Here is a 71,515-nt window from a genome sequence, read left to right as displayed (position 1 = left end):
TTAGAACAAATCTCAAACACTGACCTGAGGAACTACCCCTTCGAAGGAGCCCAAATTTGATTAGATTACTACCCTGTGAAACAATTTATGCCCCAGCATTGTGAAAAATAGAGCAATCAGCAGACAATTAATGGAGTTTAAAAGCTGAGTGTGGTCAGAAAAAGAGAGCCAAAAAAAGAAAAAAGCAGGGAACAGAAACTGTCTATGAGAGTGACCGGATGTCAGATTTAACCAACAAAGACTTCAAAGTGGCTGTTATAAGTGTGCTTAAAGAACTAAAGGAAACCACAATTAAAGAAGTGAAGGAAGGTATGATGACAACTTCACATTAATTTAGAGGATATCAAGAAAGAGATAGAAATCATAAAAAAGAACCAAATGGAAGTTCTGGAGTTGAAAAGTATAATAACTGAAATTTAAAAATTTTCTAGAGGGGCTCATCAGTAGATTTGAATTGGCAGAAGAAAGAATTAGCTAACTTGAAGTCTGTCTATTATCAAGTTAAATGTACATTTACCACATGACCCAGCAATTCCATTCCCAGAAACTTCTCTTAGAGAAATGAAAACATGTCCATAAAAAGACTTACACATGAATGTTCTTAGCAGCTTTATTCATAACAGTAAAAAAACTAGAACCAGCTCAAATGTTCATCAATAGATGAATGGATATACAAATTGTGGTATCCAGCCAGTGGAATACTACTCAGCAATAAAAAGGCAATGAAATACTGATACTTACAACAATATGGATAAACCTGAAAAAAAAATATTGGATGAGGGGCCAGCCTGGTGGCGTAGAGGTGAAGTTCACGTGCTCCACTTCAGCGGCCCAGGGTTTGTGGGTTCAGATCCCAGGAGTGGACCTACAAACTGCACATCAAGCCATGCTGTGGTGGCACCCCACATGCAAAAGTGGAGGAAGATTGGCACAGATGTTAGCTCAGGGCCAATCTTCCTCACCAAAACAAACAAAAAAAATATTGGCTGAAGTAAGATTAAAGAGTATATATTATATGATGCTATTTATATGAAATTCTAGAACTGGCAAAATGAACCTATAGTGACAGAAAGCAAATCAGTAGTTATGGGGGGCGGGGGTGGGTGGAAACTGCAAAGGGTCACAAGGGAATTTTCCAGGGTGATGGAAGTGTTCTATATTTTGGTTGTGGTGGCAGTTACAGGCGTATATCTGTCAAAGCTCATCAAACTATGTACTTAAAAGTGTGTGTTAGGGGTCAGCCCGGTGGTGCAGCGGTTAAGTTTGCACGTTCCACTTCTTGGCGGCCCGGGGTTCGCTGGTTCAGATCCCAGGTGCGGACATGGCGATGCTCGGCAAGCCGTGCTGTGGAGGGCATCCCATGTATGAAGTAGAGGAAGATGGGCACGGATGTTAGCTCAGGGCCAGTCTTCCTCAGCAAAAAGAAGAGGATTGGTGGTGGATGTTAGCTTGGGCTAATCTTCCTCAAAAAAAAATAAAGTAAGTAAATAAATAAATAAAAGAAATCTATCCGTTCATGAATTCAACAAGTACCTATCTCTTGTGCATCCACTATGTGCTAGTGAGAGAGTGACGACTCATGCAAATACACGGGGAGGGGGACACTTAGGGGACAGTAAGTGCACAGGTCTAAGACCAGAACCCACTTGGTGTGTTCAAGGAGCAGCAAGGCCAAGGTTGATGAAGAGCAGTGAGGGAGGATGAGAGAGGAAGGGGATGAAGTCGAAGAGGTGGCCAGGAGCCAGGTTACGCAGAGTCTTGTAAGGTCATGGAAAGACTTCGATGTTATTTAAAATGTGAAGGGAAATCATTGGAGGGGCAAGAGCTGGGATGTGGCATGATCTGATTTATCTTTGAAAATGATCATGTTGGCTCCTGGGTGGTGAATGGATCATAACAGGGCAAGAATGAGAACACGGAGAACAGTTAGGAGATGATTCCAGTGGTCTAGGTGAGAGATGATGGCGGCTTACGCTAGTGGAGTAGTGGAGGAAAGAGTTGAGAAGTGACCAGATTCCGCATATTTTAAATGTAGAGCTGATAAGATTTGCTGATGGATTGGCAACATCAACTGAATCGACAGTCTAGACCTATTTCCAGCCCAAGTACAACAGAAGTCCACTGTTCAGGTTGTCCTGAAACACTGGGATATTCTAAATGCATGGGGGTATGAGAGTACGGGAGACGGCTGGGAGTAGGTAGGCAGACAAGAGAGAACTAACATTTATCAAACATTTGTGCAGCAATTAAGGTTCAGAGGTTGCAGGTAACAGAAACTAACTCTGGCTAATGTGATATAGAAAAAGGAAGTCATTAAAAAAAAGAAGTCATTGGAAGGACAACTGCACCACTGGGCCTTAGAAAAGACAAGAATCCAGTGGCTCCAGGGATCTGATGACAGGAACTTTTGGATGGTCTCCTCATGGTGCCCCTGGGATGAATCAGCTCCAACCACTTTCCATCTGTTTCACTCTGCAAAGGATTCAAATGATAGGAAACAAGGGTCTCGCTGGCCAAAGTTGCGTCGTACGCCCACCTGGCCTCAGCAGTAGGGCACCCTGATGATAGAGCCACCAGTAGAGTATGCAGCAAGGAAGGGTAGTTCCCCAAAGAAAAATCAAAATATGCTACTAGACAAAGGGTAATTAGATACTAGAATAGGCGAAAACAATAGATTCCACCACAATTTAGCATGAGTTTGCCATACACATACATCATCTTATTTCCTCCTCACCATAACCCTATGTGATAGGTATTAACATCTTTCAGAAAAGCTCAGAGATATAATGGAATTTGCCCAAGATCAAAAAGCAGCTAAGAGCATAACCAGCATTTGAATTTAGGTCAAAACCCTGCTTTCAAAACCCATGCTCTTTCTGTTACACCACCCTATGCTACCGGGTAGAAGATTGAATGTCTACTATTCCTCAGTTTTCTCATCAGCAAGAAGAGGTAGTTACTTACCCTGGGCCTCCTGACTAGCTTGGATATTCTACCTCACTTAGGCCTGCAGAGCAGCCAGGTCTCCCTTGGAAGTGAGTGGCCTCCTGTTTCCTCTGTTTCCTCTGTCATTGGCTAGAAGAAGAAAAAAAAGCATGGTGTAATTAAACATATATTAGCCGTTTTTTCAAACGCTTAATATATTCTTAGTGTTTTATATCTATCTTTGCATTTATTTATCTTAATAATCCCATTAGGTAGACAATATTAATTAATCTCAATTCACAGCGAAGGAAACAGGTTTAGAAAGCGGAAGTTATTGCCCAGCGTCACTAGCTTTCAAACCCAAGTCCATCTGACTCCAAAACTGGAGCTCCAAACCACTACCCCACACTACCTATCTGGACCTCTCCTGCCCTTTTTGCTTGGAGGCTTGAGGACCCTCACATTGCCAACCACTCTTGGTGAGAGGGGGTGATCTCAGTTTCCTCATCTACATAATAACGGAGTCAGATTTGCTTATGTCTGAAGGCCCCTCTGACTCTGATCTCTGCTTCCACTGGCAAAGCAGAGAGCTAAATTCTGTCCAAATCACTTCCTAAAATTACTCCCTAAAGTTTGCATTTGTACAGCGCTATACAGAATGCTTCAGACCTTGAGTCCTTGGACCTCAGCGGTCCTTGCCCCTGTACCTCCAGGCTCTCAGACAGCCTGTCTGTCAGGTGACAGGAACTCTCCTGATTGTAACTCAGGCCAGAAGATCTACCAGGAAAAGGAGACACATTTCCAACTCTTGAGAGAGATTGGAGAGAAAAACTCTGAGCTCCCGCTGGTTCTCTGAGGGCATCACACTCAGAAACACTAAGAAGTTCTTATAAAACACAGAAGAGCAAGGTTCCACCCAATGGACTTTGTGCCCGAGGACCAGCCCTGAGCTCTGAACCGAGAGGTGTGGCTTATTCCAGAAAACAAAGGAGCTTCTGGAAGGCTGGGGGTGGGGAGGTGGGCTGTAGATCAGTCTGAGAAATGGCTGGTGAGAGTGAACCGTGACATACACGTGAGAGAAGTTGATGAGAAAAGTGGGCCACCCTTTGAGGCAACTTTCTTCCTTTTCTACTCCTCTTGCCCTCATCTTTAGCTCTGTTTTCTTTCTTCCCTATATTCTTGGAAGAGCAGGGAGGAGTAGATGACGTCGAAGGGAAATTGCTGAATGTCAAAAAAAAAAAAAAAAGATGGAATGGTAATTTAAACCAACTTCCTCCTCTTCTCAAACAGCCCACAATTAGTCTCATTCTAGATGGTAAATAGGAATCTGAAAAATCCATTTTTGCTCATGATTTTTCATTATAGAGAATAAACTTGAACCAAATCAATATACTATCCTTACTAGAATTCTGCTGTAATGTCATCAACCTGTATTAAGTGTAGAAAAGATGTTCCCAGGCTCACCCTGACAAGTCAGGTTTGAACTTAAGTCAGGTCTGCAAAAGGGAGATAATGCTGCCAGTCTCCACGGGGCGGGGAAAAAACACTCCTTTAGCCAGAGTAGGTTTCCACCCAGATGCACCTCCTGGATGTTGGTTGGTGGCCAAGAGTGAGTGAGTCAAATGGTCCTCTGATGTTTGCCAGTCCCCAGGGTATTGGGGCACAGCTGGGTGGAGAGGATGTCTGCTGAGAGCTCCATCTCCCAGCCCTGCTCTCTGACAAAAGTGATCCCATGGCCAGATGGTAGGGGATGGGGAGTGGGGAAGCGATCCAGTGGCTCCAGGGAGAAGTGGACCGATTAGCACGTGGTTTCTTCTCCAGAGCAGGTGCTCATGTGTCAAAGCAGGGCACAGATGGTCTTCCAAGTAATTAGAGAAATTAAATCCCCAGCATTTTTTAATCCCTGTATAGCCAGACTACTAAAAAAAAAAAAAAAAAAAAAGGAAAGAAAAAAATATAAAAGACAGAGAGAGGGAGGGAAGGATGGAGAGAGAGAGAGAAAGAAAAAGACAGACAGGCAGACATACAAGATGTGAAAGGCCCTTTGAATCTTTGCTTGAGCAAAGTGCTATATCTTGACATTCCTTCGCAGAAGCACTAGGGTTTCTCATCTCCTTCTTTTAGGGTTTCCTCCATCATGTTTTTTCCTTTGCCTCTTCCTCTGGCTGCCACTCTTTCTCATCTGGTTCATATATTAAGGAGAATTGGCTGAAATATGATCTCTTGGCTGTGGCTAGAAATTTCCCTCTTATGGGTTCTTGCTGATTATTTCTGCTGAATTCCCGTTAATAGTAGAAAAGCTCCATTATCAACATGCTCATTAATGTTAAGACTTGACCTGGGAGGCTGGGATAGTGATCACTGCTTGATTCTGACCCCATCCTTAATTGGTTGTGAAGGGTGAGGGAACCCTTTGTCACTAGCACTGACTATACACTCACGGTGACAGGTGTACAGGATGTGGTGTAAGAGACACCCCTTGGCTCTGGCCAAGGAGAGGAGGCTTTACAAAGGTTCAGAGGGATAAATGACCCTAACAGAGCTACCTGTGCCTAGAATGAACTTCCTAGAGTGCAACGGGCCTTTGTGAGTATTGATCTCACCACCACAGAGGTGATGACGTCTCAAACAATGTGATATAGGGGAAAGACTGTTGGATCGGGTGGCAATTGATATGGCTTTAGTCCTGCTTCTGCCACTAATTCACTGTGTGGCTTTCGCAAATTGCCTTACCTCTCTGAGCCTCAAATTCCTCCTCTGTAGAATGGGGATGATACTGTCTGCTTCTCAGGGGTTTTTTTTTTTGTTTTTTTTTTTTTAAGATTTTATTTTTTCCTTTTTCTCCCCAAAGCCCCCCAGTACATAGTTGTATATTTCTCGTTGTGGGTTCTTCTAGTTGCGGTATGTGGGACGCTGCCTCAGCGTGGTCTGACGAGCAGTGCCATGTCCGCGCCCAGGATTCGAACCAGCGAAACACTGGGCCGCCTGCAGCGGAGCGCGCGAACTTAACCACTCGGCCACGGGGCCAGCCCCTGCTTCTCAGGGTTTTTGAAAGGCTGTGATGGTGTAGTCATAGTACTTTGAAAAGCATAAGGGTTGTAAAATGGAATAGAATATGATTTTATCCATCCTCTCCCCTAATCGTTCTTTTATATTTTAACGTTTGAGTGGGTCCCTCACCCCAGATACTTGCTCCAGGGAGATGGAAGTTGAACTGGATGATGCAATGGATTTGAAGAGATGTGGATTATTGGGCCATGATTTAACAGCTTCACTGGGGGCATGTGTTTGCTCATTCACACAACAAATAAGGCAGAAGTGGGTGTCTTTTTCTGTTGCCACAACAGCTTGTAAAGGCCTCTAGCCAACTGCTTTATCTAACGACCATGCTGAGCAACCAGCTGGTGCCAGACTGGGAGAAAAGCAGTTGCTGCTCTCTTCTTTGTGCTGGCGTTGGGATGCTGGCTTGGAAGATTTTTAAAAACATCTCCAGCTGTCTGGAAGCACCACTCACAAGGTTAAAATATAGCAATTAGTTGCTTTTTTCAGACTAGGAAATATTTTAAAAATTGATAATACTCAGTGTTGGCTAAGATGTAGGAAGATGTGCACTCTCACAAGAAAAGTGTAATTTTGTAGAATCTTTGGAGGGTGATATGGCCATGTCCTTTCCACTCAACCACAAATTTCACATCAGAATCAGGCTATGGAAAGGAAGAGGGACCTCACTAGATCCTGAAGTCCATTTTACAATAATTTTGAACATGTTTAAGGCATTTTACAATTTCTATATGTGATCTTATGTGATCCTCCATATTATACAATAGCATGTAAGTAATTGTATACCCTTTTAACAGATAAAGAAACCAAGGTTTGGACTGATTCCTCTGATTTGTTCAGAGTCTCACTGTTAGTAAGTGGTGGAGGTAGGATTAAGAACCCTAGGGGCTGGCCCCGTGGCCAGTGGTTAAGTTTCACGCGCTCCACTGTAGGCGGCCCAGTGTTTCATTGGTTCAAATCCTGGGCGTGGACATGGCACTGCTCATCAAACCACGCTGAGGCAGCGTCCCACATGCTGCAACTAGAAGGACCCACAGTGAAGAATATACAACTATGTACCGGGGGGCTTTGGGGAGAAAAAGGAAAAAAATTTAAAAAATCTTAAAAAAAAAGAACCCTAAATTCCAGTTGGTGCCCTTTTTCCTACACAGCAAAATAGACAATCACTAAGAAGGGAACTCCTTACTGGAAGGGACCAACAATACTTTCTGGAATGAGATGGAGCAAAGGCAAACTTTTTATAAAGAAACACCTGAGTAAGCATAACATCTGCGAAAGGGTCACCTACAGAGCTGACGAATGGTCTGATATCCCCTGTGGATTGTCAAAACCTGTTGGGTGCGAGACAGAGACTCTACTCAAACTGCAGGAGGTTCCCAGACAAAGTCATCATTGGCTTCTGTCTCTTGGTTCTGTCTCCCTCAGTGTTGACTTTATTCTTAGATAGGCTCCCACCATGGGATGGCAAAAGGATCCCAGCAGCTCCAGCCTTGTATTCTTCTCATATAGTAACCCCAGTGTTACGAGAGCCTCTTTCCCAATACCTCCAACTTCGGCCAGAACTAGATCACACACCCAATCCTAGAGTCAAATGGCTGGGTCAGCTCCAGGCCAAACCACGTGAACTAAAATTAAGAGCAAAAATCAGGACTCTGTTACCAAGAACATGGATACCACGAAGACCAAAACAATACTTACAATACCCTGTAAGGTAACATAGAGAAGTTAGAAGTTTTGATGGAAAAAGGGAACACTAGGCATTTGTGATTCTCACATTGAAGATTTCCTCAAAATGCCCTATATGGAAAGCTTCCCAGGAGCATTACAGCTTCTCTATTCCCTATAGATTCAATTATACAAAGAAGGCAATTCCCTCTGCCCACTGTGACCAAGAAGACATGCCTGTCCACTTCCCAGCCAGATGCTTACTGCCTCACCACGTTCAGGGAGAGCCTCTGAGGGACGACATGGTTTCCATCCTTAGGCCTCTCTCACTGGAGTCTGCATTAAGCAGGTCAAGCACAGAAGATATGAGTCCATTGATATGTCTGGAATTAAAAATCTGGAACCAGTGGGATATGGAGGTACAAACGTGTGTATGTGTGTACACTTATGTGTAACTACAGGAAAAGGAGGATGAATTAGAAGAGAAGAGAAGGAAAAAAGAAGAAAAGACACAGAGAGTTTGGGTTTCTAAGTAGGTTTCATATTCTCGTTGCTTTTCTTCTCTTCTTCCTGCTTTTTTAGTTAGGATATTGACTAGACAAAGACGAAAATATCAATGGCAGGGGCTGGCCCCATGAATGAGTGGTTACATTTGTGTGCTCCACTTTGGCGGCCTGGGGTTTGCCGGTTCGGATCCTGGGCGCAGACCTACACACGGCTCATCAAGCCATAGTGTGGTGGCATCCCACGTAGAAGATCTAGAATGACTTACAACTAGGATATACAACTATGTACTGGGGTCTTAGGGAGAAAAAAACATCAGTGGTTTAATCAAGGTAGAAGTTCTGTTTCTCTCCTAAAAGTAAAAGTCTGAGCTGATCGACCAAGCAGGGCTGGTCAGGGGCTCTGTTCCCCAAGGTCCTCCTGGGACTCAGTTCTGTCCATCTGGTTATTCCACTCATGCTGTTACACTCATCCATAGGGTCAAAGTTGACTCGCCATTATTACATCCTAAAGACAGGAAGAGAAGGGCAAGATGTTTCCCATTAAAGACGTGATGTGAGAGTTGCCAACATCACTTCGGCTCACTTCCCTTTTGGTCTAAATGTAGTCATGTTGTCATACCTAGCTGTAAGACAAGTTAAAAATGGGTATAGCTGACTGCCAAGCACCCAGCTAAACTTAGGGTGGTCCGTTACTAACTGAAAGATGGGTATATTGAGGAATAATTAGCAGTCACTCTCTTTCACCCTTCCAATCAAAGCTGGCTTCTACCTCTCTCTCTCCCTTGAGAACTGCTACATCTTTCAAGAATTATGTGACCTCTTTTAAGAAGCCATTCCTGATCCTCTTCCTCCACTGAGCTCCCACGGTCCTTTTCACACTTCTTATGGCCCTTAGACTTTCTGGTATTTTAGTTAGATTCTTTCCCCTACTGGTCTGTGAGTTCTTTGAGGGCAAGAATGAGGTCCAAGTCAGATCTCTGCTGTCCACCACACCTATCGCACCGTAGGGCCTAAGAAATGATTTCTAAATCAGTGAACCTTCTTTTCTTTTCTGGACCTTTTGAGAATAAGTTGGAAGTATCATTAGAATGTTGGAAAATGAGAAACCCCTAAATACTTCAGTATTTATTTCCTAAACGCAAGGACTTTCCCCTATATAACCACATTTTTAAATTATAGTTTGACAGAGATTTCCTTAAATGCTTGGAGGAAAGGAAGGGAGGAAAAAAAGGAGCAGAAAGGAAAAAACGATCTGCAGGTCTTTGCAGTTATCTGTGTTGGATCTCTCCTTCCATGCTTAGCCGGGTTGTTTTCAAGTCTGCCTTAACCCCCACTTCCTGCTGGCCCTGAGACTAAAGTCAGCCAGAAGGGAAGGATTCTGTCTTCTCAGTTCTCCTGTCAGCATGCTCCTTCCCTTCCCACGTCCGTGGCTTTCTAGATTCCCCAGTATACACAGGAACCTTTCAAAGCCCTTCTTGCCCCCCATATCTCACTCTCTGGATTTCCCTCCCAGGCTTTTGGTGTGTCTATTGTCTGTCCCAGGCAGCAGCAGTCGGCTGATTTGCCGTTCAATGTTTTTAGGCAAAGTCCTCTGTGTAGCCTCTCTGCCCTGACAGAGTTCCAAGTGAGGTGAAACAAAGGGAAGCTGGTTGCATCAGTCCCGCAGGGAAATCCCAGTCGGGTCAAAAAGACACACTCTATTTGGAACAAGATCCACCCTGCTTCTTCCAGAAGCAGGTACCCACACCAGGAACATGGGCTGCCATCTTTAAGCCTGCTGCTTCACCAGTGAGGAGGGTGGGGCTGGGGTAAGTTAAAAATCACAAAGATCTCCTACTCTGTTTCAGTGGCCTTTCTCCTGGTTAGGCAGTCATGAGGTTGCTGTAAACTTCTGCCTATCTCCCAAAGTTCTGGTAAGGCTGAGTTATAGATTTAGGGGAAGAATGCCACAGAGGTGAGTGGCCCTTCTCATCACATCACATCAGGGAGTATGTAATATCAATCTGACTTAATATTATTGAAGTTAGCCTTGATCACCTGGTTAAGGTGGAGTCTGCCAGGTTTCTCTACTGTAAAGTTACCATTTTCCCTTTCCCTGCTCTATGCGTTAGAGTCACTTACTGAGTCACTCAGTCCAGTCTACACTCAAGAAGAGAGAAATTAAGCTCCACCTCCTGGAAGGAGGAGTATCAAAGAATTTGTGAACATTATTAAAACCACCACAGTATTTATTAGCTATTGTGGTGGTTTTAACATATGTCCTCAAACTGATTTACTTTTGTGTGTGTGTATGTGAGGAAGATTGTCGCTGAGCTAACATCTGTGCCAGTCTTCCTCTATTCTATGTGGGATACTGCCACAGCATGGCTTGACGAGCACTGCTAGGTCCTTGCCTGGGATCCAAACCTGCGAACCCCAGACCACCTAATAGGAGCACATGAACTTACCACTATGCTGTCAGGCTGGCCCTGATTGACTTTTATATATACCTGTTCATATTTTATTTTTGCCTTTTTTTTAATTGCGGTAACATTGGTTCATAACATTTTATAAATTTCAGGTGTACACTATTATATTTCAATTCCTGTGTGGATTACCTCATGTTCACCACCCAAAGACTAATTACCATCCATCCCCACACACGTGCCTAATCACCCCTTTCACTCTCTTCCCTCCACCCTTCCCCTCTGGTAACCACCAATCCAATCTGTTTCTATGTGTATTTGTCATTGTTTTTATCTTCTACTTATGAGTGAGATCATACAGTATTTGACTTTCTCCCTCTTATCTTACTTAGTATAATACCCTCAAAGTCCATCCATGTTGTCACAAATGGCCGGATGTCATCCTTTCTTATGGCTGAGTGGTGTTCCATTGTGTATACGTACCACATCTTCTTTTTTTTTTTGAGGAAGATTAGCTCTGAGCTAACTACTGCCAATCCTCCTCTTTTTGCTGAGAAAGACTGGCCCTGAGCTAACATCGTGCCCATCTTCCTCTACTTTATACGTGGGATGCCTACCACAGCATGGCTTTTGCCAAGCGGTGCCATGTCCACACCCAGGATGCAAACCGGCAAACCCGGGGCCGCCGAGAAGGAGAACGTGCGAACTTAACCGCTGCACCTCCAGGCCAGCCCCCTACATCTTCTTTATCCATTTGTCCCTTGATGAGCACCTAGGTTGCTTCTAAGTCTTGACTATTGTGAATAATGCTATGATGAACATAGGGGTGCAGGTATCCTTAAACATTCCTGTTTTCACATTCTTTGGATAAGTACCCAGCAGTGCAACAGCTGGATCACATGGTAGTTCTATTCTTAACTTTTTGAGGAATCTCCATGCTGTTTTCCATAGTGGCTGCACCAGTTTGCACTCCCACCAGCAGTGCGTGAGGGTTTCCTTCTCTCCACATCCTCTCTGTCTTGTTAATTATAGCCATTCTGACAGGAGTGAGGTGATACCTCATTATAGTTTTGATTTGCATTTCCCTGATAGTTAACGATATTGAGCATGTTTTCATGTGCCTGTCGGCCATCTGTATATCTTCTTTGGTATTTTTGCCTGTTTTTATTTCACAATTTCTTATTCTTTTTTATGCTTTATTCAATATCTTGTTCTTCCTTTACTCCTTTGAGGAGCCAAAGTATACTTATGTTAAAGTATTTTAAGGATTGTTCTTTTACTTTCATTTATCTGGAAAGAATTACTCTCCTGATTATGGAGTTTTTGGTGAGGAGATCTGTCTTTTCTACAATTAATTTTCTTAATGAATTTAGGAAATTTACTTGCAAACTCATCTTGGAGTGGGAAGTTTTGCTAGTTTTTTTTTTCTTTGTGAGGAACATTGGCTCTGAGCTAACATCTGTTGCCAATCTTCCTCTTTTTGCTTGAGGAAGATTCTCACTGAGCTAACGTCTATGCCAATCTTCCTTTATCTTATGTGGGATGCCACCAGAGTGTGGCTTGACGAGTGGTGCTAGGTCCATGCCTGGGATCCAAACCTGCGAACCCCAGGCCACTGAAGCAGAGCACATGAACTTAATCACTACACCACTGGGCTGGCCCCTGCTGTTTGTTTTGTTTTCTTTTGTTTTCTTTTTCTTCTCAACGCTCTCATTCCTCCTTATCCCTCTTCTGGTGCCCAGTTTGGAGCCAGGTCTTACCTGGTCTGCTGGGGACTCCTGCTCTGGGAAGAGAGTGGACATCGTGGATCCAGTCACGGCCTTGCACAGGATGGCACAGATCTTGGTTCAGAGGCTGTGTCTATGTCCACCTGGTTCCTGAGTATGGAGAGCTACAAAAACTCAAGTCCCAGGCAGCAGAGGGCAGCGGCTTGTTTCAGCCTCCTCACCTTACTCAGCCGCTGGTTTTAAGCAGTGAGACTGGCTCCAGTCCAGTACTTTGGAGCACTTCTAATCATGGCTTGGTCTTTCTGGTGACCAGCCCCCATCCAGGAGCCACCAAGAGTCATCTCATTAAAACAAAAGACGCTGCTATCACCCAGGAAATTCCAAGAATTTAGTAACTCTGTGCCAGGAAGTGGGGTCAAAGAACAAATATGAGAACAAAAGATGCTCCTGGTGCTCCTATCACTTAGGAAATTACAAGGGTTTTAGGAGCTCTGTGCCAGGAACCAGGGCCAGAGAACAATATATATATTTTCTACTACCTTACATAATTATTTTACAATATATACAGATATCAAATCATCACAATGTATACCTTAAACTTACACAATGTTCTATGTCAATTATATCTTAATAAAGTTAGGAAAGAATTTTTTTTTTTTTAGATTTTATTTTTTTCTTTTTCTCCCCAAAGCCCCCCAGTACATAGTTGTATGTTCTTCGTTGTGGGTCCTTCTAGTTGTGGCATGTGGGACGCTGCCTCAGCGTGGTTGGATGAGCAGTCCCATGTCCGCGCCCAGGATTCGAACCAACGGAACACTGGGCCACCTGCAGCGGAGTGCACGAACTTAACCACTCGGCCAGAGGGCCAGCCCCAGGAAAGATTTTTTTAATTCTATGATCAGTTGACTTTAAGTAAAGGAGATGACCCTTGATAATGTTGGTGGGCCAGCTGAAAGGCCTTAAGAGCTAAACAGGTTTCCCTGAGGAAGAAGAAATCCTGCCTCAAGACTGTAACATTGATCTTGCCTGAGAATTTCCAGTCTGCCCTACAGATTTCAGACTTGCCAGCCTCCACAATCATGTAAGCCAATTCTTTGAAATAAATCTCTCTCTCTTTTTTTTTGGTAAGAAAGATTGTTGCTGAGCTAACATCTGTGCCAACCTTCCCCTATTTTGTATGTGGGACTCCACGACAGCATGGCTTGATGAGAAGTGTGTAGGTCCATGCCCAGGATCCAAACCCGCACATCTGGGGCCACTGAAGCCAAGCACACAAACTTAACCACTAATCCACCAGGTAAGCCCCTCTCTCTTTCTGACAGCTATATCATATATGTTCTTTTTCTCTGGAGAACTTTGCCTGATATACAGGCTAAAATCCACCATAATGAAATAGTTAATAGATTGTGGCATGTTCTTTTGCTGAATTATTTTTTCAGCATTAAAAAATTCATGTTTTCAAGGGGCCGGCCCAGTGGTGTAGTGGTTAAGTACACATGCTCCTCTTAGGCAGCCTGGGGTTCGCCAGTTTGGATGCCAGGCATGGACCTATGCACCGCTTATCAAGCCATGCTGTGTCAGGTGTCCCACATATAAAATAGAAGAAGATGGGCACAGATGTTAGCTCAGGGCCAGTCTTCCTCAGCAAAAAGAGGAGGATTGGCAGCAGATGTTAGCTCAGGGGGAATTGTCCTCAAAAAAAAAAAGTATAGAGGAAGAACCCAGGTGAAAGAATTTTAAGTGTTTATTTCTCTATATAGAGGCATACTTACATAAACTGCACAAATCTTAAATGTACATATGCATACATTAGTATAATCACCACCAAGATCAAGATAGAGAAATTTCCAGCATACCAGACTCCTCCCTGGGTTTTCCTTTCAGTTAGTAACCATCAAGAGTAATTATTATTCTGACTTATATTACTGTGATATTGTGATATAATAAAAAATACATTTATTTGGTCTTTGTCCCTGGTTCCTGGCACAAGAGCTCCTCAAACTCTTGTAATTTAGTAAGTGATAACGGTGAGAGGAGCATCTTTTGTAATTCGCAATAAGTCCCTTTCAATCACACCTGAGTTTATGTTAACCGGGTGACTCAAGTTGGGTCCCTAGATAGCTGCAAGATGGGTGCCTGTTGCTAGAGGAACCGACCATATGATTAGAGGGTTGGAACTTTCAGCCCCACCCTCCAACTTCTCAGGAGGGGAGAGGGCCTGGGGATTGAGTTAATTATCAATGACTAATGATCTAATCAATTATGCCTAAGTAATGGAACCTCCATACAAACCATAAATTATGGGGTTTGGAGAGCTTTCAAGTTGGAGAATGTATCCATGTGCCAGGAAGGTGGCACACTCTGAACTCCACAGGGACCTGTGCTCAGGACCCTTCCAGACTTCACCCTAGGTGCCTCTTCATTTGGCTGTTCCATTTGCATCCTTTATAATATCCTTTATAATAAACTGATAATAGTAAGTAAGTATTTATTCCCCTGAGTTCTGTTAGCCATTATAGTAAATTATCCAAACAGATGAGGAGATCAAGAGAATCCCCAGTTTATCCTTTCTACTGTCGATTGACATTTGAACTATTTTCAGTTTAGGGCTATTATGAATAAAGCTGCTACGCATATTCTTGAAAGTAGCTTTTGGTGGACATAAACACTCATTTCTGTTGGGTTTATAAACTGAAGTAGAACCGCTGGATCATAAGGTACACATGTTTAGCTTTAGTAGGTACTGCCATAGATTTTTCCAAATTGTTTGTACCAATTTACACGCCCACTAGCAATGTATGAGAGTTCCAGTGGTTCTACCTCCTCACCAATACCTGGTACCAACCTCAAAGATGATCCTGCAGCCTCTGACACAGGCAGAGGAGACCAGGATCTAAGCACAGCCCAGCTGGAGCCTAGAGATTCTCAAAGGAATTCCACACTCCTGTCCAGTGGGCTCCTGGGTGATCCAGGGCATTGTGAGGCAAGAGAGAACTGGAACAACAGGCTCAAAAAAAGAAGTTGACTCGCGTCTGACCCATTCACTGTGTGTATGTCTCTGAAGGGACAGGCCTGACCAACTAAGATGGGGCTGCCTTTCCCAAGGTGGCATTAGGGGTTAGTGGCAGTGCAGACTTGGAATGGCGGAAGATCCTTTCTCAACCTGGTCTTTGGTTCAGTCAGGAAAACAGCTCCAAATCTCCTTGTAGGCAGAACTTCAGATGGGCCAACAGAACTCCCAAGAGGTATGCAGCCTGAAGCCTGAAGGGACCGGCAGGTAACAGGGCACTACAGCCTGAGGCCAGTCAGCCCCAAGCAAGAGCATCCTGCTTCCTCGAAAGGTTTCTTTGCCTAAGGAAAGTGGATGCGGGCACTCAAAATTCCTATAGGATCTTCTGAAAATGGAGGCAAGGGTGATCCTGAAGAAGCCCCCTTGTCTGATGACCAATGCCAGCCCTAACTGGACTGACAGGCCAACGGCCACTCTCTTCTCTGTGGTTCAGAATTTCACCCGATCTGCCTTGATGGAGACACAACCTGTGCCCCGAGGGAGAGGCAGGCCGTGGCAGTCCCCTGTTCCAGTCCTCAGCTAGGATTGCATGGGAGACGTAAGAAACAAATTACGGCGTGAGGTCTAGTTCATAAAGCCCAAGACAGCGTGGCCGGCGGGTCACGGGAATCTCAAGGGAGGCGAGGTCGCAGCTAAGGGAAAGGTGATTGAGGGGCTGCTGCGTGCGGTTAGCGCAGGAGACAGGGTCGGGGCGGGGAGGAGGCCAGCGGAGGGAGGGAGGAGGCTGAGTGAAGAATGGAGCCGGAGGGCTCCCCCGGGGTGAGGAGAGGGCGGCCGGAGGCCCGAGGCTGTGGCAGGTGGGGCGCTGGTCGTACCCGGCAGGGCAGGTTCTCCGCAGCAGGCGAGTCCGGCCCTGCGGGCTGGGATCCCGAGCCGCACTCCACTTGCGGGGGTGGGGAGAGCAGGCTCTGCCTCCTCCCCCAGCGTCCAGCCCTCAGCGCCAGGACTCGGTTTGTGATAGGTTCGGGGAGAGGCGCGGCTCTCCAGGGAAGATAAGCAGTGTCGGCTGCCGGGTGGAGGCGCGCGCTGGGAGGGGTGCCCTCCCCAAGCAGGGTGATCGTCCTCACTTCCGGGTGCCTGCAGAGGGGCGGGCGGGGGTCCGAGCTCGGCGACCAGAATCCAGACGCCCTCGGCCCCATTCGCCCACTTCCAGCGCCTGCCCGACAACCGTTGAAAAAGGCGGGCGGCGGCTAAGCAACAGCCGCGAACTCTCTTGCAAGCCCTAGACCCCGCCCCTCCAGTCCCCGGCGGAGTCTCCGTGGCGACGCGGTGCGAAGTGCGGCTGCGCATGGGTGACGAAGCGCGGGCGAACGGGATGGGTGGGGGTGTTTTGGTTCTAGCTGCTCGCCGTCCTTTCCAGACTCCATCGTCCGAAAGCTGCTCGTTGCTGCCTCTCCTTCCCTTCCCCTTCCCTTTCTCGGTCCCGGCCCTCTTTCCTCCTCTTCTGCCTGCCTCCCCTTTTCCTACTGCCGCCCCGGGTCCGGGCCATTTTCCGGGCCGGGCACACTAAGGTGCGCGGTCCCGGGGCCCAGTATATGACCCGCCGTCCTGCTCCTGCTCGCTTCCCCTGCCCCATGTGGCTGCGGGGCCGCGGCGGCGCTGCCCACTATGGCCCGGAAAGCAGTTAGCAGGAAGCGGAAGGCGTCCGCCTCGCCGGGAGCTGGGAGCGACGCTCAGGGCCCGCAGGTGAGGGCTGTAGAGGCCGGGTCCCGGGTGATAAGGCCCAGGCACCCAAAGGGGGATAGGGTTCGCTGATCAGGGAACCCGAACCGAGGTCCAGGGGGGTGGGGGGCCAGAGCGGAGCCCCGGCCTCTAGCCCCGGTCAGAGCTGGGCCCTCAGGAGTTCATTGGAAAGCAGATAGGCCGGAGGAGTGAGGAGCTAAAGGAGAACTTGAAAACATGGCATATTCCGCGGGTTGCCTGCAGCCAGGAATGGGGCTTGAAGAGAAACCAGAATCTGGGCTTTGGAGGAAGGGAAACCCAAGTCCGGGGGAATCGGGAACAAAACCTCCCGGAAGATACCGGGAGGGAGAGTGAAGTCCGCCTTCCAGAGATCTTCCTAGGAGAGTCTCCCTGTGGATACTCAAACCTTGAGCTGGGTCTTTTGGCCCTTGGACCCCTAGAAGAACCAGCAGTTCCCAGGTATCGTCCCTATACCGCCCTCTTTGGAGGGGAAGACCTTGTTGGACGCATATTTGGCCTGATTTCCCGTGTCTACCACTCCGTTGGTGTTTGATTTTTCGAATTTTGTAACTGCCTGGGGCGCGGGCCTGATGACAAGGGGCAGCCATTGATGGTGCGTCCCTGAAAGTTCTGGGACCCGAGTCTGCCTCCTTGGGCTGCACCCTCCATGCTCCGTGGGGAGTTCAGGCTGAGAGGGAGAAGGGAGCTCGGTAGAGATGCAGCCCAGGTCGTTATGGTAATCATTTGCCTTTCGTTCCTTTCCTTATTAAGGATAGCTTTAGGGGATCTGAAGCCTTCACTCCTAAAGGACCTAGTAAACCTTTTGTCCTCTTTTCTGCTTCCATTCCCTCGTCTTTCAGTCCTTCCTTCTTATAGGTAGGTTTGACTAGGAACAGCATCTTTTCAATACTGGAGGAGTTAAACTGGACTTTCTGGATTGAGATTCCTGTTCTATTGTATTTACATTTCTGTTGTATGTAAATTCTCCAGGAAGAGTTCTTGGTGATTTCTGTAATACAGTAGGACCCCTTGTTCTGAAGGAAGGTAGCCAAAGCCCTGATTTCTCATGTTGCTTTCCACAGTTTGGCTGGGATCACTCACTTCACAAAAGGAAAAGACTCCCCCCAGTGAAGAGATCCTTAGTGTACTACCTGAAGAACCGAGAGGTCAGGCTACAGAATGAAACCAACTACTCTCGAGTGTTGCATGGTTATGCAGCACAGCAACTTCCCGGTCTTCTGAAAGAGAGAGAGTTTCACCTTGGGACCCTTAATAAAGTGTTTGCGTCTCAGTGGCTGAATCATAGGCAAGTGGTGTGTGGCACAAAATGCAACACGGTAAGTGTCCGGGGGGATGCGGACTTTTTCCTAGATCCTGGATTTATGGCTCCACGGGCTCTAGAACCTCTCACTGCTCTTTTTACTCTTTTTTTTCTTCTTTGGGAAGAAATTGCCTTACTCTCCTTTCCATTCCCCCCCATCTATTGATGATTTCCTTTCTTTTTCTGCTCCTTTTCTCGCTTTCACATTTCTGATAAATCTTCAGAGGATTCTCTTTCTGTAGGTCTCTTGCCATATGGATATGCCGCTGCTTCTAGAGGTTTTGTTTTTTGGCTTCCTTTTTTTTTTTAAGTTGCTTTTTAAGTTAGAGGCCTCAGAGGAAAGACTTAGGAAAGAATAATGCTCACTGTGTCCTTTAGGATGCATGATAGTGAAAACCTAAGTGTTATCTTCTGGCTCAGGGCATATGTAGAAAGGGCAGGGAATGTGTGTCTGGTGGTATATTTCAGGATGTGAATGTCTGCGTTTTGCAAAGTAGCCTCCTGAAAAGGATTCAGAACAGAGAAAAATTAAGCATGACATGAGTAGCAGAGTATTTTTACATAAAGTGACTTAGAAGACGGTCTATAAGTGAACAAAGGGAAAAATTTATCAGTAAGCTGGATAACCAGCGCGATTACAGGCATGGATAAAATAAGTCAATTTGTGATTGGCTGTGTGGATGTGATTGGAACAGAAGGGCACAAATAGCATGCTGTCAGAGGAATGACAGGTAAAAGGAGGCACAGCCTAGAGATGGGAAATGATTCCAAATGAAGTGTGAGAAAAGATAGATTGTTGGCCCAGTTGCTCTCTCCATTTTCACCTCATGCTATGTGAATAGACAAGTAATGTCATAATGGCTCGATAAGTTTACCCTGGACAGGAACACATCTTGGATCAATAAAAGAGAAGGTTACTCTAGGTCAAGAAAGTCTTAAGTACTAGGAGAAGTGTTTGTTTATAAAGGACAAAGGCAAAGATTTAAACATGAATTTTAAGGAAGGAAATAATATCATGGTGGTTGGGGCCAAGCTTTCATTTCCTCCTGGCTGCTTGTCTTACCGAAGCGTTTCAAAACTAAGTAGTGGTGGCAAACGTCTATAAAACTTCCTTTTCCTAGTCTCTTAGGCCACCACTCATGGTTTAAGAGAACTGTCGTCGTTGTCACTTGGAGTAGAGTCTCCCATTTGGAGGAATTGATTCCACCCTCCGCACATACCATTGTAGTGTTTTGCCCAGCAAATGCTGCTGAATTGTAAACTGAATTAATCATCGTAGTCTCCTGCTTCTTAAATGTGTTGACCTTATCTTGAAGGTGAGAATAATGTTAAGTAATAATTTAACCTACTCTTAATACCCACCTCTTTCTGTCTTCCTATGTCCTCCTTAAGCAAAGTCTGTTTTGTTTTCTTTTTATAGTTAATGTTTTCCTTTGCTTAGCTTCCAGAACCAAAGCAGGGAACCAGGAACACTGCTCTTCTCTGAACTTTGTGACATTTGGCAAATGACTCCCTTTTCTGAGCCTTTGTTTTCCTATCTGTAAAATGGGAGTGGTAATACCAGGTGTACATCTTGGCAAATACTTCAAGTTAGCAATATCTTACACAAAAATCGTAGTGGTGGTGATAAATCCAAAGCCTTTTCCAGTGCTGTTGGCCCTCCCTGGGACTTCTCAGTTTGAAAGAAAGGAAAATGACTTAAACAGAACTGTCTTTGGATATTATGTGAAGATTTTGAGGGGGAGGAGTTCATGTTGGACTCTCAATAGTAAATTAAGTGTTCATGTATTGAAATTTTACCATCGACGAAATGAATTAAATGTATTTAGTAGGAAAAGTTTGCCACAACCGTTTGTATTCTAAAATAACCTGCTAATATGTACCTGTAGGTTAGAAGCTGTTTTTCTCTTGGCCAGTTTGGTGTTAATCAGCATGTAACTGAGTGTGCACAAATACTAAAAAGCCAGGTCATTTCCAAGTTAATTGGTTTGGGGCCATAGTGTTGAAACCTCTGCTAAGGCAGTGGGTCATCTTCTGAAAAGGCAGCAGAGATATTTTGTAAACTTTTCTCTAGCTTGATTCCTGGCGTGGGAAATGCTCTGTGCTGTGGGGTAATGCTCAAACTAGGGGCAGTCATTCAACCGCCCTCAATTCCCTGGGCCTCCTAAGCACAGAAATAAGAGCAAGGATGGCCAATTTATCTTTTAATCATTAATAACACTACAGTCATATTTTTACTAAATTATTTAAAGGAGAGGGAATATAACCTTATTTGGAACATGGATCTGGCAACCACGATAGGCAGGTACATGTCCCTGATTTAGGGTTACAAACTGAAATTGTGTGCAGAGCCAAATAGAAAGCTAAATAAGCCAGGCACACGACAGTGAGAAGTATTGGGGACTGCAGAGAGCCAGAGAAGGCATTCTTGGCTCCAGCCAGTTTTTGCCGTGTGGGAATTTGGGCCTAGTGTTAACAGATTTTCATTTTTCTTTTTGAAGAGAAACTGGAAATCTGGATGTTTATAGGGGGAAGTATCAACCATTTATGAGGAACATTAAGAATGCAGTGTGACAAGAGCTTTAGGTGTCTGGAAGAGTTATGAGGTTAAGATTAGAAAGGTTTATTAGGGTCAAATTGTGGAAGCCCTTGAATGTCAACCTAAGATTTTATCCTATGGGGATGCAGAGACAAGGCCCAAGGATTTTAAGCAGGGAGTGACATGGGTGGAGTAGTGCTTTGGGGAGAGAAGTTATAGGATGCTAGTGCTAAGGAATAACAGGGTAATGAGGGGCAAAACCAGGACAGTGGCAGGGAGAGGCTAAGGAGCCAGATGTAAGTCATCTTAGACGTAGAGTCTTTAGATGATGAGATGCTCAGATTTAATCCATTCAGAGGAATACGTCAAAATTGATGCTGACGTCTTTAACCTGGGTAACTGGAAGGATGGCGAGGTGAGTATTGAGGAGCAAATTTGAAGAGAAAATGAGTTTAGTTTTGTGCTTTCGACTAGTTGAAGTTGGGGGAAGGGTAAAGATCAAAGTTAGTGGTTTAGGAGTCGTATGTGGGTAAAGAATTATTGAAATTGTTATATTACCGTGGGAGAGGGTAGAGAAGACACCCTTGAGTTCCATTCACCTTCCCTAAAATTGCAAAACTTTCATTAAATGTGTATTTCCTGGACACGATGGGGGAAGAGCAGTGTGGGGAGCAGGCCATAGTTTTCATGAGATTTTCAAAGGGAGTGCTGTGAGCAACAAAGGGGTAAGAACCATTGATGTTGAAAGAGGGGCTAGACAGAACCTTGGAGAACACCTACCTTTATGGGGCAGGAAGAACTGCTGCAGGGGAAGCAGGGAGTCAGAGGAAAACCGGGAGGGTGCCAGAAACAACTCAACAAGGCGGGTGTTTTGAGAGCAAGCAGTTTGAGGAGAAGGATAGTGCTAGGCAGAGTGATAATGTGTGCAGAGTTTGAGGTATTAATTTTACAGATGAGCATCTTATTTCCCCTTTATTGATGCCCTCCAGCCAAAGATTACCAGGGGCTTACCTAGAGCAGATAGGCTTGCTCACTGCAGGTGGGGAGAATGTACACCATAGGGAGCCATGGGGCCTCTCAGTAGGAAGGTGTTAGAAAGGATTTGTAAGGGTAATTTGGGAGAAGGCTTAAGGAAATGGGACTTTCACAGGACAATTTCCTGTGACATTAATTGTTTTCACAAAGACATCAAGGCCCAGCTGATAGTACCAGGTTAACTCCAGCTGTCAGGGCTGCTTTTCTCTTTCTCACCGCCTCCCAAAGTAACAGTCAGAGATACACTGCCGACTTCACAGACAGACATGGTGGATCATAATGAAGCAGACAAGATGAGTGTAGGCTGAGATTTGCTGCCAGATGAGAGGAGGAAGAACTTTTTTTATTTTGGGGAGCCTTGTTTTGGGGATGGGGTGGAATGGGAGATATCAGGGTTGAGAAAGTAACTATAATGTTATATCCTTGAGTTTACATACTCAGATTCCTGAAATCATGAAACAGGGAAACAAAATATGATGATGTGGGAGTTTTGCTCTGACCACGTTTTTGATTCATTCCTCCTTGTCTTACTATTTTATTTTCCCAAGGGGATTACAGTCTTTTAGGAAATGCTTTAAAATGTTTGCAGAATTCCTTGGGCCTGGCCAGTGTACATCTCAGGTTAATAGGATTCTTAACTGTATGATTCATCTATATTTTGTGCTTAGGATAGTGACCTGCTAATTAGCGCTTTTTTCCCCCCTGAGGACGATTTGCTTTTAGCTAACATCCATTGCCAGTCTTCCTCTTTTTTTTTGTATGTGAGCTGCCACCATGCATGCCACCACAGCATGGCCACTGGCCAGTGGTGTAGGTCCATGACCAGAAACCAAACCCGGGCCACCGAAGCAGAGTGTGCCCAACTTAACCACTTGGCCATAGGGCCGACCCCTAATTAGCGTTTTTAAATGGCTTATGGTTATTCTCTGTCTAGTAAGAAATGTTCAGGTTTATCCCAGAATTAGTCTTTGTCTTATTTTCAGAATATTTGACTCTTTTGAGAGGAAGATTTTAGATGTGGAAGTGATAGAACTGCTGTGTTGGCAGCTTCAGTCTGCTGGGACACGTGTGCAGAAGTATTTCTAGATTGGAAATCATCGTGGAAACACTTCGTGAATGCTAAGGTTCTACGCAAAGCTAATGGATGTTACAGACTTTAGGAGGAGGAGCAGTAGGACTGAGTTTATGCCTCTTACATGTGATGGTGCTAGAGTTGGTTTTTCCTGCCCCTTTCTGCCTGGCTTCATCTTTGGGAAGGCCTTGCTTGGATTAGCATGGGTATGGGCCCCAGGAATTCCAGGTCGTGTGGTCCATTGTGGACTTTGAGTCACCCTCTGCACGTGAGGAAATAATAGAGGAAGACTGGCACGGGTGTGAGCTCAGGGACAGTCCTCCTCAAGCAAAAGGAGGACGGTTAGCAACAGATGGTAGCTCAGGGCTGATCTTCCTCACCCAAAAAAAGCCCCAAAAAGAATGTTAGGGTCTGAGGAGCAGTCCTATGGAGGGATTCAAGAATTTATTTAGGGCAGCTTTTCTTAACAAGAATGTTGATAGCGTTTTGGTAGTTTCTTTGTTGTCTGGGGCTTTACCTCATATTGCAGGATATTTTGCATTCCTGGCCTCTGCTCTGTGGATGCCGGCAATGCCCCCTACCCTCCCTCTCCTGCTGCCCCAGTAATGACAGTTGGGCCTGTGCACAAGTACACACAGGCGCACATGCATGAGATGCATGCGTTTTCAAACCTTACGCCCCCAGTTGACAACCAGAGTTTGAGACGGGCATTTGTTCTCTTAAGTGCTCTGAGCCGTTTATTTCAAGGATAGTCTGATTGAAGGTTGGAATCTTGGAGAGTGAACGAGGAGGCACACACTGACTCCTGTACTCAAGACTTTCTTCCTAGCTGGATCCTCGATATGCATTACAGTCAGAGAACAAGGTTTTTACTTCTTCTCAAGCTGACATATGCACGTTTTCCTTTTGGAATGGGAGCAATGCCTGGGTCTGATTCAAGATGAGAGTTAAACGTACGTGAGCTTTTCCTGGTAATATCTAGGAGTATTGCTTTTCTGCCGGACCCTTATGCTGGGGTCTATTCTTGTGTTTGTTTCCTGATCTAGGAGATAAAAGGAAGAAGCTGACCCCAAATTGGCAATTGGGTTCAATCCAGGATTACAGTTGGGCTGCAACATTTTGCTGATGCAGGGCAAGAACTATAGAGAAAGAGACTGACGCAGTAACAGGGGAGTTGGATTGCAAGGCTGACTAAATCTCCCTTGGATCATTTTTTTCTTTTCCCTGTGGTTCACATCTAGCCTTTAATAATGAATAATGTTATTAATCACCTTTCTCATCTGGAGAATTGAGTCACATGCTTGGCAGCATGGCCCCTGGTGATTTTAAGGCCTGTTCCTACAACCCTCTAGGCCTGAGAGGATGGGGAAACCTGGGTTGCTGAAAGCAGAGCTTTGCTGGGAGGTACCTGGCAGGCCAACTACTTGGAGAAAGTTAACATAAGACAGTGTAGTTATTTCAGCTGGTTCTTGCTTTCCTTGGGTTCTTCCTTAAGAATCCTGGACTCCCCACTCCTAGGCCTAATCAGTTGAATGACTGCCATGCCATTGAAGGAATAAAAATGTTCCATGAGTTAAGCATGGCTTCTTTTGCCAATCCACCTTCTTTTAAATTGATGCATGTTTGATTTCTGATCGCCTCGGCCTTTGTTTCCCAAGCATGACCCAGGAACCACTTGTGTCAGTCACTTGAGATATGATTAAAAATGCAAATTCCTGGTCTCCTCCCAGTACCGATTCAGAATTTCCTTCAGTGAAGCCTAGGAATTGACGTTTTAAACAAGTTCTCAGGCAATTTTTGTATGAATCACTAGCTTGGACTTTATAGCAGTGATTTTTTTGCCAGCTCGTTAAATCTAGACCAGTTGTTTGAATCCTCCTTGTATTTTCTAAACCACACTCAGGGCACAGGTGGGGCATCAGATTAAATGGATGTGGAAGAATTTCCTTGTGGCATCTTGGTTAGTACCTGTTCAGCAGCTAGCAAGGTGTAATTAAATCTTATTTCTGCACTTTGAGGAACCCTTGACAAACGGTTGTTTTCCTTACTTGCCTATTCCTACTCTCGTTAACAGACGTGAAAACTTAAGGCAAGAGATTTGCCCATTATTTTTTTAGGTCAGATCTTAGCTTAGTCTGTTTCCAAGTTTTTGGTCTCTTTTCTAGAAGAGTGATTTGTAAACATTTGTCAGAAATATCCACATTTATGCCAATGAGTTTGGTTGTCATTTTTTGTCTTGTATATTTGGATTCAACAAATGCATATTAGGACTCAACATGGGTTGAATCTGGGCTCCATTTCTTATTAGCTTTGTGGCCTTGGGCAATCCAGGTATCTCCTCAGCCTTTCTTCTCTCACCTTTAAAAGAAAGGGACAGAATAGTACCCGCCCAGCAGAGTCATGAAGAGAAGATATTAGTTAGCACAGTGCCTAGAACATGTACTTTGTAAACTGTTGATGTAATTAATGGTGGTGGTGGAGGTGGAAGTGGTGGCAGTGGTTTGATGGGTCTAGACTTTAAATATACTTCTGGCCAAATTCAGGTACACTTAAGATAAGAAGTAAGTATTTCTTGGGCCAGCCTGGTGGCATAGTGGTTAAATTTGCCTGCCCTGCTTCAGCGGGCTGGGGTTTGCGGGTTTAGATCCCAGGTGCGGACCCACACACCACTCATCAAGCCATGCTGTGGTGATGTCTCACATATAAAATAGAGGAAGATGGGCACAGATGTTAGCTCAGGGACGATTTTCCTCAAGGAAAAAGAGGAAGCCTGGCAACAGATGTTAGCTCAGGGACAATCCTCCTCACCAAAAAAACAAAAGAAGTAAGCATTTCTCTACCCTGTAAATGGCTGCTTTCAATATGTCAGTCACATCCCAAGTAGATTAAACATTTCAAAATAATTTATTTAGGGGGCCAGCTCAGTGGCACAGCAGTTAAGTTTGCATGTTCTGCTTCGCTGGCCCGGTGTTCGCCGTTCGTATCCCTGGTGCGGATCTACGCACCACTTGTCAAGCCACACTGCGGCAGGCATCCCACATATAAAGTAGAGGATGATGGGCACAGATGTTAGCTCAGGGCCAGCCTTCCTCAGCAAAAGGAGGAGGATTGGCGGCAGATATTAGCTCAGGGCTAATCTTCTTCTTCAAAAAATCATTTAGATATAATTTATATGAGGAATTATAATTAGTAAATTATATGAAGTCACATTTAATTTCATTATAGAAGGAATACAAATAAAAGCAAAATATTTTTCTGTGTACAAATTATATATAAAGTCATACCCAGTTCTCATAAGGCTGTAGTGGAACAGGTACATAGATACATTGTCGCTAGGACCCTTTTTTGAAAGTAACTTGGCATCACTTTTCAAAAGCCTGGTACATATTATTTGTTGAATGAACAGCCTGAAAATATTAGACCCTTTGACCTAACGTCTTCAAAGTAGGGAATTTGTCCAAAGGAAGAGAAAGTCTTTTTTTTCTTTTATTATTTATTTTTTTAAAGAGTTTATTTTTTTTCCTTTTTCTCCCCAAAGCCCCCCCGGTACATAGTTGTATATTCTTCGTTGTGGGTCCTTCTAGTTGTGGCACGTGGGACGCCGCCTCAGCGTGGTTTGATGAGCAGTGCCATGTCCGCACCCAGGATTTGAACCAACGAAACACTGCGCTGCCTGCAGCGGAGCACGCGAACTTAACCGCTCGGCCCCGTGGCCGACCCCCAGAGAAAGTCTTTATTAAGATAATCATTGGAAGTTATTTTATCTAAATGCTGACAATAGGAGAGTACTTAAGTAGTTTATGGTAAATCAAATCTGCATGATATGCAGACACTAGCATGATTGGGAGGACTGTAATAACGTGAAAGCATTTGATATGTTAAATGTGATGAAATACAAAATTCTATCTCTGCTCATTATAGGTATGTGCACTTATACATGCATGTGGTTAAGAACTAAACAGGAACTGGATAAATGAAAAACAGATTTGAAAAGAGAGGATTCTGAATGATCTTTCTTGCATTTTTTATTTCCATTGTTCTTTGGGGTTTTTTTTAAGATTACAATTTTTTTTTTGGAAGAATTTTATTTTATTTTATTTTTCCTTCTTCTCCCAAAGCCCCGTGGTACATAGTTGTATATTTTTTAGTTGTGGGTCCTTCTAGTTGTGGCATGTGGGATGCTGCCTCAACATGGCCTGATGAGTAGTGCCATGTCTGCTCTCAGGATCTGAATCGGCGAAACCCTGCGCCGCCAAAGCAGAGCACGTGAATTTAACCACTCGGCCACGGGGCTGGCACCTCCGTTATTGTTGATAAAGTATTGTCAACACTCATTTTTTTTTAAATGTTACTTCAGCTAGATGAACCTTGTTTTTTCTTAGCCTAAAACAGTGGTGAGAGGCCTTGGCTGGTTGGCATTCATGGCTTGTCTTGCTTGCTGAAAAAGGTTGAACACAGTTATGTATTGTACATCTTCTCTGAGAAGAGAGAGTGAAGTAGGGGCTTGAAAATACAGTGGTAGAATGTGCAGCAAAAGGAGTTTCCTCTCTCAATCACACAAGGAATTTTTGGGGGCTCAAAATAACACCTAGAGAGAGCTCTTGCTTCTTGATAGGCAAATACCATATTGTCCTTAAGTCTTTGTGCTCTATTGCTCAGGAGGTAAGAGTGAGAGTAAGGGATTATATTATCATTGTTTTAATGCTGTTATTATTAAAAGGTTATAATCTCTTAATATACCAGATATATAATTAACATGTAACTACAATCTCTGCTCCCCAGTAGTTTGCAACTTAGAGATAAGGATTCCTATTAATTCTGAGTGGAAGGCCTTATGCCTGGAGATACTACTGGGGAACAAAAAGCTGAGAATATCTTATATAGAAATTGTTCTCTTCTGAATAATCTGTACATTAACTATTAGCATCCTTGAGTACTATAAAAATCAATTTCCATCTTCTGTGGGAAAACATGAGGATTTGTATGAGATCAGGCCAGTTCTTTTATTTGCCCTTGTTTTTCTGATTGGATAGTATCACTTGGAAGTTGGACATGGGATTTGTAGTTATATAAGGCAATACTCAGTTGGCCTGATTTTATAGCCTAAGAGGAAGTTTTTTTACCAAATGTTTGTTGAGGCGCCTCAAGTAGCTAAACTTCAGTTGTATGCTGTCACAGCCCGTGGTGTCTTTGGTAGGTACTGATGCGGGGTCGGTGAGCCGAGGAGTCGAAAGAAAGATTTCTTAGACTCTTAAGATCTGGCAGTAGTGCTCTTTTATTTAGAGAATAGAATAGCATAGGGATAGGACCCATGGGCAGTCGGAGCCTCTGCTGCCCCAAGTTGAGGGTTAGAGCTAAATTTAAGGCACAGGTATGTGAGTTATCTCTTTACAAGACAAAGAATATGTAAAAAAATTAAAACGGTATCAGTGCCCGTAGGGTCCGGCCATTTGGGGGTCCCACAACTTTTAGATAAGAATCAAACCAGATTGAGTAAATGGCAGAAGTCACCGCTTGAATATTATCCTCAGCTAAAGACAGAGGAGGATTTGGGGGGGGGGGTCAGTTACATGAGGTTGCCAGACAGTAAACAACTTAAGTTCTGGCCTCTGGCATTGATTAAGAGTTTCTAGAGATAAGGCCATCCCCCTTCTTCCTGGCACAGAGAGGGAGGCATCTTCACAGATAGAGGTTTCTCTTAGAAATGTAAATGTTTCCCAACAAAGGGACAAGCAAACTCCACTCCTTGGAGCCTGCTTCTCATCTGTAGTTTTAAAATTGACCAGCCTAAAAATCCTCATCATAAACCGTTTTAAAATTAACCAGCCTAAAAATCCTCATCAGGTACTAGGTAGAATCTTAGGTGTCTTGGCGAAGCTCTCAGGACTTATTCCATTTTTAACAGAGACCTCCAAAATCAGGGATTAGAAATCAGTTTACTGAATTTGTTAAACATAAAGCTTGTGAAGAATTATGTCACTTAAATCCAGGATAATTGTAAATCCTAATACGATCCTCCTCCCACAAAATCATGATTTTAGTAGGAAAATATCAGAATTCAGGAGCTAACATGATGGAACATTTCTGATCTCGGCAAGACAGCCCCACAGCCATCTTTAGGAGAATGAGCTTGGGTTCACAATTCAGAGAGTAAGAAGTCTGGGTGTTGAGCAGACACCTGGATTTAGACACAAGGATGCTCATTGCAGTGTGTTTTGTACTACTGATAATTTGGACACAGCATAAGTGTTCAACAATAGGAAATCTATTCAATAAATGCTGGTATACCCATACTGTGAACTACCTTATAGCCATTAAAAATTATATAGAAGTATATTGGTTAATTTGGAAATGTGATACTACTGTATCAAATAAAAAGATGTAAAGTATTATGTAAGGGAATCACATTTTTATAAATGGAGAAAAAGATGTACTCTTCTCACTGGGTGTGTAGTAAAGGACCTGAAAGAAAATACACCAAGTGGTGGTAGGATTGTGATTGTTTTTATTTTCTGATTTCTGCTTTTCTATGTTTTACAGTTTTTTTCCTAGCTTATGATGTGTTACTTGTATAATAGGGACCCAGAAAGTGTTACTTTACTTTAAATAATCCTGTGGTCTTGCCTTAATAGACTTGGAGTAGAAACAGTGACCTGGGCTTTCTGGGTGTGACAACTCTTCTTGCTCCTGAACGGTCTAAAATATTTGTTGCTACAAAGTCTTGATTGTTCAAGCAGCTATTGAGTTCAGCCATACCCCTAGTTTCTGCACAGCAGGATGCAGGTGGGCGGGCACCTAGGTTGTAGAGACCGTCTGGACAGAGTGCCTGATTCTCCTGGCATCATTGGAGTCCCGAGTGAGTGCAGCTCCTTGTTATTTCAAGGCCTCTGATCCTTTTCTTTTCTTTTTTTTATTATGCATATGTGTTCATTGTAAAAAATATATATATATTAACATACCTGGAATTATGGTTTTTTGTTCTTTGGGGTTTTTTGGTGAGGAAGATTGGCCCCAAACTAACATCTATGCCAATCCGTCTCCATTTTTGTATATGGGATGCCACCACAGCATGGCTTGATGAACAGTGTGTAGGTCCCTGCCCAGGAACTGAACCTGCAATCTCTGGGCCACTGAAGCAGAGCATACAAGCTTAACCACTACACCACTGGGCCGGCCCCTGGAATTATGTTTTGTTTTGTTTTTAAGATTGGCACCTGGGCTAACAACTGTTGCCAATCTTTTTTTTTTTTTTTTTCCCCTGCTTTATCTCCCCAAACTCCCCCTGTACACAGTTGTATATCTTAGTTGCAGGTCCTTTTAGTTGTGGGATGTGGGACGCTGCCTCAACCTGGCCTAACAAGCGATGCTATGTCCGCGCCCAGGATCCGAACCCTGGGCCACCACAGCAGAGCGCGTGAACTTACCCACTCGGCCACGGAGCCAGCACCTGGAATTATGTTTTTTAAAGCTTACTTATTTAACACTGTAGCATGAGCAGATTTCCATGTTAATAAATATCTTCTACTCTATCATTCTTAAAGGCTGTGTAAATAGGCCATTGTGTGGCTATACCCAATCCCCTGTGGTGTTTCACTAGTTTAAAAATGCTGCACTGGAGTTGAAACTGTTCACCCATCACTTAGCATAAATTCCTAAAATTGAAATTGCAGAGTTCACATGTGTTTAGTTCTGGTACATGTTGTCTGACCATTTTCTCTTATGTCTCTCTTTTTTTTTCTTTTTTTGAGGAGGATTAGCCCTGAGCTAACATCTGCTGCCAATCCTCCTCTTTTTGCTGAGGAAGACTGGCCCTGAGCTAACATCCATGCCCATCTTCCTCTACTTTATATGTGGAACACCTACCACAGCATGGTGTGCCAAGCAATACCATGTCCACACCTGGGATTAGAACCGGCAAACCCTGGGCCCCCGAGAAGCGGAACGTGCGCACTTAACCACTGAGCCACTGGGCTGGCCCCTCTTGTGTCTCTTTGTCTCGGCTCTCTCTTTTTCTCCTCCTCATCTTCTTGGTCTGGGATAAGGATGGATTCTTCTGCTTTGATTTCATTTCTCCTCTTTCTCCAATTTTCAGCAGGTTTAGGCTGCCCACTTACCTTTTACTGTCTGACTCCGTCTAGTTTATCTTGGTATCTGTGTGACCTGTGTGGGTTTGCTTTTTTCTCTCCGTTATGCTCTAGCTAGAACACCCTTGAGTTTGGTGAGCCTCTCCCTTTTGTTAAGCCGCCTTGATCTTTCCATGTGCGCACGTTTGCCTGTGTCTGTATACACGTGCATGCGGAGATGTACCCGCTAGTCTTACAGTCTTCCTGAGTGTAAGGCCGTTTGCATTGTTTTTTTCCCTCTGTCCTAGAGTGTAGGCTGCGGGGAGCCATTGAGGCTCAGCCTTGCAGGCTGGGTACCATGCTGCTAGTTTCTGGCTGGGATCCCAGTAGGTTAATGTGGAGCAGCCCCATTCTGGGATATGGGATATGGAACTGTGTGAAGCCTTGGCTCCTTGTCAGCTTGGGGAGATAATTCTGTGGCAGCTCGTCCACATCCCTCTCCCTTCGTATGAAGAAGCAGAAAGGTTCTATCCTTCACACGGTGCTTTGTCATTCCTCTACAAGGATTTGGGTGTGGTTGGGGGGTAAACTCTTGGTTTCCTGGGCCCTCTGCATACCCACCTGTTAGCATATTGTCCACCTCTCTTGTATCAAATGTTTTTCATCCAGTGTAGAAGTCTTTCTTACACCCTGCAAAACTAAACAAACATCAGAATAACATATTTATGTTAGCTATTGTTTGTTAATCATCTATTCTGTGCTGAGCCCTGTGCTAGACACTTTACATTTTATTAGATCTCTTAGCAGCCCTATAAGATACATATTATTCAAGTTTTATAGATAAGAAACAAAATTCAGAAAGGTTAAGTGGCTTGCCCAAAATCACACAGCTAATAGGTACCCAATCTGGAATTCAAGCCTAGATCTTTCCCAACTTCAAAACTGGAGATGTTGTACTTGAGATTTTTTTACGTGAATATATGAATATATTTCTCCTCACCTTTTCTGGATGACAGAAATGGAGCCCTGATTTAAGGCAAAGGAATAGACTAAAATAATTCTTAAAGTTTTAGCCAGCCATCAGATTCCATAGAAAAAACTCAGCCCTTTCCGGGTTACAGGTCACAGTTTACTCTTGTATGCAATCTTTTTTTTTTAAAGATTTTATTTTTCCTTTTTCTCCCCAAAGCCCCCCGGTACATAGTTGTATATTCTTAGTTGTGGGTCCTTCTCATTGTGGCATGTGGGATGCCACCCCAGCATGGCTTGATAAGCAGTGCCATGTCCGCGCCCAGGATTCGAACTGACGAACCACTGGGCCGCCTGCAGCGGAGCGCGCAAACTTAACCACTCGGCCACGGGGCCGGCCCCCATCTTGTATGCAATCTTGTCATACCATTGCTGTCAGTGTACAGAGTAGATTCTCTTTCAGACTTTAGTGTACCTGGAGGAGATCTTGAGGAACTCCAGAATCTGATTTAATAGGCCAACGGAGGGACCTGAGCTTTGTTTCTGACAAGCTCCCAGGTGCTCCTGTGAATAGCAAGGGTGTAGATCAGTGGTTGTTAAACCCAGGCCATCAACAGATTCATCTGGAGATCTGTGAAAAAATTCCATTTTAGTGGCCCAAAACTCCAAAATTTCTAATTGGAAGACTTTTAGGGTAGGGCTGGGCATTGTTTTTATTTTATAAAGAAGAAAAAAGAAAAAAAAATCCCGTAAGTTATCGTGATAATCAGTCTGGGAATCACTGGTCTGGAAGCTAATGTGTTATGGATGCATTGTTCCACACAGCACAAACGTGTGAGTGAACAGTTAATTTTGCTTCGTTAAACTTGGGAGGGGCTATCTTAGAGGTCATTTGTTTAGAAGGGTAAGAGACCCACTCATGTGTTGGAAGGGTTTGTTCGTAAAACCCAAGAGCAGGAAATATCCCTGGATCTCAGAAGGAAACAGAGCTAGGAGTTGGAAGGCCACTAGGAACCAAGGATGTCCATGCCTCCTCTCTTCTGTTTCTTTTTCTCTGGGGACTGGCTTTGGTAGAAAATGGCCACACAGGAAGTTTGGTCTCGTGCCACCATCTAGTTCCATGCTCCTGAGAGAATTTTAATGACCCAGTCCAGTCTAGCCTCTGGACTGGTTCTCCCTGAGACGCAGGGCCGCCCTTGGACAGTGCTGTCATCTGGAGATCTTGGCTTATGTCAAACAGACAGCTGCAGGGCCCCACTTTGAGTGCAGGGATGTGGGGGCACCCTAACATCGTTGGGCAGGCTTCTGAGAGGTGGCTACTACAGGTGTTCACTAGGTAGCTTTGCGTTGTTGGGGCAGGGTTATAGAACCAAATAAGATAAATCCCGTGCTCTTGGAATTGGAGGGCATTATTAATGGGGAAGAGAGACAAGTCAAGATTTTAAATTAGTATGATATGGTCTGAGTGTTATGGGTAGCAGGGTATCTTTGGAGCCTACAAGAGAGGAACTTAACCAGCCTGGACATTTAGGGAATACAGAGAAAGGACATGTCTAAACTGAATTGTGTATGTTGGCCAGGTAAAGAAAAGAGAGGAAGGCATATCTGGCCTTGTAAACAGCATGAGCATGAATCAAAATAGTTATATTTCATTGAAGATTTTTGTGTGCCTAGTAGTTAATAAGCAGTTATTTCTAGAGCATTAGGTCCATGGCAGGACGTGAAACTAGAGAGATTAGTACGGACCAGATTGAGATGAGTCTTGATTCCATGCTAAGGAGCTCAGATTTAGGGGAAGGGGAACCATTGCATGTTTTTTAATTGACATGAGAGGATTTCCATGTTTATGAAAATGACTGATTATAGTGTGGAGAATAGTTTTGATGGTAGTCTTGCTTGAAGGCACAAAGACCATTTGCAGTAGTCCAGAGAAGAGGTGATAAGGGTGAGGATGGAGAGAAAGGAGCTGACTGAAAGAATATTTAGGAGGTAGGTTTGGCAGGACTAGATTGATGATGGGAATGAGGGAAAAGGAAGAGTCTAGGATAAAGCTCAGGCTTGGCGACTGGGGAGAGTGTGGTGGCGTTAGATGGACACACTGAGTTTAAGATGCCTGTAGGACACATCGGCAATGGTGTGCGTTAGGCAGGGAGTCTGCCTTAGGTAGTCGTCAGGGTTACATTGCAGACGCAGTAGTGGTTGTCCCCCCAACTCCACCTCCTTTTTAGAATTTTTCCTCAATCTCTGCCTGGCACTCCTGTTCCAGCCTATTCCTCCTTTCCTTTTTATCTTTTAAATGTAAGACTCATCTAGTCTCTCCTTTCATAGATCTCCTTCCTATGCCAGCAGTAGGGTTCTTTATACAAAGATTTCACATGATTTGGCTTCATCACGAGAATTGCTGACAGGATTTTAAATCAACCTCCTAGACTATAAGGTGTATGAGGGCAGAGGTTATTTCTCTCTTGTTCATAGTTACATTCCTAGTACCTAGAACAGTACTTCGCATTTACTTAGTACTGAATGAGCGAATGAATGGAGGAATGAACCATTGAATCACATAAAGAGCTTCATAATCTGTCGGGAATGCCCTTTCTCTAATACTGATCTTTTCCATAAAACATTTCTCCGAGTTGAATCTTGGAGAGTGAAATGGGGTTAGGTTGGTAAAGAAGTAGAGAACAATGTTCCAGGGAGAAGCAGCAGCATGAGCAGAGGCCTGGGGGCACAGAGCAGAATGGTGGGTGTGAATGAGACCAGCAGTGAGATATTATAACTCTTGTCCTGTGTCTCAGGCCCCCCCAGCAAACCAAGTGATATTCACGGATACTTTAATAGTGGTTGTGATGTGTTCTGGGAATTGTGTTTTGTTTATAAGTTTCTATGCATGTGTAGATAACATATATAAAATATGCTTGAACTGGCAGGAAATCTTTAGTCAGGTTTAGTTCACTAGTAGCCCTGACCATGCCTTTAGTAATTCCCAGGGTCTAACGTGTAGTAGACGTTAATTAAGTGTTTGACGCATAATTGAGTGAATGGATGTTTGTACCAGGGTCACTCACATGACAGAGAAACTGTGTTCAGCTTCTGTATCCCTTTTCTCTTGTAGCTATTTGTAGTGGATGTCCAGACAAGCCAGATCACCAAGATTCCCATTCTGAAGGACCGAGAACCTGGATGTGTGACCCAGCAGGGCTGTGGTATCCATGCCATCGAGCTTAATCCCTCTAGGACACTGTTAGCCACCGGAGGAGACAACCCCAACAGTCTTGCCATCTACCGGCTGCCTACGCTAGATCCTGTGTGTGTGGGAGATGTAAGTTTCCCCAATAATTGTAGTTAGAAGTAGCCTTGTTTTTAAACAGAGCTTGGCAGGTAACATGGATCCTCCTCCCATAAGCCCCCTGGTGAGTGGTTTCCTCTAGATTTCTGCTGACTCTAGGGACTTGGGAGTGAGGTGTGGGGGTGGAGATATCACAATGGGGACTGAACTTTCCATCGGGAGTATCCAGCGTGTTGACAGAGCGTGTTTTTGGTAAAGGGGCCAGCATCAGTAGGTTGGTGTTTGAATCCACAGTGTTCACACATCTCCCACTGTCTAAAGTCAGAGAGCCAAGTTTATTAAATCATTCATTCAGCAACTATTTATTGAGCCTTCCATAGCCAGTTGTTTTAGACACTGGGGACATAGCAGTGAATAAAACAGATAAAGCCCCCACCCTCTTTTTTTTTTTTTTTTTTTTTAAAGGAAAATTAGCCCTGAAGCTAACATCTGCTGCCAGTCCTCCTCTTTTTGCTGAGGAAGACTGGCCCTGAACTAACATCTGTGCCCATCTTCATCTGTTTTATATGTGGGAAGCATGCCACAGCATGGCTTGGTAGGCAGTGTGTAGGTCTGTGCCCCGAATCCAAACCAGCAAACCCTGGGCTGCCAAAACAGAGTGTACGAACTTAACCTTTATGCCAGTGGGCCAGCCCCTCCCCCCACCTTTTTTTTTTGCTGAAGAAGATTCACCCTAAGCTAACATCTGTGCCAGTCTTCCTCCACTTTGTATGTGGGTTGCCACCACAGCATGGCTGACAGTGGTGTAGGTCTGTGCCCAGAATCTGAACCTGCAAACCTGGGACCCTGAAGCAGAGCATGCCAAACTTAACCACCGTGCCGTGGGGCTGGTCCCCAAGCCCCCACCCTCTTAAAGCCTGCATTCTAATGGAGGGAGACATATGAACCAATGTATAAACCATATAAACAATAAATATTTACCAGCAGTATGTCAGAGCGTGGTTAGTGCCATGGAAGGAAGTAAAGGCAGACTAAAGGCATGGAGAGTGTAGTGGAGAATGCTATTTCAGAGGAGAGTCAGGGAAGGCCTCATTGATAGGAATGACATAGGGGAGATTTCAAGGAAATGAGGGTGCGAGCCATGTTGATGTCTGGAGGAAGAGAGTTCCAGACAGAAGGAACAGCAGAGAGGTCAGTTATAGCTATTGTCCCAGGAAGCAAGGAGGAGAGTGGTGGGATGAAGTTAGAGGGATGCAAGGTGGGTGATTGTGTGTAGGAGTCCCAAATAAGACATCCAGAGATAGGCGAGAGCTGCGTGTCCACCGGACATGTTTATTGCCCACAGCAATGCCAGTTCCGTTCCAGCTTGGACTCCTCAAGACAGAAGTTAAAGATTGTGGGATCATGCCCTGTGGTTAAGATCATCAGAGGGGCCGGCCCCGTGGCTGAGTGGTGAAGTTCACGAGCTCCGCTTCGGCCCAGGGTTTCGCTAGTTCGGATCCTGGCCGTGGACCTGGCACTACTCATCAGACCATGTTGAGGTGGCATCCCACATGCCACAACTAAAAGGACTACAACTGCAACATACAACTATGTACTGGGGTGCTTTGGGGAGAAGAAGGAAAAAAAAAGATCATCAGAGATCAGAGTTGTAATTTTTACAAAGATATTTTCAGTGAGGCTTGTATGCTTTTCAAGAATGTGCATTGTGATCTTGATTTTACTAATTTCTTTTTTTTCCTCCCTGTACCTGTCACTCCTTCCTCCCCAAGGATGGACACAAGGACTGGATCTTTTCCATTGCATGGATCAGCGACAGTATGGCGGTGTCTGGTAAAATTGCCCTTTTGTAGGGAGCTTTTGGTGTGGCAGGGAGGGAGAGAGGCTGGAGGGTGAAAAGCATTAGTGGTGTGATTGGAGATAGCCCAGTAAGCAGACCATCAAGTAAGATGGCCCAGTAAGCCAGATCTTGCTTCCCATATTGGCTCTTTCTCTGACTTATCACATCATATAAGTTATTTCTCCTGTGTTTTCCTGATCTGGAATGTAAAGGCACTGGCATACTTCATTCATTATTCATACTCTGCCTTGTTCCCAAAAGCATGTTAGCATGTTGAGACATTTTGGTGGGGCTTCATTGAGATAATGATTGTGAAAGTGTTTTGGAAAAAGTGATGTGCTCTGCAAAGTATTAGGAGCAATTTCATTTTCTGTACAACTATATAACGTTAAGTTTCTTGAGAAAAGCTGTATAGGATTGGGGGAATTTCTTTCCCAGTGATGGAATAGCCAGGAAAATAACGGAAATGAGTGCAGAGAAGATAACCTAGAGAAACAAAAATGCGTTCTCGATACCCACAGCAGCCTAGAAAGTGGGCTCAGAGTGCTAACCCGCTTTGCTTGATACCCATATGTAAAAATACAGTTCCCCATTCCAGATTCCAAAATAAAAATAATTATAATAGTTGCTTAATTAAATACTTCACTTACAATCCTCAAAGCAATGCTAGATTTGTATTATTAGCCTCATTTCACAAATGAGAAATTTAGATTCTGAGGGGTTATTATAACTTGCCAAAGGCCACACAAATAATGAGAAATGGAGACAGGATCTGAATCCGAGTCTGATTTTAAAGCCCGTGCTTAGAACTGCAGCTAACAAAGCTAAAGGAACATAAATATTTCTTCTTTGGATTCTTTGCAAGGCAACAAAAAGCAGCCAAGAGGGAAGATAATCTAATGAACAAACAGTCGAAGGTTAAAATTACCCAGGAAGAGTGCAGAACCTTTTGGATTCCCTGTCATTTGTCTCCCCAAGGAATGAGAGCTCCTTGAGGGCAGAGGCTGAGTCATGTCACCTCTATAGGGACTGTCCCTTTGACAGTAACCCACACTAAATTTGGTTGATGGGAGCTAGGCCTTGGCTTTGTTTTGGGAACCTCCCATCTCTTCTTTCAGATACCTCGCTAGTGTCCTATGTTTTTAGGCTGACAACTCCCAAGTCTTGAACATCTTCTGAACATTATAGCAGGTTTTGGGGTTTTTTGTGGGTGGTTTTTGTTTGTTTGTGTTTTTTTTGTTTTTGCTGAGGAAGAGTTTCCCTGAGCTAACAGCTGTTGCCAATCATCTTCCTTTATTGCTGAGGAAAATTCACCCTGAGCTAACATCTGTTGCTAATGTTCCTTTTTTTTTTTGTATGTGAGCCGCTGCCACAGCATGGCCACTGACACATGAGTGGTGTAGGTTGCACCCGGGAACCAAACCTGGGCCACCGAAGCAGCATGTGCCAAACTTAACCGCTAGGCCACTGCGACTGGCCCTGTAGCAACTTTTAAGAACATTGGGTCTGGTAATAGAGACCTGAATTTGAATCCTGGTTCTACACCTTATTAGCACCGTGATCTTGGGCAAGTTATTTAAGCTTTTTGAGACTTGGGTTTCCTCATCAATAACGTGGATAATGATTATATGCACTTCAGAGGTCATTGGGAAGATTAAATGAGGTAATACGTAGTGGCTGCCATATTGAAAATGCTTAATGCTTCTTAACCAGTGTTAATGTGCAGATTTAATGATGAGCGTCAACCCATGAACATTCCACCTCAAAATCAGTATAGTCAAACTCATCATCTCCCTTCCAAGACTCACTGTGCACATGCCACCCGCCCCCATTGATGTATGTTGGTGAATGCTCCCTCCTTCCACCCAGGTGCACAGCCCGAGGACTAGGCTTGTCTTAGCTCTTCCATCTCCTTAGATTACCTAGCCATGTTACACTATTTTCCAAAATCTCTCTTATATCCTCAATTTCTTTTCTGTCTTTTCTACTTGAGTGCTTGTCATCTATCTCTTGAGTTACCCCAATATCTTTCCATATTTTCTCTCTGCTTCCAGTCTTATCTCCTCCAATTTAATCTTCCTGTTGCTGCCAAATTAGTTTTTTAAATATTTTTCCTTATTGTAAAAGTAATACTTTTGAAGAAATTTTTAAAATACGGATAAACAAAAAAGGAAACAAGAATTACCCATAATATCCCTTCCCAGAGATAAGCACTATTAACATTTTGAAATATATCTTGCTAGTTTTTTTTTCACTACATGTTTTTTAGTTGGTCAAAATAAGATTCATATAGAGGGATGGACGTATAGATATGTGATATAGCAAGTATAATAAAATGTTGATGGTAGAATATAGGCATAAGTATACAATTTGTTGTAAAATTCTTTCAGCATTTCAGTATGCTTGAAGAAAAACTTGTGTGGTTTTATTTTTCAATTTGCATAGTAAACCACGTGTAGTTCTGCAGATGTACCCTTCTGTCTCTGGCCTTTTATAGACTTCACACATGATGGACTCTCTGCTTTGAACCCCTGCACACAAGCCTTATGATGCAAATAAATTGGATGATATTTCTCCCATGTTAGCCAATTTTTACTCTGAAGCATTCAGGAGATTTGCAGTGTGGGAAGGGCACGTTCTCGTCTCAAAGGAGAGTTGGCAATAACTTCACTGGAAAAGGAATTTTTAAAAAAAAATTTTTTTTATTGAGTTCATAGTAGTTTACATCAATGTGAGATTTCACTTGTACATTATTTCTTGACTATCACCATGTAAGTGCTCCCCTTCACCCCCTGTGCCCACCCCCACCCCCCTTCCCCTGGTAACCACTGAACTGTTTTCTTTGTCCATGTGCTTGTTTATATTGCACATATGAATGAAATCATCTGGTGTTTGTCTTTCTCAGACTGGCTTATTTTGCTTAGCATAATTCCCTCTAGGTCCATCCATGTTGTTGCAAACGGGATGATTTTGTCTTTTTTTCTAGCTGGGTAGTATTCCATTGTATATATATACTACATCTTCTTTATCCAGTCATTGGTCAGTGGGCGCTTGGGGTGCTTCCACGTCTTGGCTATTGTGAATAGGGCTGTGATGAACATAGGGGTGCATATGTTGCTTTGGATTGTTGATTTCAAATTGTTTGGGTAGATACCCAGTAGTGGGATAGCTGGGTCATATGGTAGTTCTATTTTTAGTTTTTTGAGGAATCTCCGTACTGTTTTGCATAGTGGCTGCACCAGTTTGCATTCCCACCAGTAGTGTATGAGTGTTCCCTTCTCTCCACACCCTCTCCAACGTTTGTTATTTTTAGTCTTAGTAATTGGAAAAGGAATTTTAAAACAGGATTTTTTAGTGGTTCTTGATATTCTGTTTTCTGGCAGTCCTATTGCTGGACGTATAGATTGTTCTGAATAAACATCTTTGTATGTAGGCCTGTGATAGTGGATTATTCCTAGGTAGGGACACAAACTTTCTGGGGTTTGCCACAGATTTCTCAGTTGTACTCTAGAAAGATGGTCCCATTTTTAGGTTGCCACTAGTAATGTATTCAGGGCTCAGTTCACAGAGAAGTGTTCTTAGTTTTTTGAGTACTTCATTATTGTTTGCTAAGGAAAACTCTTTCTCTTCTTAAGCATTCATTTTATGTAGAACAGTCATTCTTAATATGGGGATTGTGGTTCCTCTGGGTCCGTGGAAAGCCTTCGAGAGGCCCATGAACCTCCCTGAAATTGAATGTGCAATGTGGTATTTTTGTGTATTTTTCTAGAGAAAGGGGTCTTTAACCTTCATAAGTCTCTCACGGGAGTACAGATCTCAGAAAAGGTTAAGCAGCACTGATCTAGAGTGGAGCTTCCCAACCCTCCTGCCCAGCACAAGTTACCTACGCCTGCGTGCCCAAGTGACCCATGCGTTTGGTTTGGAAAGTTACTGAGCTTTATCAAACTGCATAAAACTCACTTTTGAAAAATCCCACCAACCATGTTATGCTTGAAGGTTGTATATATATATATATATATATATATATATATATATATGTTATATATATATATAATTTTTTTTTTTCTGCTGAGGAAGATTTGCCCTTAGCTAACATACATGCCATCTTCCTCTGTTTTTTAGTATGTGGGCCGCCAGCACAGCATGGCCGCTAATAGAGCCGTGTAGATCTGTGCCTGGGAACTGAACCCCAGCTGCCAAAGCAGAGCATGCCAAACTTAACCACTGGCCCGCTAGGGCTGGCCCTAAAGGTTATATTTTAACTCCTAGACCTTATTTGAATCATCCCCTTGGTGTAGCTGTTAAAATGCGTACTGCTCTCTGTTTTGAGGTGAGCCACCTGACCAGATTTCAGCACATATGAGGGTGATGTATAAACAGCTAGACTAAGAAAGCCCATCTTGGCTTCTGTGGGACTGTCACGTGGAGAGTTGGGTATGTCTGACATCTGTGGTCTCCCTGTCTTGCAGGCTCACGTGATGGTTCTATGGGACTCTGGGAGGTGACAGATGATGTGTTGACCAAAAGTGATGCAAGGCACAATGTGTCACGGGTCCCTGTCTACGCTCACATCACTCACAAGGCCTTAAAGGACATCCCCAAGGAGGACACAAACCCTGACAACTGCAAGGTCCGGGCTCTGGCCTTTAACAACAAAAACAAGGTATGAGCTTGCCAATGTATCCCAGAAGCCTGTTCCTCTCGCTTCAGCTTCTTGGCTTATGCACTTCCCTTCGCCCTCCCCAAGTCAGTGCTTGCTGCTTAGCTTGGTTCTGTGCCCAGAGCACCTCCTGAAGGCTGAGGGGTGCTGGTGAGAAATTATAAGTGAGGTTAGGAAACCCACCCCTTGGGCTGAGCTCTGCAGTATTTCTCTGGATGATCCACATTTGTGGGTCAGCCTCAGAGTCCCCCACGGCCACTCTGGTTAGACTCTGTCTCATTTGCACATGCCTTTGCAGGTGCTCTGTTCTGGGTGTGATTTTCATATTTGCCTCTGAAAGCAATCACTTTTTTCTCTTTGATATTCAGTTTCTTTTAATTCTTCATTGCCTCTTCTCAACACTGCCACCAGGTCCTACCTAATCATTGCGTCAGATCTCCTGAAACTGGGGTATAAAGTAGAGTGTTGGGCTGTAGACACAGAGCCAAAAGAGCAGAAAGCCTCCCTCCAAAATCTGAATGAGACCATGATTTGAAGGGTAGTTCCTTTAGCTTCCTATCTCCTATCATATTTATGGCTTAGGGATAGACTTAGCTCTCCTAGCTTAGACCCTCCACTTATAAAAGCTCTGATGCCGAGACTTATGAAACTGTCCATGTGTGTGCTGTGCTCCAGCTATCCGACAGGATGTCATGGGAATGGTTGCCAGTAAGGACTCTGATCTATGGGTTTGTGCATTATGGGTTCTCTCAAGAAGCAGGCTTGATTTAATATACTGTCCAGCCGCATTCCATAGGGTGAGATGATAGGCTGATAATGCCTGGCACCCTGCTACAGTCATCATGGGATAGGAGTGAAGAGTGGGAGGATCCCGACCTTCAGGGTCCTCCGCTGCTCACTGTTGTCTGTTAGGTGCTACAGATTGGAATATAACCTGTTTTTCATTGCTTTTTTAGGAATTGGGAGCAGTATCTCTGGATGGCTACTTTCATCTCTGGAAAGCTGAAAATACACTGTCTAAGGTGTGATGAACATGTGTCAGTGGTTTTACCTAAAAACTCACCTTATGCTTAAAATACTTTAATTCTCTCTAAGGCTTTTCATTCTTGAGTAAGGCACCAGTTCGCCGAGAGTCTGGGCACGTGATTGCTCAGTGCCTGAACTTCTGAGTCTGGCCTGCCTCTCTTGAAGAAAGTCTCTTAAAGAGATCAGAGGGGCGACTCTTTGGTGTTGCGAGGGCTTGCTTGGCGGCTCCTTTGACCAGCAGTCCTCCAGTCCACAGCGCTTTGAAGCCTTTGTGCGTGGATTATTGACTACCTGCATGTTGTGAGAGCAGGAGAACCTAAATGCTAGGAACCACTGCAACTGCAGATCAATTAAATTAGGACAAACCATCTCTGAAATAATCGTGTAAGGTAATGAGAAAATGGATTTAGTTTACAAGCACGTTTTGCGTAAAGTTAAACCTGCCTGTGGATCATTTGCCCTCTTCTTGTCCCAGAGGCCTTTGCTGCTTCTTACTTTTGTGATAGACTCTTTCTCAAGAGGAAGCAGAGCCCCGGAAGTTATTCATTCCTTCAAGTCACGGCAGCCTTTGAGCTCCACTGGCCTTGTTTGGTTCCTTGCATGCAGTGGGCACCCACTGAGGATTGGCTGAGTGACAAGGATCCAGGGCTAAGGCTGACTGGGGTTGTCTGGGTTTGAGCCAGTCCCAAGCGTGTGCTTTCTGTAGTGTACACCTCTCATACAATTAGAGACTTAGGCTGAGGGTAGCCAGAGATCCGTCCCTTTATCTGAAGAGCAGTGAGGAAGGTGGTGGCGCTTCCTGGCAGAGAGAACAGAGTGGGACCTTGGCTTTAGTGCCCTGGAGTTATCCCTGGAAACGTCCTGTAGGTCTTGGTCCTTTGCTCTGCTTGCGATTATTTAATTCCAGCTTGACCTTTTTCCCTAACCAGTCTTCTTCAGTACCTCGATCTCCTTGTTTATCATGGTCACCCTCTCTTTCTCTTACGCACCTGAGGGTGGAGCAGGGCGTTATTTCCTTAACTGGGGCTTGTCTTTCTGTCTCTGACTGTGTGGCTGTGTCTGAGGGAAGCCCGCAGAGGTGGGCATCTAAGAACAATGCCCTGCTGCGTGCTCTCTGCTAATGCCCCGGGTGCCTCTCTCCTCTCTGTTTTCAGCTCCTCTCCACCAAACTGCCCTATTGCCGTGAGAATGTGTGTCTGGCCTATGGTAGTGAATGGTCAGTATATGCAGTGGGCTCCCAAGCTCACGTCTCCTTCTTGGATCCACGGCAGCCGTCGTACAACGTCAAGTCTGTTTGCTCCAGGGAGCGAGGCAGTGGTAAGAGTCCCAGGGTGCCCCTCAGGCTTATATCTGCCTTGCCCTTGGGTTTTGACCTTCAGTTTCTATGTTGGTTTCCAAATAAGTATCCCGATATTTATGGAAGCTGATAGAAGTGTTTGGTGACACAAGAGGGGAGCTTCAATGCCAGCAGAGCTTCAAACACCACAGACAGATACGTGGCCACAGAAGCCCTTGGTGGAAACCAGCAGTCAGGATATTGGTGGTTTCCATGTTCTTTCACAGAGCCCTACTTTCTCTCCTGTGGTAATTTTTTGCTGGGGCCCTGCCTGGAGTATAAAATTCATTTTTTGCTAAGGGATGGCATGACGGGGTGAGGAGGAGTTTACAAAGAAGCATGAGGAAAGTTTTGGGGTGATGAATATGTTTATTTTGATTGTGTTACATATATATATATATATATGTTAAAACTTAGTTATATAAATCATATACTTTATGTTTATACTTTTTCAATTTTATTTTTTATGAGGAAGATTAGCCCTGAGCTACCATCTGTGCCAGTCTTCCTCTACTTTGTACATGGGATGTCTCCATAGTATGGCTGATGAGTGGAGTAGGTCTGCACCCAGGGTCCAAACCCGTGAAGCCCAGGCCACTGAAGCAGTGTGAACTTAACCACTACACCACCAGGCTGGCCCCTAAATTATACACTTTACATATGTGTAGTGTATTGTATGTCAGTTATACCTCAGTAAAGGTGAAGGAGATTTTTTTTTTTGAGGAAGATCAGCCCTGAGCTAACATCTGCTGCCAATCCTCCTCTTTTTGCTGAGGAAGGCTGGCCCTGAGCTAACATCTCTGCCCATCTTCCTCTACTTTTTTATATGTGGGACGCCTACCACAGCATGGCGTGCCAAGCGGTGCCATGTCTGCACCCAGGATTCGAACCAGCGAACCCCGGGCCGCCAAAGAGGAACGCGAACTTAACTGCTGCGCCACTGGGCCAGCCCCTGAAGGAAATATTTTGTTTAGTTCTGACCACTGGGTGAATTAGTCTTCAGTCTCCCATTGTTTATAGAATATTCTCTATGAGAGCGCCCTCATTTTTTATTGAGGAATAAAAAGAGAGACTTATGTTTGTACTGTACTTTAAGATTTCAGAGTCCCTTTATCTGACATCTCATTTCATCTTACTGCCCTGAACTCTCTGAGAAGCAGGTAGGAAAAAATAGTGTTAACCCCGTTTTATAGATGAGGAGACTGAGACCCAGAGCAGTTAAATAACTTGCCCAGCATCACACAGGTCGGTGGGGGAGCGGACAAGGACCAGAATTGGGATCATCCAACGTAACACAGTGCATTTTCTTCTTCATCTCATTTTGTCCCCGTTCTCATGCAAAAATATGGCTGTGTTATCCTGAGAGCCCTAAAAGGCACAATATGGATCACAGTTTAGCCTCATTTTTTCAAGTAGTGTTTATTTTCATGCAGATATTGCAAAAGTGGCTTTTGTTTTGGATTTCTTTTCATTTTAGTTAAGAGACTCCCATTTCAGAACAGAGAGAATAATATGTATAATGCGAGCAGTAAGGGGAGAAGAAATAGGCTTGGCTGGGATGCTGTCTGCAATGGAAAGTTTTAAGAGATTTTGGTTACTGTTACAGGAGTAGCTTTCACACCTAATGAGGAAATACTGATTCTATAAATATTATCGAGCCCCTCTTATGTGCCAAGAGACGTCTTTGTATCCCATGCACAGATGCATCCACATGTATCCACAGGTGTAGCAGATGTGTTTTCCCTATGACCCTGAGTGACTAGGTGACTTGTCCTAAACTCACGCTGTGAGTGAGACACAGTACTCCTTTGGGTGCTTCAGTTCTGGGCTGTCTGCCAGCCTCATAACACACTTAATACCAGCCAAAGACCTCTTGCAGTGTCCCGTGGTAGTGCTTTTAGGTCAAATACAAGGAAGTCCTTATTAATGTAATGGTTTGTAAATATAGAGATAACCCTCAGTTTCAGTACAGGTTGGAAACATATAATGGAGAAGAGCTTAGAGTTATGAAAGGTGACTTGAGTGAGTCCAGGGAGGAGTTGGAGAGGTTCAGGGCGTGCTTCTGATCTTAGGCCAAAAGCATCTTGAGCATCATCAGGCGTCAGGCACTTCTCTGAGGGCACCCGGAAGGTTCCTGTTAGTGGTTGGGTGGTGGTGGGGCATCATGGTTCTCTGGCTTTTGCATGAGCTACACCTGCCTTGGGAAAGGCATTGGCTGGTATTTGGGGGTGCCATGTGGACTCAGTGTTGGAGAAATTCAGTCTGTTAAGTACGTATTCTCCTTGCTCATTGCCCTCTTCTCTCTCTCAGGGATCCGGTCAGTGAGTTTCTATGAGCACATCATCACTGTGGGCACAGGGCAGGGCTCCCTGCTGTTCTATGACATCCGAGCTCAGAGGTTCCTGGAAGAGAGGCTTGCTGCTTGTTATGGGTCCAAGCCCAAACTGGCAGGGGAGAATCTGAAACTAACCACTGGCAAAGGCTGGCTGGTAAGTAAGCCCCTGCCTGAAATGGTTACTGCACAGTGACAGGAAAATTGTCTTCACTCTGCCTACTCCACCCCCACTGACACACCACCTGCACACATACATTTTCCCTGGTGAGAGGCACTCCTTGGAGCAGAGGCACAGTCCCTTGATTTTGCTTTTGTGTCTGCATGCCCCTGTGAAGACAGGCCCAATAAGACACACTGGTTGACCCAGGATTCCCTCCGAGTGGTAGGAGAGCAGGAAGGAGAAGGAACCTCTCACTGAGGCTGGCAGTGAATTATTCGAGTTTGGTTCCAGCTGCCCTGAGACCTTAGGTTTGTGTAGCAGTTCTTCAGCCTGCTCAGTTCCTCCCTCATGTTCAGTTGGAAATGTGAGGCGCTGATTCCCATGAGCACCATTCTCCTGACGTCAGGTTGCAGATGTGGGACCTTCTCCTCTTCAGGAGGCCAGAAAGCATTCCTGCCCCTTCTCCCTTCCCGCTCCCTGGCTGGAGGTGCTAACAGAGTCTCTTTCTTTTCTCGTAGAATCATGATGAAACCTGGAGGAATTACTTTTCGGACATTGATTTCTTCCCCAATGCTGTTTACACCCACTGCTACGACTCGTCAGGAACGAAGCTCTTTGTGGCAGGAGGCCCCCTCCCTTCAGGGCTCCATGGGAACTATGCTGGGCTCTGGAGTTAATGACAACTAACTCTCTCCCCAAATGCAGAGATTTACACTAACTTCCATCCTCAGTTTCCTTGTTACTTCTTTTGATTTTTTCCAATTGAGTGAGGCCCTCATATTTTAGTGGAAACACCGGAATTTGCCTTTGGTTCGGGCTCTTGACAGGAAGAAGCTCTTTGCAGAAATCTGAAGTGTTTTTTGTTTGGTTGGTTTTTTCCCTTTTGGTAATCAGAATTTTACTTTACTGTCTTTTTTCTTTCTGGCTTCTCAACCAAACATTGTTGTTAATCCCTGTTTGTGTTTTTTCTTCAAGTGACACGCACTCTTCCCTCTCTGGCTTCTTTAGGCTGACATAGTTGCTCTCCCCCTTACTTCATTCTTCAGAGGTAGGGCCCCTTTATAATTATGTGGTTGCCCTCAGACTTTCTGTGAAAGTTTGGAGGCTGTGTGTGTGTGTGTGCACGTGCGTGTGTGTGCATGAACTTGTGTGCCTGTAAGTACTGTGTGTCACTGAAATTACCTGGAGTGAGGATTACTTGTAATTAAAATATTTATAAAAGAAACAACTTTATTCACAGAGTCCAGCTTTGGGACTGGTCTTTATCTTGTTTTTCAAAATTTAACAGCACTGATTATAGGAAGTAAAAACAGAAAGGAAAACAAACCACCACCAGGATTACACTTTGAGTTAGACTGCACCTTCCTGGGGCTCTCACACCAGGACCCCTCAGTGGCTTGGCCCCTCCCTGGCTCCCGTCTGTGTGGCCCCTAGGCGAGAACATTTGTGCCTGTGTGCCACTTCCATTTCAGCTTCCGTCTGCTTAGCCAGTGGCCACTCCCCTGAAACATCAGGGTCTCCAGCCACACGCAGCTCTGGAGGCTGCAGAAGGCTCGGAAGGGCTTGATAAAGAGAATCCTTATCCCACCCTCTCTCTCCCTCCCCGCAAACAAGACCAGATCTGCTGTCTCAGGGGCCTGGAGCTGGAGGCCTCATATCTTCTGAGATTCACTTACTCAGACCCCTTGGCTGTGTTTGCCTTTCTTCTTCTCCCCAATGGGTTCTGCGTTTGCGTTCTGGATTGGGTTCAGTCCAGGAGGGGGTGGTGAGCAGGGGGTTTATCTGTGTGTAGTGAGTGCTTCGTTTCTGCCATGTTCATTCTCTCAATGCGGTGGGGCTGGGGTTGAAGCCACCTCTCCCACTCCTCCGTTGGCTCAGCCCTGGAATGGTGATGGGGTGGCCTACAGCCAGCAACATTGTGCATGTAAAAGCATCCGTGTGATTAGTAATTTGTTCCTCCCTTGAACTGTCTGTTTAGTCTGAGGTTTTTAAACTTGCAGGCAACTGACCGACTGATGTCCTGTTATCCCTTGCTTTTTATGCATCATGTTGCAGATAACAGCTGTTCCCAGCCCGAAATTCCTCCTCCATTCTAAGCACGTACTCCGCTTCTGTCAACAGCCCATCCTGGGGAAAGGAAATTTGCTCTCCCAGTCATCCTCCTGTGCTCTGGGTGTAAGTGGAGAGATTGGAAAAAAAGCGTGTCTTCTCCTTGTGATGGGGGCTGGCGGGAAGGGGAGACGGCAAGTCCACCTATCTTGGTGGTGCAAGGCGTACACCACAGATTCTAGAATTCTCATCTTCTAACCTAGAGAAATAGGTGCTATAAACAGGAATTAAGCAAAATGCTGGATGCTGTAGATCTTTTAATCGTCTTAATTTTTTTCTACTGTAAACTACAAGCTGTAGATTTCTTAGTTCTCACAGAACTTCTACCATTTTAAACCGACTTGTATATTTAAAAAAAAAAAGATCTTAAGTAGGATGTTTTGTACTATTGCCAGACCCTCTTCTGTGATGGGTAATAGATTTTATTGTTTTTTGAGATTTTGTTTTCAAAAATGTAGCACTTGACTTTTTGCCAAGTAAAAAAATAAACACTATTCCAGTGCACAGTGGTTCCAGTGAGTGTGTATAGCCAAGAGGCAGCAGGGAAAGGCTGCTTTCACATGTACATGACTGGTTGGAAGGTCAGCTTGGGGGGGACCAGGATTGATGGGAGCAGAAGGGGAACACAAGAGTTCCCTCAAGGTCAAAGGCCCACACACGAACACTAGGACCTGCTTGTTCCTGCTCCCCGGCTCTGGCCCAAGATCAGTTGCTCTGGGATCCAGTTGAGGGTGGCCGTGCCCAGACGGAGTAAGTGTGGTGCTTGAGAAACAACCCAGGCCAAAGATGAGGAGGGGTTGCCAGTCCTTGCTCTGAATGACTTTATGGATTTGAGCAAGGTGACCGGCTCCTTTTACATCAGCCAGGGGTGGTGAGAGGCCCTGTCTGCTTCAGTGGAGGGTGCCCTGAGAATGACCACGGAAGGGGCTGCACAGTGCTCAGGGAACAGGATACCATCTTTTTGAAGTTGGAACCCTAGATCCTAGTTGCCCTTTGTAAGAGGAGGCCACAGCCACCATAGTGAGTGGCGCTCTTCCCGGAGCCTGTTCGTGTCCAACAGAAAGGCAGACGGCTGAATCATAGCACCCTCCTCAGGCACCTCTGGAAGGCCCATCAGGGCTGGACCACAGAGCCAGGCCAGGCAAGGGGTATTCCTCTGTCACATGGCACTTGTTCCTTTCCAGAGCAAGTAGGATACAGCTGCCCTTTGCACCTGCCTTAGAGGCTGCCTGGTTTAGAACATGACTCAGACGGGCACCAGGTAGGTACCATCAAAGGCTGCAAGACAGGAAGAGGGAGAGGATGAGTTGAAGCGACTGAGAGGACTTCCTAGAGAAGAGCTACATTTGGAAGGGGACTGGAATTAGCCTTTCCCAAAATGGGGTTTTTAGAATCCCCAATCCATGGAACGGTGATTGGTGTTTGCAAAATGTTCCATGGTTAAATTATTTTTGGGACATGCAGAGTAAAACAAATACTTGTTTACTGCACAGCCTCAGGTTTTTGGTAACTATGAGACGTGTGTTCGTGGAACATACTCAGAGAAAGGTGACAGAGGATGTGGCGTGCGCCTGGCCTCGGCCTCTGGCCTCCATGGAATATTGGCTCTGCTCCCATTTTCCAGCCAGACTTTCCAGTAAAATATGTATCACAGAAGGGCTGTGTGGACTTTGTGGGGTCCCTCCCTTTCCTGCCAGAAGTCCCTACTCCCAGGCCATGAAAGAACTTCCTAGTTTTCTCTCAGGCCGCATGCCTCATTCCAGGTGGTCTACTGGCTCCTCCTGTCATCCTTTTCGTAGAAGGCTTTGGAACCTCATTTATGCTCCAGGTTCCCTGCCCCTGCCCTCCATGAGCTGATTAGTATTGCTCTGACCCTCACTGGTCCTTATAAAGCTGAAGACTCCCAGTCCAGGCCTCTCTGGTCGAGCTCCACCCACAGTTCCTAGAGCGGGTACCCCAAAATAGCAATTCAGAAATAGCATGACCCTTGGTTTAGCATTGGGGGTCACTCTTGTAAGAAACTATGACCCAAGTGTTTTTCTTCCTTTTCAGTTGGCTGGTGTCTGGGAGAAAATTTGGGGGAAAGAACGGGGAGAGGGAGTATCACTCAGTGTTACTTGCTTTTATTTCATGCTAGTGTGCTAAGATGACTGGAAGCTTCGGGAGGGTAGAAACCTGGGCTTCTAACTCTGGAACTACTATGAAGACGAAAGTTTGGGTTTCTTAGCTGGGTTCTTCTGCCCTCACTTCAGCTCCTCCAAAGAATCATCCAGAGAAACAAATGTGAGAAATCACTAGAGAGAGCATGTGAACTGAACTCAAGGTGGGGTTGTGAGCTGTTAGGATTCAGCTCCCCGAGACAGAGATGTGAGCTGTCCTCTCACATTTCCCCTGGGTTGAACCTCCCATCTCAACACTCTTCTTGATTAGTGTGTAATTGCTGAAGTCAGAGTTTTTAAAGGATAATAATACTCATTAACTGAGCTCAGAGTCACATGTTTACTGCATTTCTTGTTAAGCAGCATTCAGGGCTGTAATTAACATCCCTAGTGCTGTGGACAGGAAGAAAACAAACGATCAACTCCTGTCTTAAAGAGGAGAAACTTCCCTCACTCATAGCTACTTTTGTCTTAGCTGGTGGCAGACAGAGGACTGGAAGTAATAATGAGGCTTCCTTGTTCTCCAGGGTCAAGGTCATTTGCTGATTGCAGAGAACACTGTGCTGGGTACCCTGGCCTGAGGTGTGGCAGTTTGGGCCCTGTAATGTGTCGCTTACCTGAGAAACAGCCCTCATCTTCACCATTACCCCCACTCCCTCTGCCCGTCTAGGGCCCTCCTACTGAAAACAGAAAATTATTGCCCCAACCACTCTGCTTAAGGTTCCAATGTTAGATTGTTTTGGGGTTGGGGAGGCGGGGGTGTGCAGCAGGCAGGTTATATTACCTGATTAAAGGTATTGCTGTTCCCTGAAGGCACATACATGCCACCGCCCAGCAGCAACTGCTCGGGGTAAGTCATGGGCTAAAGGGGAGGATGTGGGTTCAGTTCTAGTTCTCCCACTGCTTCTCATGGCCGTATGACTTTGAACAAGTCTTTTCCCCTCTCTGGATGTCAGGTTTTTCGTCTTTTCATTCCATCACAATGAGGAGAGGAGTTCAGATTAGACATTAGATGATTTCTTGGATCCTTAACATCCACAAGTGTTCTACTGGTGCAGGGAAGTCTAAGAAGAACAGGAAGTGATCTCTGTTCTCAAGCAGTAAATATTATATAGCAGGGTTTGGTAAATTTTTATGTGAGTCTTATTTTCCTAATGGCTTCCAATAAAACACTGAAAATTGTAGAGGGTTGAAGAGTGTCCCCCAAAATTCGCATACATCCGGAACCTCAGAACGTGACCTTACTTGGAAATAGGGTCTGTGCAGATATGATTAAGATAACGATCGAGGGGCCGGCCCATGGCCGAGTGGTTAAGTTCACCCACTCCGCTTTGGTGGCCCAGGGTTTCACTGGTTCAGATCCTGGGCGCGGACATGGCATCCCTTGTCAGGCCATGCTGAGGCAGCATCCCACATGCCACAACTAGAAGGGCTCACAACTGAAAATACACAACTAGGTACCGGGGGGATTTGGAGAGAAAAAGGAAAAGTAAAATCTTTAAAAATAAAAGGATCGAGCTGAGATCACTGGGTTAGGGTGGGCCTAAGTCCAATGAGAGTCCTTATGAGGTAGAAAAGGATGTACAGGGACACACAGAGAAAACGATATGAAGATGGAGGCAGAGATTGGAGTAATGTGTCTACAACCAAGGAATGCCAGGAGCCACCAGAAGCTGGAAGAGGTAAGGAAAGATCTTCCCAGAGCCCTGGGGAGGAGCATGGCCCTGCTGACACCTTGATTTTGGACTTCTGGCTTCCAAAACTGAGAGAATGAGTTTCTGTTGCTTTAAAACCACCAAATTTTTGGTAATTTGTTTTGGCAGCCCTAGCAAGCTAATACATGAGTATTCTGAGGAATTTTCAGATACCAATTTTTATAAAATCACATTTGAGACTTAAGAAAAATTTTTTCTTTTATGATAATACAAAGATGAGCTCTACTCACATAGTAGCACTAAGACTTATAAAAGCAAAATTAAAACTCAGAACCACCCTTGAATTGATTCTGCCTTTGAAAACCTGTCCCTTCTGGGACTAAAGCAGTAATCCCCAAAACTGCCCACCTGTTGTTGCTTTCTCCTGCCAATCTCAAACTGTCTCCACATTGTTAACTTTTACGCTAGGTCATCTTTTCATAGCGCAGATCGTAGAGTCTTAGGATGCTTTCCCATCCTGAATTTATTTGCCAATAACATATAGAGCTATCTGCAGTCCCTCTTGATAGCAGGAGATAATAAGAGACCTAGCTAAGCCCTGAGATACCTAAACTTGCTTTTCTATAAGATCTGCCTTGTACTTGCCTGGGCAGACCTGGAGTTGCTAACCGAGATGTGAGAAGAATCCCCAAGGACCGAGGGTACATGAGTCATCAGATAAAGTCAGCATTAATTTTATTGTCCTAGGCTACTGGTTTATTTGGTGGTTGTGGTCTTTATCAGGAATGCTTAGCCTATCAAAATGGTATTCTTTGTGTTGAAAAATTATTGATTATATCCATTGACTTAGCAGTTTCACGTCTGGGAATTTTAGGCAATAGTCTAGGCATGCATGCAAAGATAGATGTATAAAGATGGTTATTCTGACATTAAATAGCAAGAAAAAAAAACTGGAAGTACCCTATTAAAAAGGAAATGGTTAAATGAAGACTTAAAATGTTCATGAGTCAATCCTACCACAAAAAGAGAGACCACCGGATGTTATGTGCCTCCTGGTGGGTTGCAATAGAAAGTTAACAGCATTACCTAAGAAGTATTCTTGCCAGGAGATCAAACTTGATCTGAAGAAGCTTTCAAATCTATCAGTTGTCAGAGAACACAGTGGAAAGAGGGACATATCGATGGTATAATGGAAATGCAAACGACCAAATCAAAAATGTAGGGAAAATGACCTGTTTTTTCCAAAAAGTAAAGAGCAAGAAAAAGCTGTTACAGATTAAGGGAGTCTTGAGACAGGCATATGAAGCAGATGCGATGTGTAGATGGTGTTTATATCCTGACTCAAAACAATGCAGCTGTAGAAAGATAATCAGGGAAAATCGAACACTGACTGGATAGTAGATAATAGAAAAGAATTATTGTTACTTTTTCTAGGTGTAATAATGGTATTGTGGTTATGTTTTAAAAAAATCCTTAGGGGCCGGCCCAGTGGCACAGCGGTTAAGTGTGCACGTTCTGCTTCGGCCACCCAGGGTTTGCCGGTTCGGATCCCCCAGGTGCAGCCATGGCACCGCTTGGCAAACCATGCTGTGGTAGGCGTCCCATATATAAAATAGAGGAAGATGAGCATGGAGGTTAGCTCAGGGCCAGTCTTCCTCAGCAAAAAGAAGAGGATTGGCAGCAGTTAGCTCGGGGCTAATCTTCCTCAAAAAAAAAATATATATCACATTGTAAAAATAAATAAATAAATAAATAAATAAATAAAATTTAAAAATCCTTAGCTCTTACATATATCTTTTTATAGATGAAATAACATGGTGTCAAGGATTTGTTTTAAAATAATCCAGAGGGTTAGATCATGTTTTAAAGCTATAATGTGTTGCTAACTGTTGAAGCTGGTAGACGGGTATATGGGGGCTCATTATACCAGTCTAGTTTTGTGACGTTGGAAATTTTCCATAATAATAAGTTTTTTAAACAGTACATACAGGTAAGTCTATATATACACTGACATAGAATGATTGCTGAGATATATTTTAATAGTAACAAAGTGGATACAAACCAGCTTCTAAAGCAGGATCTCTTGCAAAACTTATACATATCTATATTTAGGGATGGGACCATCTAAAATGTTATCGCCACAATGTCAATAGTAGGTCTCTTGGCAGCAGAGTTTCGATGATACTTTTTTTATTCTTTGCTTGTCTGTATTTTCTAGGAGTGTCACTTAAAACGCCCCCCTCTCAGTTTTTCTTCAACATGTGCTGGTTGCAAATAAGAAATTAATAACAAAAGAGGAGAGTGGAGAGAGAATATTGATTGCTCCTTTGCTTAAAAAGCCTAAAACAAAAATTCCTCACTTCCCTTTCCTTCTGCACAAACCCTCTGCTTAGGCCAATCCATTCACCCAGTCCTCTCAACTCACCCAGCACTTTCCTTGTCAAAATTGCTCTCATCCGAAAAGGAAATTGCTTACGTCCTGGCAAGATCTCTCACAGTGTAGCTCAGGTCCTAACTCTTCTAGAAAGTCTTTCACCATCACACCCCTCCTCAGGGAGCCCTGCTTTCAGGGGTCTTTCCAAGTACAGGCAGGTACAGGATTGTCCTGAGAACCCCAAAGTCTTCCGACGAGGCCGAGTAAATTGCTCTGGGCCAATGAATCCATCATATACCCAGTAGAGGGAGCCAGAACTTAGTTCCCAAGCTCCAGAGGTACCACCCCTGCATAAACAAACTCCATCAGAAGTGCCTTCAAAATTAAGCACAAAACATGTTTTTTAGGGGGGAAGGAAGAAGGAGTAGGCAGAGCTGTAATGTCAGTCTTGAAAGAGGGTTTTTTTTTGTTGTTATAATGAACCTTTCAGAGAAGCAATCTGTGAACCAGACTCCCCTGTACATATTATGTGCAGATTTGATTTACAAACATATGTGCACACAACTTCTCAAAAGTATGTGTGTGTTTTGCGTAAAGCCAGAGAGACCTTGCTGTGTAAGGAACGAACAGGATGTTGCTGCTGGATCTCCAAATTCAATAAACTGAGCATTGGTTGGAGGTGTTAGGTAGGATGCAGCTTGGACAAAGAGCACTGGATCTGAGGCTGGTGTTCCTAGTTAAATCCTGTCTCTAATCATTAACCAGCTGTTTGACTGGAGGCTGTTTGAATTTCTCTGGGCTGGTTGTGAGCTTCTGCGAGGAGAGACGTGAAGGTGCTTTGAAACAGAGCACAACTGTGAAGCATTCTCAGGGTTCCCAACCAGCTGAGCCATCTGTTGAGATTTCACATTCCCAGGGAGATGTCACATCTCCCTCACTGAAACTCAGTCCATATAATCCTGACTCTGGGGCAGCCAGGAGCCTGGGGACTAGCTGGAGTTAATTGGGGCAAAAAGCTGCAAGCCCCCAAGCATCCAGCCAGCCCTTTACCCAAGCAGGAACCAGGAGCCTCTTCTCCCCTTCTGGTTGTAGCCTCCCCTTTTAACTACAGAGAGGTGAGAGGCTTAGCTAGGCTGCCCAGCTGGAGGAAGAAGCCATCTGTGGCCTTTCCCCAAAACACAGGGGACCTGAGCAACCCTGGAGAGAGAAGCGGACAGCCGGGTCCCCTGAGACATTGTTGGGAGGCAGCTCCCAGAGAACATGAAGAACTCTGCTAGGAGCTGAGCTGGCAGAACTGGAGCAAGGCCTCTAGGACAGAGGTGTTGGTACTCCTGGGAGACTCTCTCGAAGCCAGAGCGGCCACTGCCAACCAGGGTTAGGCAGTGACAAGCATTAGCTTTGCCCTGCAGGCAAGGCCCCAGCACCTACAGGTCCAGTTTGGGTCCCTCTGTGTTTGGAGTCAGGTGCTGGTTTGTGTTTTCTCTGAGATCCTCCCCCTCCCCAGGTCTCTCTGCACCATCTGTAGCCGGCTGTGCCTACAGTTGGGGACAGTAATTTTCTGCAGGGCTATTCCTCAGCAGGGCAGGCCTGCAGGAACTGGTTTAACTTGCTTCTGAGAGTCTTGACTCCACCCCAGACTCCTTTGGCTTCAGGGAAGGGATGTGGAGGGGTGGGGAAGGAGGAGACAGGACACAGCTAGCCAGAGGGAACTGGGAAGTCAGGAGGTCCCTGGAGAGATGACTTAACTCAGGGAGAAGAGGGTCTCCCAGGCTCCCCTGAGTTCCCACCAACCTGTCTCCTCACAGGTCCCAGGACAGAGACTGCAGCGCCTCTCTGCCTCTCCTATAGTTAATGTCGCCTTTGATTCTCCCGGAAGCCGCCCCCTTGGGGAAGTCTTCCCTGCCCATCGCCATCTCCAGGAGCAGCCACCTTTGGTCAGGCCTCACCCTCTGTAGACTAGACTCGGGTTCCTTGAGGGCAGGGCCTGAGCTGTTGTCTGAATCTTCACCAGGTCTGTGTGGAGTCAGTGTTGGGCTGAGGAGCAGAGCAGCCCCTGGAAACTTCCATCTACCCATCCAGTCTTCTGCTTCCATCAGTGCATGACAGCTCAGTGCCCTAACTTGCAGCTTTCTTGACTCCTGTTGTATCTTACATTCCTGGCGGCTCACTGTGTTGCACACTTTAGGGCCAAATTATGGGGCATAAACAGCAACGTTTGAAATTTCAGTAAATAAAATGATGTTAAGTGTGCCTCCTTTCCCCCACCAGATCTGCCTTCCACCCTGCTCAGTGCCTGTTTGGTGTCTCATCAATAGGCTTCCTTGTCCTCCGGCTTCTGGTTAGGTTCAGCCAATGGAAACTAGAAGGAGGGAGAAGAGGGATGTGAGATTGTTTACTCCCCATCACACAACCCACCTTCCTAAAAACAGGGTCTCTGCAGACCCCTGTCAGATGGCCTTTCCCTACACTCTCTGCTCCCTCCCTGTTGCCACCTCAGGTCCAGTAGTGATCAAGTTTCCACACTGTCACTGGCCCCGGGGTACTGCACCATCTCTTGTTGCCTTTCCTTCACTAAAGTCTCCTCAGTGATCTCTCTGTTTCTGATAGCTAGGACAGGTACCACTGAGACATATGAATCACCACCTAACCTAGCTCTGTCACTAGTCTGTGGGACCTTGGCAAGTTACCCAACCTCTCTGAACCTTGGTTTCCTCATATGTAAAATACTGCAGGGAGAGAGGGCTACTCTGAGGTCATATTCAGCTCTTAGAATCTTTGCTTCTAAGGGGATAAGGTAGCTCCCATAGAATTCAACCAAGATGGAAAAATAGTAGCATTATTCCATTGGGCACTGGAGTGTAGGGCTTAGGGGGGTCTCCCAGAGTTAAGAGTTGGTAAGGGAAAAGGCAAGAAATACCTCCATCTGTGCTGCATGTGTGTTTACTTTAAACGTGGTCCTTTCCAAGAAATTCTCCGGGGTTGCAGGGGGAATCAGCTTCTATTTTATCTTCAGCTCTCTTTGTATTTGTCTTCCCTTGTTGGAAAAATCTCTTTCTCCTAGTGTTTTTTCTCAATCTCTCTATTTCCATTAATTGAGTCTCTCTCTATTTCTTTTCTTCTTTTTATTTCTGTTTCTCTCCATTAAAACAAAAAAAAAAAAAAAAAAGGAAAAAAAGGCATTTCCTTCAGCACCTAGTTAGCAGGGGAGACTCAGAAAGTTCTAAACAAAGGTCTCTGGCAGGCATACACGTGAGGCGGCCAGAACTGACCGGCACCTGGAGCTGCCAGTTAGAGGGAAAGTCCCAGATGCTGGAAACGTTTGGCCCCAGAGATGTTTTCCCAGGCTGAGACCGAGACTGACAATTACTTTTAACCTTACATGTTGGACTGAATCCACTTTGGACAGAATCCACCTGGCTGTCTCTTGTACCACCCAGCTGTCTTGTACCTATGATTTCAGGAAAAGTGCTTCAAAACCAGCGAGGGAGGCTGAGATTTCTCTTTAACTGGAGTCATAGATAGCCCTAAGACTTCTAGAGCTGGAAGGACTTCAAAGATGGTTTATAAGAAAGCCTCTTTGTTTTACAAATAAAAGAACTAAGATCCAGAGAGGGGAAGGGTCTTGCCCAAGCTCCTAGTCAATTAAAAGCAGAGCTAGTAACAGTTAAAACGTACATAATGCCGGGCTGTGCTCTAAGTGCTTTGCATATATTAACTCATTTAATCCTCATAACAACCCTGTGGAGGGAGGATTCCAATGGGTTTTTTTTTTTTTTTTTTTTGAGGAAGATTAGCCCTGAGCTAACATCTGCCGCCAATCCTCCTCTTTTTGCTGAGGAAGCCTGGCCCTGAGCTAACATCCGTGCCCATCTTCCTCTACTTTATATGTGGGACGCCCACCACAGCATGGCTTGCCAAGCGGTGCCATGTCTGCACCTGGGATCTGAACTGGCGAACCCCGGGCCACTGAAGTGGAACCTGCAAACTTAACTGCTGCACCAATGGGCTGGCCCCTGGGAGCATTAGTATTATCATCTCATTTTACAGATGAGGAAACTGAGGCCCAGAGAGGTAAAGAAACTTGCCTGCACTGGAATCTGTGTTCTCTACTACTTTATCCTGCAACCTTCAGGATTATACTGTATCTTGATATATATAGCCTGTCACCTGAAATAGGCTATGCTAGGAGTCTTTCTGTTGCAGAAATCAGCAAATGCTATAAATCAGGCTTTTTTTTTTTTAAAGATTGGCACCTGAGCTAACATCTGTTGCCAATCTTTTTCTTCTCCTTCTCCTCCTTCTCCTCCTTCTCCTTTCTTCCCAAAGCCCCCCAGTACATGGTTGTATATTCTAGTTGTAGGTCCTTCTGGATGTGCTATGTGGGACGCCACCTCAGTATGGCTTGAAGAGCAGTGCCACATCCACGCCCAGGATGGGGACCCATGAAACCCTGGGCCGCCGAAGCAGAGCACACAAACTTAACCACTACGCCTCCAGGCCAACCCCTCAAATACTCTTTATTGTAAATTCCATATTCTCATTGAATGCTTTTGTTGATATTTGCTGAACTGTTATATCCATAGCCAATGCATTTTGCAACTAATGAGTATAATTCCAATTTTCATTTATTGACGGAGTGTTTTCTAAGACCACCAAGCAGTTCTCCAGTTCTAAGATGGACGCAGACTGGATGTCCTACAATTTAACTCAATTCTGACACAATCTGTCTGGAGATAGTGTCAGATCCCACAGGTTAAGGGCTCAGTCCTGCAAGACTGCACCCACTTCAGATGCCGATTGCAAGTCTAGGCTGTCACCTGTGCTTCTGACCAACCAGCTATAAATCAGAAGATCCCAGGACTCCCTCCTCGGGTTCAATCATTTGTTAGAACAGCTCACAAAGCTCAGGGAAATATTTTTATGTTTATTAGTTTATTATAAAGGATATATGAAAGATACAGATAAACAGCCAGATGGAGAGGCACACAAGGCGAGGTCTGGAAGGGTCCTGAGTGCAGGAGTGGAACTGGGGTACCCCACCTTCCCGGAAGGTGGATGCAGCTCACCAACCCAGAAACTCATCGGACCTTCCCTGAGGTAGGTAGGTGGGGTGAAAATTCCAACCCTTTAATCACTGGGTCTTTGGTGACCAGCCCCATCCTGAGGCTAGGCAGAGACCCCACTCAAAGTCACCTCATTAGCATAAACTCAAGTGGGAGAGAAAGGGCTTGCTAGGAATAACAAAAGACACTCCTACCACCTAGGAAATTACAAAAGTTTTAGGAGCTCCATGCCAGGAACCAGGGGCCAAATATACATATTTCCTTTTTTTCTTTTTCTTTTTTTGAAGAAGATTAGCCCTGAGCTAACTACTGCCAATCCTCCGCTTTTTGCTGAGGAAGACTGGCCCTGAGCTAACATCCATGCCCATCTTCCTCTACTTTATACGTGCAATGCCCTCCACAGCATGGCTTTTTGCCAAGCGGTGCCATGTCCACACCTGGGATCCGAACCAGCGAACCCCAGGCCGCTGAAAAGCAGAACGTACTCACTTAACCGCTGGGTCACCGGGCTGGCCCCCCCTATTTCTTTTTACACAATAGTGTAAGGGAAAGTGTAGGAGCTTCACTCATTCATCAAGGAAGTGAGCAACTTCCTTGCTGAACTGAATAATAGCTTTTGAATACTGGAAAAATATTTAATTTTTGTGGTATTCACAATGTAACAGCTACAGACATGACACACTTTTCAGTTTAATCTGCATTATCAACATTTTCTCCATCACTTTCTTAAGTCCAGACAATGAACAAAACAAGCCCTGATTTGTAGCATTTGCCGATTTCTGCGGCGTAAATACTCCCGTCATAGCTTATTTCAAGCTCCCTACATGATGTCACTGAACACGAGTTAGGATGAAATGCACAATGGCAAAACCTTATTTAGTTTTTCTGCCATACAGATACAATAGCATAGATAATAGTAAAATGATTAGGAGGCAATGAATTTAAGTAGTTACTACCTTTATTTTTAATCTATTTAATTTTTTTTTTTTTGAGGAAGATTAGCCCCGAGCTAACATCTGCTGCCAATCTTCCTCTTTTTACTGAGGAAGACTGGCCCTGAGCTAACATCCGTGCTCATCTTCCTCTACTTTCTATGTGGGATGCCTACCACAGCATGGCGTGCCAAGTGGTGCCACATCCGCACCCGGGATCCAGACCAGTGAACCCCGGGCTGCCGAAGTGGAACGTGTGCACTTAACTGCTGTGCCACCAGGCCGCCCCCCCAATTTGTTTAATTTTAAGTATGTAATTTAACTTGTGACGACTTGCAAAATTCCTGAAAATTTAGTAATTGGCTCTTGTGAGCTCACATGAGCCAGCTCCAGCACACTCTGATTTCCTTACTAGACTATAAACTCCATGAAAATAATGCCTGGCACATAATATGCACTTAAAAAATGCTTCTTAAATAAATGAAGGAAGGGTAATTTTAGTGGTGTTTAGTTCCTTGCCACCTAAAGAGACTGACTAAATTAATTTTGTTGGGGGGGAGTAAAGGATGGGCACTATTTGAGCTGTTGTCTGACTCCTATGCCTCGTCTAAAGAAATCTGGGAGCAGGTTGGATAAAATGGGTGAATTGATCAGGGAGGCCCGAAATCTCCAGATTGAGGATGAGGGAATGTCCATAACACTGTCATTTCAGTCATTCTCCACAATGCCACCATGATTACTATTTTTTAAAAACACAGATCTTCTTAAATCCCTGCCATGTCTTCCAGCCTTCAAGATACAACTCTACATTTTATCGAGGCCCTTCATGTTTCCAGCTTAATCTCCAGCACTCCATTCCGTACCCCTATATCCAGCCTCACCAGGCCATTCACATTCCCCCGAACTTGCTCGGCACCATCCCGTCTCCAGACCTTGGCTCATGCTAGGGTCCCTCCCTACCAGAAACTCCCTCTTACTCCTTCTGAACCCAGAGAAATCTCCATCTTTACACATCCGGCTTGCATAGTTTCTCCTCTCTGAGGTCTTAGCTGGTACCCCATCCCCTCTAGCATAATTAATTCTCTATTTCCAAACACTTAGAGAATTTACGTTGAGGAGATGTTGGTCAAAGGGTACAAACTTCCAGTTATAAGGTGAATAAGATCTAGTGACCTATTGTACAGCACGGCGACCGCAGTGAACAGTGCTGAATTGTATACTTGAAAGTTGCTGAGAGTGGGGCTTTAATGCTCTCAACGTAACAACAACAAAATGGTAACTAGGTGAGGTGAAGCGTTTGTTTACTAACCTTATTGTGGTAAACATTTAGCAATATATGTGTAACAAATCATCACACTGTAACCTTAAATTTACACAATGTTTTATGTTGGTTATATCTCAGTAAAACTGGGAAAAAAAGAATTGACCTGTTTCCCTGCTAGATTATGAAAGCTCTGAAGACAGAATCTGATTGGTTGTCTCCCTTGGCCTAACATAGTCTCCGGCCCTTATTTAGTAGGCAACAATAATTGTTTATCGAAGGCACAGCCTAGGGAGAGGAAAGCATAACAGCTAATCTCTCTGGGCCTCAGAGCCTCCTCTTTAAAATAAGGATAATGTTTCCTCGCCTGCCCGGAGGCTGAAGTTGGTGAGCTCACAAGTCATTTCCCGGGCCTGTGACCTACTTCAGAATGTCCCCTAAGGCAGAGTCCCCTATCAGAAACGTTGAGAAGCACTGTGGTTTCATCCTTCAGCCAAAAGGCATTTGATCTCACTTTAAGAAGCCAACAGGTGTAGCCTTCTGTCCCTACAAAAGGCCATAGTGAACTATCTTTGGCCCCGAGCAGGGCCCAGGCTGCCGGGAGCTTAGCGTTCGGCCGGGGAATGTCAGGGAAGGTCTGGGCTGAACAGGTTGCTAAGCCCCCTCCTTCCTCCCGGGCGGCTGTGGGAGGCTCGCCTTCTTCCGCAGTCGGCGGGAATGAGACTCTCCTCCTCCCAGCGGATTCCTCCCGGTGATGGCCATGTGCGTGTTCTTGGAAGCTCCACCGGAAAGTTTTGCTTAAGTTTACTCAGTAAGTTAAAACGGACACGCGAATGAGTGCTCAGTGAAAATATTCTTTCCTTAGCGACCACAGCTGGCCGGCCCTCAAGATGGCAGAACGGGCGCCATATCAGCAGAGGATCTGAGGGGGTGGCCTCCTCATACAAAACATCCACCCCTCCACCTGTCGTTCCAACCTTAGAGCTTAATTCCTCAGGGTCTCTAAGGAGGCTTTTCTGCTTCTAGAAACCCTAGTGACATTCTCATTCCTCTGGAAAGAGCATTTTAGCAGGGATTAGGAACAGGAGGAAATAAATTCCTCAGCTTAGCATTCAAGACACTGTACAATCAGATGCTACTGACCTCTGGAACTTTGTCTTTCACTACCTGGATCCCCAAAGCACTCTTCCTTCAGCCACAACGGTCTCTGAGCCCACCCTGCATCTATTTCCCCTCTGCCTGCTGCTCACACGATGTCCCCTGCCTGGAATTCCTGCCTGCCTGGAATATCTGGCCAGCTGCCTTCCCCTAGCCTGTCTCCCTTCCTTTTCTCAGTAGATGTGTATTTATCACCTACCACAGTGAAGCACTGGGTCAGGGATTTTTTTTCAATTGTCCACAGGACCCAGAACAGATGTGGGCACATACAATAAACCTCAAGTCAAACCTGCCTCCCATTCCTTCCATCTCTAGAATTTGCTAAATTCTAATCCGGATATGTACGTGGGGGTGTATTGGTCTCCACATCTCCCTCGTAAGCGAAATGCGGAGGTGCAAAACAAGGAATCTTACAAGATGACTACTGAAGACGTCACTGTTCATTTTAAAAACATTTATTGAGTCTGCTTACTATGACTTAGATCCTGTGTTAGGTGCTAGAAATACAGACCCGAAAAGACATAGAACCTGTCTTAAGAAGCTGACAGGAGCCGGCCTCGTGGCACAGTGGTTTAAATGCACATGTTCCGCTTCCGTAGCCCGGGGTTCACCGGTTCGTATCCCAGGTGCGGACATGGTACAACTTGGCACGCCATGCTGTGATAGGTGTCCCACATATAAAGTAGAGGAAGTTGGGCACGGATGTTAGCTCAGGGCCAGTCTTCCTCAGCAAAAAAGGAGGAGGACTGGCGGCACATGTTAGCTCAGGGCTAATCTTCCTCAAAAAAAAAAAAGGAAGCTCACAGTCCAGAGGGGAGAGACAGGCAAAAACACCCGTGATGTTGGAGAACATAAAGCACTGTGCCTGGAGTTAGGGAGACCCAGGTTTTAACCCTGCCTCTGCAACTTGGTAGCAATATGTTCTGAATGAACTCCTTTTGAGGGGTGATGATGATAATAATAATGGTACTTCACAGTTGCCGTGGGAAAGTAAAGCAATTTTTGTAAAACATCTTGCCCTGGGCCTGGCACTCGACATGTGCTCAATAAATATTAGTTTTCCTTCTCTTCTGTTTAAACTGCAAGCATTTACTGAGTCCTCTCTTGGAATATCATGAGGGATAGACCATGAGTGAATTTAGAACAAGTACAAGATGTGATTTTCCGCTAATCTATAGTCTGGTTGAACAACAAGACCCACACATGTGAAGAGTTGATAATCCTGTGAGACTGGGCTAAGGAGGGCTGGGGTTCCCTGGAGACGTGGGCCTGGAGAGGAGGTGAGAGCCGTGCTGTGGAAAGGCAGGTCTTGGGCAGATCATGAAGGTGCAGAGTCATGAAGGTCTTGGGCTGCAGCACTGAGGGGCTCCATGGGGTGGGAGAGAGAAATGAAGTGGGGCAGGCAGGATGAACCAGATCCTGGAGGGTTTGAGACGTAGGAAGAGTTATTTTATACTTGTTTTCAAAGTACAGTGTTGATTTCTGAACAGAGGAGTGACATGTTTTAAAAATATAATTTCTATATGCATTTAAAATGCTCTTACTCTATAAAAGATAGAGATGCAATTATCTTTTAAGAAAACATTTAGGGGCCGGCCCGCTGGCCGAGTGGTTGGGGTCACACGCTCCGCTTCAGCGGCCCAGGGTTTTGCCAGTTCGGATCCTGGGTGTGGACATGGCATCGCTCATCAGGCCACACTGAGGTGGCATCCCACGTGCCACAACTAGAAGGACCCACAACTAAAAATATACAACTATGTACCGGTGAGATTTGGGGAGAAAAAGGAAAAATAAAATATTAAAAAGAAAACATTTATGTGTTAAGTGAGGTCTTTGACCTTGAGGCCCACTGAAGGTTGAGTACAAGGTGTAGGGGAGTCTGTTCTTCATCATACGGAAATGGCTCTAGGTCTTTCTACTTCCGCAGCTGTGGAATTACCAGAATGAAAATAATCTCTCCCAAGGGGAAGGAAGGCAAGTCTTTGCCAGCCCCTGTTCTTCCTGCTTAGTAGAACTTGAGCATCCCATCTGTATTAGTTTGCTACGACTGCTCTAAGATAATACCAGAGACTGGACGCTTAACACGAATCTATTTTCTCATGGCTCTGGAGGATAGAAGGCCGAGATCAAGATGTTTGGCAGGACTGGTTTTTTCTGAGGCCTCTCCGCTCGGCTTGTAGAAGGCCATCTTCTCCCTTTGTCTTCAGGTGGTCTGTGCTCTGTCTCTGTCTGTGTCCTTGTAAGGATACTAGTGTCCTTACAAGCGCATCAGTCACATTGGATTCTTGTCCACCCCAATGACCTTATTTAACCTTAAATTACCTCTTTCAAGACCCTATCTCCAAATTCAGTCCCATACTGTAGTACTAAAGGGTTAGGACTTCAGCATATGAAATTGAGGGGACACAATTCAGCCTGTAACACCAACCTAGAAATTCAGCTTTCCCTTATAAGTTATTATATCCATATTCATATACCTTGGATTCCTCTCTTAAAACATACAGCTTTCAATATCCCAGCTCTAAATATTTTGTTTAAATCTTTTTTAAGCCGTAAAAGTAAGACCTGAGTATTAAGGCAATTTGCAAATACAGAAGTGAAAATGGGAAAATGTATCCTATAATCCCATTATCTAACTGCGGCCCATACTAATATTTTTTTGACATATTTTTATAGCCTTTCTTTCCTAGCATAGTGTTCTTACATAGTTATGTTCACTCAGCAGATTTGGTTTTGGCTTTTTATACCTAACAGTATATAGCAAGCATTTTCCCATGGCCTGGCATGTTCTTTGTAAATGTTATTTATAAAGGCTGTATATTGTGGGATCTAGTAAGAATGCCATAATTTGCTTAACCATGCCTCTGCAGTCAGACATGTAAGATGCTTCCAATTTTTTGCTATTATAAATAAAGCTGTGAGAAACGTTTTTTTCTGCATAACAATTTTTCCATATTTAAAATTATTTCCTCAGGGCAGACTACCAGAATTGCTTTAGATTAAGGAGTTTTAATATGTTGTCTTTTTGCTTTCCAAAAAGGTTATGCCAACTTATATTCCTATTAGCCAAATAAGAGAGTGCCTGTTTTACAAAACACTGATTAGCATTGGGTAACATCATTATTTTTACTCTTTATTAATTTGTAAGCAAAATGCATATTATTGCTATTTCTTTCACTTAAAAAATTGTGAGTGGGGCCAGCCCGGTGGTGCAGCGGTTAAGTTCGCACGTTCTGCTTCTTGGCGGCCAGGGGTCCGCCGGTTCGGATCCCAGGTGCGGACATGGCACCGCTTGGCAAGCCATGCTGTGGTAGGCGTCCCACATATAAAGTGGAGGAAGATGGGCACGGATGTTAGCTCAGGGCCAGTCTTCCTGTGCAAAAAGAGGAGGATTGGCAGTAGTTAGCTCAGGGCTAATCTTCCTCAAAAAAAAAAATAAATTGTGAGTGAGGCAAAACATTTTTCCATATGTTTGTTGATTGACTTTCTTTCCTCTTTCAGGAATTTTTGGTATGCTTTGTCCATTTTTTTACAGACATTTCGGTGTTCTTGTCAATTTGTATTTTTTATGGTAAAAATATTAATCATTAAAACAAAATTTTCCCCCCAGATCTATTGTTTACCTTTTGTTTTCTTTAAATGTTACATAGAGAAGTTTTCTATTTAAGAGTAGTTTAACCTGTTGATTATTTCCTTTCTGCCCCTCCATGACTTAGATATCCATTTCTGTTTCCTTCAAGCTTTTCCATCTTTAAAAAGATATTTGACAGTCTTACATAGAGTGGCAGCCTGGGTTAGTGGAAAGAGCACAGGCTTTGGAGTCAAAGTCTAGAATCCTAGGACTGCTATTTAACGTGTCTTCCTCTCTCTGTTCCCTAAATCAGAATACCTACCTTGAATATTCGTAATTGAGATAAAAATGAGATGGACAAAAATAGCACTGTGTGTGACAGACAATAAAGGGGTAGACTTACCCTCTTACCTTTAAACAATTTTGGTACCAGGAGTGCAATGTGGCTAAATCTTTCCCCTAGATTGTTAATAAATTGTCTCACTACTTTGAACTATTATCTGCAGAGGAAGAATCTGTGTTCTTCTGAATGGACAGCACAAACGTTCCTCTCACAGTGGGAGATGTTCGTGAAGTCTGGCTTACACTTAAGTTTTTCTGTCTCTCTGGGTCTTTTTCTGAAGGGTCTTCCTGGTACCTTAATGCTAGGAAGTAAACATTTTGAAACTGGGATATGTCAGCCCCAATATTTTAAGCAAAACAACTCTGAGAGTATGGAAATAGAATTATGATGAACTATTTTATTACCCCAAATTAGTATCTGTCCCTCTCACTTTAGCCTGGACTCTTCATTCTGATTGGTACAGATGATACACTTCATTCTGTATTGAGGTCCATGTATATTCAGCCACTAAAAGCAAGTCTATTTTGAACAAAAGAAAAAAATTGACCTGGCAGAAAATTAACAGTATTATTGGATATTAGTCATAGCTAATATTTATTAAGCCATTATTATGTGCCAGACAATGTTCTAAGTATTTTGCTTGTATTAATTCAGTATTTTTCAACCTGCAGATCTAGATGCATTAATGGGTCAGGAAATCAGTTTGGTGAGCTGTGACCAGCTTTTTAAAAAAACTCATTTTGAGGGGCCAGCCTGGTGGTGTAGTGGTTAAGTTCACATGCTCTGCTTTGGTGGCCCCGGGCTCACAGGTTTGGATCCTGGGCGTGAACCTAGCATTGCTTGTCAAGCCATGCTGTGGTGGCATCTCACATAAAATAGAGGAAGATTGGCCCAGATGTTAGCTCAAAAACAATCTTCCTCAAGCAAGAAGAGGAAGATTGGCAACAGATGTTAGCTCAGGACCAATCTTCCTCACAAAACAACAACAACTTATTTTGAAATAATTTTAGACAGCGAAGAGATGCAAAGATAGAAAAGACAGTTTCCACGTACACTTCATGTAGCTTCTCTGAATGTTAATATCTTATGTTATCACGGTAAGAAATGAACACTGGTATCAAACTTTAAACTACAGACTTTATTTGGATTTCCCCACTTTTTCCACTCATGTCCTTTTTCTAATCCAGGATCCAAACCACGGTACCACATTTTATTTAGTTGCCGTGTCGCCTGAGTCTCTTCTGATCTGTGTCAGTTTCTCAGTTTTTCCTTGTTCTTTATGACTTTGACACATTTGAATAGTACTGGTCAGGTATTTTGTATGATGTCCCTCAGTTTGGGTTTGTTTGCTGTTTTCTCATGATCACGCTCAGGTGATGGGTTTTTGGGAAGAATGCCAGAGAAGTGATGTACCCTTTACATTGCCTCACAGCAGGGTGTACATGATATCCACATGACCTCTTACTGTACTGTTAACCTGATCACTTGGTTAAGGTGGTGCCTGCCGAGTCTCTACATAGTCAAGTTACTGTTTTTCCCATTCCATTCTCTATTTGTTGGACATGAGTTATTAAGTCCAGCCCACATTCAAGGGGGAAGGGAATTAAGCTCCACCTCCTGACGGGAGGAGTATCAAAGAACTTCTTTATACACCACAGTAATTCACAGATATTTTGAGGGACATACATGGAGGCTATGCAAACTTCCAATTTCTCCTAAAACTTTTTTTTTTTTTGGAAGATTAGCCCTGAGCTAACATCTGCTGCCCATCCTCCTCTTTTTGCCGAGGAAGATTGGCCCTGAGCTAACATCCATGCCCATTTTCCTCTACTTTATATGTGGGACACCTACCACAGCACAGCTTGCCAAGCGGTGCCATGTCCAAACCTGGGATCTGAACTGGCAAACCCTGGGCCACCAAAGTGGAATGTGCACACTTAACTGCTGTTCCACTGGGCCGGCCCCTCCTTAAACTTTTGCCCACTTATTTTATTATTCATTGGTGTGACAATTATTACCCTGGTTTTTCTAGAGGTGGTTTTTTTATTTCTCTCATTCCTTCCATGGTAATTAATTGGAATTCTTCTGTAAGGAATAGTTCCCTCCTCTATTTATTTATTCATCCATTTATTTATATCTGCATCGATTTCTGAATATTTATTTTATTCTTTGAGTTATAATCAAATACTATCATTATTTATTTTGGTGCTCAAATTGTTCCATTTTTGGCCATTGGAAACTCTATTTTTTAAAAACAGAATAGAATGAAAAAATCAGAGTTTAATGTCCCATGATTATGTAAATTGTTAACATTAGGGATGCTAGATGAAGAGTGCCCTGAAACTCTCAGTGTACATAAATATATGGATAGGTATTTTATAAAACTTGTTTCAGTTTTGTATGTATGCATGTATTTCTTCTTGTGGGTTGCAGTCAAAAAGGATTAAAACCTCTGCAAAACCCAACACTGTAAGTGAACTATTTTAATTCTCCAGACAAGTCTCTGGCATCGTTCTTATTATCCCCATTTTGCACTTGAGAAAACTAAGGCAAGATGAAGTTAAGTACCTTGCCTAAGGTCATACACTTAGATTCTTCAAGAACAGAGGTTGGCAAACTTTTGTGTAAAAGGCCAGACAGTAAATATTTTAGGCTTTCTGGGCCATGTAGTTTCTGTTGCAAATATTCAACTTTGCTATTGTAGCACGAAAGCAGCCATAGACCATAAATCAGTGCATAAGCATGACTGAGCTCCAGTAGAATGTAACAGACACTAAAAAGACACTAAAATTTGAATTTCATGTTTTGTGTGTCATGAAATATTTTTTATTTATTTTTTTTTTAGCCATTTAAAAATGTAAGAACCATTCTTAGCTAGTGAGTTGTAGAAAAACTGGAGGTGGGCTGCATTCGGCCCATGAGTTGTAGTTTGCTGATCCTTGTTCTAGAATCTAGGCCTTCCTGGATTCCTCTAAAACGCAAGCTGTAACCACTGACTAGAACTATATAAGTACTGGTGTAACCAAATAAAGTTCTTCCTGGTAATAACAGTTTCGTACAGTTGTTATACTCCAATTATTTTCTTTCATATGCAGCATGTTGCATGAACCTGACAATGCCTTATAAAGTAAGCAAAATTTAGCTCCTTTATTTTTTTTCAATTCTTTTATTGAGGTCATTGGTTTATAACATTGTGTAATTTCAGGTATACATTATTATATATCAGTTTCTGCATTGTGCTCACCACCAATAGTCTAAAAGTTTTTTTTTGTTTGTTTTTGGTGAAGAAGATTGGCCCTGAGCTAACATCTGTGCCCATCTTCCTTTATTTTGTATGTGGGATGCTGCCACAGTATGGCTTGATGAGGGGTGTGTAGGTTCGTGCCTGGGATCTGAACCCGTGAATCCTGGGCCACCGAAGTGGAGCCTGCAAACTTAATCACTATGCCACCTGGCTAGCCCCAACCAATAGTCTAATTTTTATCCATCACCATCATATGTGCCCCTTTACCCCTTTCACCCACCCCCCAAACTCCTTTCCCCTCTGGTGACCACTAATCTGTTCTCTTTATCCGCATGTTTATCTTCTACATATGAGTGAAATCATATGGTGTTTGTCTTTCTCTGTCTGGCTTATTTTGCTTAACATAATACCCTCAAGTGCATCCATGTTGTTGCAAATGGGATGACTTTGTCTTATTAAGCAGAAATTAGCTCCTTTATATAAATGAAGAAACAGGCTTATAAAGGACAAGTTATTTATTAGTAGCGTCAGGAGGGAACTGGACTTTTAGAGAAATGAGACACAATAGTGTTACTAGGGTGTCTTTTTGGCCATTCCACACAGGTTTCACACACTGGCAGTATCATTAACTGTTGGTTTACTGCTTTCAGAGGTCAGCATGCCCACAGCTCAGCTGGCTCTGGGCATAGACATAACTCAGAAACTGGTGGTATATTCCAAATTGTCATTGTCACTGTACCAATTTTCAGCCAAGCAAAATAACATAGGGTTCTCTGGTCCACAGCGCATTCACACCTCTGGAGGAAAATCTTCATGAGGAGCCAAATTCTTTTTTTCTTTTTCTTTTCTTTTTTTTTTTTATTGAGTTATTGATAGGTTACAATCTTGTGAAATTTCAGTTGTACAATAATGTTTGTCAGTCATCTTGTAGGTGCACCACTTCACCCTTGGTGCCCACCCCCC

At 44.3% G+C, this 71,515-nt stretch overlaps 1 protein-coding gene across 2 annotated transcripts; it reads left to right on the top strand.

Moving 5' to 3' along the window:
- Nucleotides 1-16,717: 16,717 nt before the first annotated feature.
- On the top strand, nucleotides 16,718-49,296 carry DCAF12 (DDB1 and CUL4 associated factor 12). 2 transcript variants are annotated; one of them, XR_006889079.1, is made up of 10 exons: nucleotides 16,718-17,044; nucleotides 18,124-18,378; nucleotides 35,153-35,359; nucleotides 37,099-37,159; nucleotides 41,636-41,829; nucleotides 42,783-42,848; nucleotides 44,007-44,169; nucleotides 46,499-46,677; nucleotides 47,202-47,731; nucleotides 48,739-49,296. XR_006889079.1 is itself a non-coding variant. In XM_046664477.1 (9 exons), the coding sequence occupies exons 1-9, from the start codon at nucleotides 16,967-16,969 to the stop codon at nucleotides 47,358-47,360; spliced, it is 1,362 nt and encodes a 453-aa protein (XP_046520433.1). In that variant the 5' UTR covers nucleotides 16,718-16,966; the 3' UTR covers nucleotides 47,361-49,296. The 2 variants fall into 2 exon arrangements, 1 of the variants encoding a protein (XP_046520433.1); XM_046664477.1 differs by having other exon boundaries at nucleotides 47,202-49,296.
- The last annotated feature ends 22,219 nt before the right edge of the window (nucleotides 49,297-71,515 follow it).

This window comes from Equus quagga, chromosome 6 (assembly GCF_021613505.1).
Source record: "Equus quagga isolate Etosha38 chromosome 6, UCLA_HA_Equagga_1.0, whole genome shotgun sequence".
Taxonomy (NCBI): Eukaryota; Metazoa; Chordata; class Mammalia; order Perissodactyla; family Equidae; genus Equus; species Equus quagga.
Note: the sequence above shows the minus strand (reverse complement) of the source record. Positions and strands in the feature narration are given on the sequence as shown.

Bases quoted from the DNA above. Each gene is read 5' to 3' on its own strand.
- DCAF12 (XM_046664477.1), top strand. From the start codon at position 16,967: ATGGCCCGGAAAGCAGTTAGCAGGAAGCGGAAGGCGTCCGCCTCGCCG. The intron at 17,045-18,123 runs GTGAGGGCTGTA...TGCTTTCCACAG, and splicing joins GCGACGCTCAGGGCCCGCAG to TTTGGCTGGGATCACTCACT. The intron at 41,830-42,782 runs GTATGAGCTTGC...TTGCTTTTTTAG, and splicing joins CCTTTAACAACAAAAACAAG to GAATTGGGAGCAGTATCTCT.